Source organism: Lathyrus oleraceus, chromosome 6 (genome assembly GCF_024323335.1).
Source record: "Lathyrus oleraceus cultivar Zhongwan6 chromosome 6, CAAS_Psat_ZW6_1.0, whole genome shotgun sequence".
NCBI lineage: Eukaryota > Viridiplantae > Streptophyta > Magnoliopsida > Fabales > Fabaceae > Lathyrus > Lathyrus oleraceus.
The window spans coordinates 225,437,098-225,509,186 of NC_066584.1; the positions used below are offsets into that span (position 1 = coordinate 225,437,098).

At 35.8% G+C, this 72,089-nt stretch overlaps 1 protein-coding gene and 1 pseudogene across 1 annotated transcript; both read right to left on the bottom strand.

Annotated features, from left to right (window-relative positions):
* Positions 1-25,655: 25,655 nt before the first annotated feature.
* LOC127094887 (uncharacterized) lies at positions 25,656-26,390 on the bottom strand. The gene has a single exon (XM_051033652.1). The coding sequence runs from the start codon at positions 26,388-26,390 to the stop codon at positions 25,656-25,658; it is 735 nt and encodes a 244-aa protein (XP_050889609.1).
* Positions 26,391-29,507: 3,117 nt separating this feature from the next.
* LOC127098614 (ABC transporter C family member 8-like) lies at positions 29,508-43,471 on the bottom strand (annotated as a pseudogene).
* Positions 43,472-72,089: the final 28,618 nt, after the last annotated feature.

Genomic DNA, 72,089 nt, shown 5'->3' on the forward strand with positions numbered 1-72,089 from the left:
GCCAATCTATAATTGAAAGAGGACATACACACCAAATCTGCGTGTGTGGGGGGCAAGGATACCACCGTAGCAGAGGATCAGAGAAATAGTGAATCACAAAGTGCATTATTAATGCAAATGATGAAATCTATGAATGTATATGTATATGTATATGTATATATGATGATCATGCTGACAAAATGATCACAAAGGATACAAATGTCACTCGTCCGCGTCACCAATACAATACTCATCCAATCCTCACAGGAGGGAATCATCTACTGGAGAGAAAGGGTTGCGAAGGATGAACGATAATCATCTATCTCAAAGGCTCAACCTTGGCTGGGGAAAAGGAAAAGGTTTACCGAAAATCTGCATCATCAACTCTGTAGGAAATTTTAGGTCAATGCCATATCAAATGGGAGACAACCTTGCAGAGGATCGAAAATACTGCTCAAGAATCAGGGCTAACTGGAGTTAGGGACAACTTCGCTGGCGGCTTGAGGGGAAACAAAATTTGCTGAATATATGCAACTTGTTACAATAATGTGCCTACAACTCGAGGGAGGCAATTACGAACTCAGTTAGGGGAAACCATCAAAACTCGGATGGAGATTGAAAAGCTGTTGGGGAAGAAACAGAGATCACACCAACTTCTTAGGGATAAAACCAACAATGCTTCGCTTTTTAGGGTTTACCTGTCCTCGGACCGTTGTGGATATTCCTTAAATGAAATTGATTGCTCTTTAAAAAGTAAATGCTTTTATTTAAGAAAACATGGTCAAACAAGGTCAAAGGACCTTGGAGAAAAAATTTCATTATTTTTGGAAAGTCAAAAGTATTTTTAAACAATTAAAAATATGCATAAAAATAATTAAATCATGACAAATATTAATGTTGATCCAAAAAATAATTTTAATTCATAAAATGAAAGATAAAACTATTTTAAATTTTTTGGTGAAAGTCCCATATTTTTTGGATCAATATTAAAATTAATATGAATTAATGAAAATAAAGCAATTAAAATGAAAAAAAAACATGGATCGTCTGATATCCCTAATTAATTGAGGTGGCAGGTCAAATGGTCCAAAGCGCGCGTTCCATGTGGCCATCGGTCAACTATGCAGCACGCACGATAATCACAACCAATGCTCAAGATTAAAACAAATTGGATGGATCATGTGGTTCAGAAGCTTGCCAACATATCGCCGGAGCCAGAGCTCCGGTCTTCTTCTCCGGTGGACCTCACCGGACTGGTCCACCTTCAACCATCACCAAAATGAGAAAGCAAGACATGTACTTAAAGAAAAAAATGCTCAGGAGCTCAAATCTGGCCTCAATTTTGTCTAACTCCAAGTATATAGGAAGATACAGGGAGTTGAATTTTGAGGATCATGATTTGAGTTGCTTCGATTTGACCTCTAAGAAACTCAATCTTGTTGCCTACATTGGGAGGACTTCAGACAACCAAAAATCAACAAGAATAATGGAGAAATAAGAGAGAATTGAAGAGTGGAAAAATCTGGAAAATCACCTTCAATGGAGCTTCAGATTGGCACGATCTTGCTCTCAATTATGCTTGGCCGTGCTTCAGATGCTTGATGGAATAAAAATGGATCAAAGAAAGGGATGGACTCTTGGAGTTTCAATCTCAAAATAGTTGGATATTTGAAACTCGATTTTCAAAGAAAACCTTCAAGCTTATCCTTTAATGGCGAGGGTTTAGAGTTGATGAATTAAAGCTTACGCATCAGGTCCCTATTTCTGAGCAAGAGAGCTTCTATTTATAGGCCAATGGGACTGATATTTGCACACTTCCATTTTGGGAAAAACTTGAAAACCTCTCTTGCATTCTTGCATGGGCGTGTGATAGGCCTATCATGTGATGCACTTGGGTCCAAAATTGAGTGTAAGCCATGCTGAAATCATGTTGTCAAGCCATGCATTCGTGTATGAAAAGTGGAACTTGATATTATCCAAATGGTCCTTCAACTTTAACCCATGCGTAAGTCATTCATCCTTTGTACAAATTAGATGATTTTGGACTTTTTAGAATGTTTAGATCAAGAGGAACAACTTTCATGTTGAACAGTTTTTCATTGAAGCTTGGATCATGATGAATTTTGAGGTGGAAGTTTGGAAAATCAAACATATCAAAACATTTTCTAAGTACCAAGCCATATGTTCACTTCTTCCACCTTGAATAACTTTTTCTATGGGCTTCAAATGGGAAAAGGTCATTCATAAAAGTTGTATATCTTCAAAATAACTTCAATTTGGTCACAAATTGGACCTCATTTGGATTTGGGATGAAGGAGTTATGCATTTTAGAAGTTGAGGAAAATCACTTGTTCAATGGTATTGGCCCAAAATGACCTATAATGTTTTCTCTTGGTAAATGCATTTGCAAGTTGAATTTGAACTTCCACTAAAGTTGAAGTATACATCTTGAATTTGATCATGCAATTTGAATGGCTTTCATCTCATACAAAATGTGCAAGTTATGATCTTGGGAAGTTGACCTCCAAATTAGGGTTTAGACAAAATGACCTATAATCTTTCACCATAAAAAATGAATTTCCAAGAAAAACTAGATCTTGACCTAAACATGAAAGTTGTTTGTAATGTAATTTAGAGTAACTTTTCTCATGGAATAATTTTCATATTACAAAAATTTTAGGAGATAGGGTCTAGGGAACCCCAACTTTGACTAGTTGAATTCCTCTAGTCAATCACCATGAACCAACTTGCTAGCTTGATATTCTATTGACTTTTGGGACTCACGGAGGATCGTATATGCATAAGATGATGAAATGTGAAGTATCCCTTGAAATATTTGATCAATTGTTGAAGAAACTTGTTGAAGAAGTCACACAAGATCCCCAGATGAATTAGGGTTTCCAGGGCAAACAAACTCCAAACTCTTCATGGTTTTTTGATCAAAATAACATGTGAAGATCATGGGGATCCATATATGATACTTAGAGCCATAGTAAACCATTTATTGATTGAGATTCTTGCATTAAGGGTCTTAAACCCTGGATATGAGCTTGATAGAGCATGTGCACTACCTACAAAAGAGTTAAACTATACAATGACATATTTTTGGTATTTTGGTTAGTAAATGATAAAAACAAAGTATGATACAATAAAATTGTGCTTGGTGATCTCTCCCAATGCAAACCCAATGAATTATGGATAAGGAGAATGCCAAAGTGTGGTCTCAATGCCAATGCATATGATGAGATGGCATGAGGGATCTTAGGGTCAAAATTGGGGTCTTATAGCTGCCCCTATTTAAGGACGTTCTAGCTGAGGAGATGAAGATTAAAATCTTCGTATCGACTCAGTAGAACAGGCTTAAATAACAACAATAGAAGCAAATTTTGGTCCCTAACAGACCTCATGATGCATATGATATGAAATGCTAAAATAATCTGTATGGGGAAAATGTTGCCACAAAGGAAAAGAATTCGGAGAGACCGAAAGTCCACAGGAGTATAATGCACTCCGTAAGGAAAACTCATCGGGGAGACAGAGACTCTGGGATAAAAAGGTCGTGCGTAGGCTAGGCTACGACTTTAAAATTGTTGGGGGACTCGAGGGATTCTATGAAAATAAATCAATGGAAAGACTCAGCCGGGGAATAAAAGGAACATCTGCAGGGGAAACAGGTATATCAGAGGAAAACTGAAATACTCGATCGAAACAGGAAATGGCGATTTCACTGAGGAAATACGCACTCAGACTCAACTAGGGAAGAAATGATCTTCAACACAGGAGTAACAGAAGTATATTATCCACTACTGGTTACTGGGTAAAGGGGTAAAATAATCTGTCATAGAGGACATCCGTTACTAGTTAGGGTAAACATATCAAGGATGACTCATTGAGGAAAGAACCAAATCAAATAGGATTTACAACTACCGGTTACTGGGCAGAAGACCACAAAGAAAGAGAATATTCGTCACTGGTTAAAGTGAACATATCAAGGATAGACTCAAAGGGAAGAATATCCATCATCAGTTAAGATAAACATATCAAGGATAGACTCACCTGGGATAGGAAAAATATCCGTTACCGGTTAGGGTAAACATATCAAGGATAAACTGCCTGAAAAAGTAGGAAATATATCTATCGGCTATTGGATAGAATACCGGAAAGAGAATATCCGTCATCGGTTAAGATGAACATATCAAGGATAGACTCCGAGGGAAAAAATAGGAATTACATCTATCAGTTACTAGATAGAATTCCTAAAAGAGAATATCCGTCATCGGTTAAGATGAACGTATCAAGGATAGACTCCACGAAAGGGAAACCAGGATTTATGACTACCGGTTACCGGGAAGAAGACCGCAAAGAAAAGGAAATTTGTCATCGATTAGGATGAACATATTAAGGATTAACATTCTGGGGAACAAAACAGGGATTACAACTACCTTTTTATTGGGTAGAATACCAAAACGAGAATATTCGTCATCGGTTAAGATGAACATATCAAGGATAAACTCAGAAAGGAAAGAGTATCTGTCACCGGTTAAGATGAACATATCAAGGATAAACTTCTTGGGAGACGTGAAAACGAATCTGCTGAAGAGAAAAAGGTTACTTTTGCCGGCTATTTGGGAAGAAGTGAAATACTTGCAAATTGAGAATAATATTACCAGTTATTGGGTAATAGACTCTAAGGATACCAAAAGCATCTATATACGTAAGATCTAGAAAGAAACGGTCAATCAAAGACTCAACCCAATGAGGATATAACTCAGGGGGAGTGATTCCATCCAAACAATCAACTGGGAGGAAACTGAAATGATGATCATCCACGAGGAAGTGACTCAGTGGGGAATGAGAAAGGTTAAACTCTTCTTGCTTAAGAGGTTGCCAATCTATAATTGAAAGAGGACATACACACCAAATCTGCGTGTGTGGGGGGCAAGGATACCACCGTAGCAGAGGATCAGAGAAATAGTGAATCACAAAGTGCATTATTAATGCAAATGATGAAATCTATGAATGTATATGTATATGTATATGTATATATGATGATCATGCTGACAAAATGATCACAAAGGATACAAATGTCACTGGTCCGCGTCACCAATACAATACTCATCCAATCCTCACAGGAGGGAATCATCTACTGGAGAGAAAGGGTTGCGAAGGATGAACGATAATCATCTATCTCAAAGGCTCAACCTTGGCTGGGGAAAAGGAAAAGGTTTGCCGAAAATCTGCATCATCAACTCTGCAGGAAATTTTAGGTCAATGCCATATCAAATGGGAGACAACCTTGCAGAGGATCGAAAATACTGCTCAAGAATCAGGGCTAACCGGAGTTAGGGACAACTTCGCTGGCGGCTTAAGGGGAAACAAAATTTGTTGAATATATGCAACTTGTTACAATAATGTGCCTACAACTCGAGGGAGGCAATTACGAACTCAGTTAGGGGAAACCATCAAAACTCGGATGGAGATTGAAAAGTTGTTGGGGAAGAAACAGAGATCACACCAACTTCTTAGGGATAAAACCAACAATGCTTCGCTTTTTAGGGTTTACCTGTCCTCGGACCGTTGTGGATATTCCTTAAATGAAATTGATTGCTCTTTAAAAAGTAATTGCTTTTATTTAAGAAAACATGATTTTTTATTTTAAAACTTTAATTTCAAAATGATCACAATAAAATTTAATTCTATTTAGCTAAATAAATAAGAGTAGAAACAATTGGATAAAAGGCTCAACTTTATTCAATAGGATGGTAGTCTGTAAATGACAAGACTCCATAGATTCTTACAAGTTGAAAAATGGTAATTTACATGGAAAAGGGCTACATTGAATACAATGATCACTAATCCTTCTTCCGCCTTCAATATCCACTGTGCTCTTGGCTTTGGCTGAAGATGAATCAGAACCAATCATTGTGCTCAAGAAAGTCTTCAAGACTGGATATCAACAGGATGCAGTTACTTGCCATAATCCCTAATTTTTGCATAAATTTCCCCAAGGTGGGGTACTCAATTTATCGGGATAATTTTTCTGTTTTATGTCTCTAACTTTTTCCTGGATCGCCCTTTCGGGTTTTCAATCCACCGAGACGCTCATTTTTGCCTAAGCCGCCCTTTCGGGTTTTCAACTTAGCGAGCTGTTCTTTTCTTTTTAAGTGAAGTATTTCTTGACTGCATCGACATTCATAGGACGCGTGAATTCTTCACCATCCATAGTTGTAAGAATCAAAGCACCACCTATAAAGGCCCTCTTAACAACATATGGGCCTTCATAATTAGGAGTCCATTTGCCCATAGAATCTGGTTTGAAAGATAAAATCTTCTTGAGCACAAGGTCACCTTCTCTGAATACACGAGGTCTAACCTTCTTATCAAATGCCTTCTTCATTATTTGCTGGTATAATTGACCATGACACATGGCAGTTAACCTCTTCTCTTCGATCAAATTCAACTGGTCATACCTGGTCTGACACCATTTAGCTTCAGTCAACTTGGCTTTCATCAGCACACGCAATGATGGGATCTCAACCTCTACTGGGAGCACAACTTCCATGCCATAAACAAGTGAGAAATGGGTTGCCCCTGTTGAAGTGCGGATGGATGTACGATACCCTTGCAAAGAAAATGGGAGCATCTCATGCTAATCTTTGTATGTCACAACCATCTTCTGAATGATCTTCTTAATGTTATTATTTGCAGCTTCAACAACCCCATTCATCTTGGGCCTGTAGGGAGAAGAATTATGATGTGCAATCTTGAAGTCTTTGCAAAGAGCTTCCACCGTATTATTATTCAAGTTAGATCCATTATCAGTAATGATCTTACTTGGCACACCATACCGGCATATAATCTGATTCTTGATCAACCTCACAACAACTTGCTTGGTTACATTCACAGACGATGCCGCTCCAACCCACTTTGTGAAGTAATCAATAGCCACCAGAATGAAACGATGTTCGTTCGAGGCTTTCGGCTCAATCATGCCAATCATATCAATTCCCCACATGGAGAGGAAATGACATTCAACAGTGTCAGAGGAACATGAATCTTATCTGCATAAATTTGACACTTGTGGCATTTCTTCATAAACTTGAAACAGTCAGATTCCATTGTCAGCCAATGGTAACCTGCTCTCAACATCTTCTTAGCCATAGTGTGTCCATTGGAGTGAGTACCAAAGGAACCTTCATGGACTTCAGTCATCAACAGGTCTGCTTCGTGTCTATCCATGCATCTGAACAAAACCATATCAAAGTTTCTCTTGTAAAGCACCTCATCGTTTAAGTAGAATTTTTCATCCAATCTCCTCAAAGTCTTCTTATCTTTCAAAGATGCCCCAGGCGGGTAAATCTGACTTTGGAGGAAACACTTGATATCAAAATACCACGGTTTCTCATCTTTGATCTCTTCAACAGCAAACACATGCGTTGGCCTATCAAGATGCATCACAGTCAAATTGGGAACTTCATTCCAGAACTTCACCATAATTGTTGAAGCCAATGTTGCAAGAGCATATGCCATCCGGTTCTCATCTTGAGGGATGTGATGAAACTCAACCTTTGTAAAGAAAGTTGATATCCTCCTTGCGTAATCTCTACATGGTATCAAACCGGGTTGATTCATCTCCCATTCACCTTTGATCTGATTCACAACCAAAGTTGAATCTTCATAGACGTCCAAATACTTGATTCTGAGATCAATGGCCTCTTCAAGCCCCACAATGCAAGCTTTGTACTCAGCCATATTATTTGTATACTGGAAAGTTAATCTAGCTGTAAACGGAAAATGAGTGCCTTGAGGAGTAATAATTACTACCCAATGTCGTTACCATACTGATTAACAGCTCCATTAAATACCATGCCCCAACGGGAATTAGGCTTTGGCCCTTCTTCAAGCAATGGTTCATCACAATCCTTCATTTTCAAGTACAAGATCTCTTCATCAGGAAAATCATATTGCACTGACACTACCTTTAATTGCTTTCTGAGATCGGTATTCAATATCATACTCTGATAATAACATCTGCCAATGGGCAATCCTCCCTGTTAAAGCAGGTTTCTCAATAATATACTTGATTGGATCCACTTTGGATATCAACCAAGTGGTATGATTCTACATATATTGACGCAGATGCTTAGCATCCCAAGCCAATGCACAACAATTCTTTTCAAGCATAGAATATCGAGTTTCACAGTTGGTGAATTTCTTACTGAGGTAGTAAATTGCATATTCTTTCTTTCCAGTTTCATCTTGCTGACCAAGAACACAACCCATACTTTCATCAAGCACAGTCAAATACGTGATCAAAGGTCTTCCTTCAATAGGCGGAGACAGAATCAAAGGCTCAAGCAGATATTCTTTGATACTATCAAAAGCTTTCTGGCAATCCTCGGCCCAATCACAAGACTGATCTTTCTGAAGGAGCTTGAATATAGGCACACATGTGGCAGTCATGTGTGAAATAAATCTTGAGATATAATTCAAGCGGCCGAGAAAACCTCTGACTTGCTTCTCAGTTTTGGGTGCTGGAATCTCTTGTATTTCTTTGACCTTGGAGGGATCAACTTCAATACCCTTCTCACTGATAATAAAGCCCAACAACTTACCAGAACGAACACCAAATGTACACTTATTGGGATTCAAGCGGAGTTTGTACTTCCTCAAACGTTGGAATAACTTCAACAAATGCTCAACATGTTCTTCTTCATTACTGGATTTAGCAATCATATCATCAACATAGACTTCGATCTCTTTGTGCATCATATCATGAAAAAGAGTGGTCATTGCTCTCTGGTATGTTGCACCAACATTCTTTAAACCGAAAGGCATCACTCTATAACAGAATGTTCCCTAGGGTGTAATGAATATGGTCTTCTCCATATCTTTGGGTGCCATTTTAATCTGATTATAACCGAAAAATCCGTCCATAAATGAAAATACTTTGAACTTAGTTGTATTGTATACCAACATATCAATGTGTGGTAGAGGGAAATCATCTTTCAGACTGGATTTGTTCAAATCCCTATAATCAACACACATACGGACTTTTCCATCCTTCTTAGGAACGAGCATAATATTGGCCACCCACTGCGGATACTCAACAGTAACAAGGAAATTGGCACCGATCTTCTTTTGCACTTCTTCTTTGATCTTCACTGTCATATCAGGATGAGTCCTCCTTAACTTCTGCTTGACAGGTGGGCATTCTGGCTTCAACGACAATCTATTCTCCATAATCTTAGAATCCAAACCAGGCATGTCTTGATACGACCAGGAAAACACGTCTGAATATTCTCGAAGAAGATCAATCAATCCCTTCTTAACCTCTAGACACAGTTGTGACCCAATCTTGACTTCCTTCACATTATCCTCGGAACCCAAGTTGACCAACTCAAACTGCTCTTCGAATGGCTGAATGGCTTTTTCCTTGTGCTCAAGTAGGCGAGACAATTCATCAGACATTTCTTCATCACTTTCTTCCTCAACCTCAAACACAGGGAATTCAAAGTTTGGAGAAGAAGTATGATCATTGTATTCAATGGGTTTAGAAACCAACCTGCATAATGATTTGATATTTTGATTTTAGAGAAGTGAATTGTGACCAAATATTATGCAGATGGATAATTATTATTTATTTATGTTCTTTATGATTACCATTTTCAGAAAAGCAAAAAGTAAAAATAAAAACATCATAGATATGGATGAATAGAATTGCATTTTATTAATGATCAAATTGAAAGATACATGACAATGTTCACTTCTCCCTTAGGCATAGGAGAAGTATTTTAAAAAATAATAAAACAATTACTTATAGCGATGAACAATAACAGAAAGATCGACAACGATCCAATTGTTGCAAGCTTTTCCATGCGTCACAAAATTGGTGCAGTCTTCATCCTCATCATCCTCGATCACTGCAGCTGAGTGTTGTTCATTACTATGGATGAACCCTCCGCTACGGAAACTAGGTTGCACACCTTCAACTTTGATCACAAACGACCCTTGTTGAAATCCTAAACCAGTACGATTCTTGTTCTTAGCGACCTCTACCATCCGACCCCGCTGATCAGAACTACCATCTGCAACAATCTTCTGAGCGTCTTTAAAAGAGGACATAGGTGCCTTAACTCTCTTTTCTTCATCAATAGACAGAGCTTGGAATGGAGTTCCAATCTCATCCACAACTTCCACATATGAGAAAGACGACAAATGACTCACCAACAACGCTTTTTCTCCACCCACAATGACGAGCTTACCATTCTTCACAAATTTCAACTTCTGATGCAGAGTGGACGTCACAGCTCCTGCCTCATGTATCCATGGCATTCCGAACAAGTAGCTATATGCCTGGTGGATATCCATTACCTGAAAAGTAATTTGGAAATCACTCGGAGCTATCTTCACTGGAAGGTCCACCTCACCAATAACAGTCTTGCGAGAACCATCAAAAGCTTTGATGATCATACCATTGTATCTCATCGGAGCTCCTTGGTAGGATAACATTGACAAAGTTGACTTGGGGAGTACATTCAAATAAGAGTCGGTATCTACCAATACATTGGACAATGCATCCTCCTTACAATTCATCGATATATGCAGTGCTAGATTGTGATTCCTACCCTCCTCGGGGAGTTTTTCATCACAAAAGCTCAGATTGTTGCAGGAAGTGATATTAGACACAATATGGTCAAATTGATCCACTGTCACATCATGTTCCACATAGGCTTGCTCCAATACCTTTTACGATGCTTCTCTGTGTGCTTCAGAATTCATAAGCAGAGACAACACTAAAATCTTGGAAGGAGTTTGGAACAACTGCTCCACTACATTGAATTCACTCTTCTTAATCAAATGAAGCACCTCATCATCATCATTAGGATTCAAATTGTTGGATTCACCAGACCGACACTTTAGAGCACTGACCAGATTTGCTGCAGGAACTTCAACCTTCTTATCAACATCCTCTACATCCTTCGGGAAAACAGGACCAAACACAAGACCGCTACGGGTAACCTTCGCTATATCGGCAATGTTCACAACAAAATTAGTCGTAGGTAACGGGACCTCTTGACGATTCTCCACCATTGTTGCATTACACTGATAGGGAACAACTCTATCGGATGCATACGGGACTGGGCCCGCTAACCGTATCACTAACGGTGATACCGATCTGTTGAAGTTGTTACTGCTACTACTATCAAACTGAATTACCACCTGCTCATGGGTCTTAAAGACTGGTATTATCACGTTGACATCATCTATATCCCTTAACTGTTGAATCTGGATTACATTTTCATCCATCAACTTCTGGATATCTCTCTTGACAACCGAACACCCACGGGGGTTCATATTGCAGATTATATAATTGTCGTGGTCGTGTTCACAATCACTAATCGTAGACAGGGTATTATGCATTTCCACCAAGGATCGACGAATACGTCGTACATCAAACACTCAGAAACTTCCCGGACAATCATCTACCATATTAACAAAGGAATTACTATGAGCAGGCAACGAGTTAGCTTTAACATTCGGCGCACGGTCCTCAAAGGACGCCATCCCACTTTTAGTAGCTTCTAGACCTCGTATTTCAACGGGTAGGAATTCTCAATATCATGACCAGGAGCCCCTTGATGAAAGGCATAATAGAGTTCTGGCTTATACCACCATGGAAGTGGTTCTGGAATTTGTGGCGGATTTCTTGGTTGGAGAAGGTTCTTGAGAACCAAATACGGATATAACTCAGCATAGGTCATAGGAATAAGGTCAAAAGAGACCTTTTTCCTCTCAAAGTTATGTTGCTGTTGTTGATTATTGTTAGTGTTGTTGTTGTAGTTGTTTGTTCTTTGTTGTGGTTGTTGTTGACGTTGTTGTTGTTGAACTGACATAGATTGATTATTGGAAAATACTAGAATAATGGATGAAACTTGATGATGATGCTGACGTGGTTGCAAACTTCTTTTGACATGAGGCCTCCTCTGCCTCCCTACTGACACTGGATTGGTTTCACCTTCCTTCTTCCTAGCGAAATTGTTACCATACTTCTTGCTTGAAGATACCTCTTCCTTAGACAAACGTCCCTCACGTACACCCTCTTCTAATCTCATCCCCATGTTTACCATTTCGGTAAAATCACTGGGGGCACTAGCAATCATTCGTTTGTAATAAAACGAACTTAGGGTCTTGAGGAAAATCTTGGTTATCTCTTTTTCTTCCAATGGAGGATTGATCTGAGCAGTAAGCTCTCTCCACCTCTGGGCATATTCTTTAAACGTCTCTTTGTCCTTCTGAAACATTGACCTCAGTTGGTCCCTATCTGGTGCCATATCAACATTGTACTTGTACTGTTTCACAAACGTTTCACCCAAATCATTGAACGTGTGAACACTTGCACTATCCAATCCCATTTACCACCTCAGAGCGGCACCAGTCAGACTGTCTTGAAAGTAGTGAATCAATAACTGATCATTATCAGTTTGCATCGACACTTTCCTGGCATACATGACAAGATGGCTAAGTGGACAAGTAGTTCCCTTATACTTTTCAAAGTCGGGGACTTTGAACTTCATCGGGATTTTTACATTTGGCACTATGCAGAGTTCAGCAACACTCTTACCGAACAAACCTTTTCACCTCAACGTCTTCAAATCATTTCGCAGCTCAAGGAATTGGTCCTTCATCTCATCCATCTTCTCATAAACATTTGGACCCTCAGACGGCTCAGAATGGTAGATGGTGTCTTCAACACGAGGCAGTGTGTGAACAACCGGAGGCGGCATAGACATGACCGGGCTAGATGTCAGCATGGAAGCAAAAGTAGGCGCAAAACCTTCGGTCACAAAGTTCGGCGGCATTCCCCACGGGAATCCGGCAGGCATAGCAGGCACAAACTGAGTGGCAGGCACGGTTGAAGTAACAACCTCTGAAATGGCAGTCCTCTGAGGAGGAGAAGTTGCAAGCGTTGGAAAAGACTGACTCTGAGCAGCTAGAACAGACTCCATCATGGCAGTCAAGCGGGCAATCTCGTCCTTCAACTCTCGGTTCTCTTGTTCCAAGTGTTATATGATTCTCAGATGATTGGCGCGAGTATTGTATCAATGAGTCAGCTTGGCTGAAGCACAGAAGAATAACCAATAAGACATCTGACGGAAGAAAAACCTGTTATACAAATGATGCATGAAATGCAATGTTTTGATTGTTTTTATTTTCAAGGAACATACTATTTTATTTGCAAGTATATAATAACAATTATAACAATTTGATTGATCATAAAAAATCTCTTTTATTCATATAATTCTGGAAGGATTACACTGAGTAGAATTTCAGAAACCAAAATACAAATACAAGAGAAAATGAGACTAATCATCCTAAGGATCCCCTAACAACGATGTCAGATGATCTGGTTGCAGGCGTGTACTTCCTTCGGATGCGTCGGATCTCGGACTCAAAAGAAGTCTTCATCTGAGCCTTCTCAAGGACAAGCTAATCAACAATCTTCTTCCAAGCACCGGAAGGATGAGGCATACTAGAGGAAGATGGACCCTCTGGTTCTCTCTGTCTCTTTACTGCTTGGTCTTCAAGAAGTTCAATAAGCGCATCTTTGTCCTTAGACTCAAGCTGTAACTCCTCATGCTTTCTGCTCAAAGCATGGAAGCGCTCTTCCCACGTATCCTTCTCTTGCTTCATATTGGCGAGTGCGTCTTCCAACTCCTCTACATATTAGTTAGGGAGATTTGATGGCTCAACCACAACCATAGACATAGGTATCTCACAAGCATAAGGCATCTTCAACTCCAAAGCTCTCTTCTTCCCCCAAATAGTGTAAGCTTCCAAAGCTACACAGTTGCACGGGCCAAGCTCGGATCTTCCTTTCCTATGCACATTATGCCAAGCATGAACTATCTTCTGCTTCAAAAGTTGGAAATCTTTACCCTCTTGATAGAAAAGACCTTCTAACTGAGTGTTATTAGGTTTATCTCTCAAGGGGACCCCAAGTTGACAACGAGCCAAAGCAGAGTTGTAGTTAATTCCTCCTTGTGTACCAATGAGATGCACATTAGAGAATTCACCAGAACTATCAATAATCTCCAAGCTACCTAATGAATAATCATACCAAACTATATCATCATTAGTGATAGACATAAGTCTCTGAGACCACCATAGACATTCTTTGTTCTCCACAAAAGCAGGCGTCTGAGGCAAGTGTGAAATAAACCACTTGTATAAAAGAGGAACACAACACACAATAGTTCCACAACCTTTAGAATTCCTCAAATGCAAAGAGAAGTACACATCACCTAACAAAGTAGGTACAAGATTCCCAATCAAGAAGATTCTAATGGCGTCAACATCAACAAAATCGTCAATGTTAGGGAACAAAGCCAAACCATAGATGAGCAACACAAAGATGGCTTCAAAAGCATCCACACTACCGGCTTGAGCAAAGGCGGTAGCTTTCCCAATAAGGAACTCAGAATTCAACCCAAACATTCCTCCTTTCTTCACCCAATGAGCCTCAATCTCAGACTTCTTTAAGTGAAAAGCTTTAGTGACAATATGAGATCTGGGAATCTTTTCCAATCCACTAAAAGGCACCTTGTTATAAACAGGTATTTCCAAGAGATGGACATACTCCTATAACGTAGGCATGAGTGTAAGACCCTAATTTTGATCCTAAGATCCCTCATGGCATCATATCATTGCTCAATACATTGCCTCAAGGATCATAGCATGTGTGGCTCCTTAACCCTATGATTGGGACTTGTGTGAGTTGGTTTGAGACCACCAAGCATGCTTGTATTTTATATTATTGCTTTTCTTATTTTTTTACTAACCAAAAACACAAAAATATGTCACTAACCTCTTTTGTTTTGAAGCTCAAGTAATCATGAGATCCCCAGCTCCTAGGAGGCTCCTATGCTCAATGAAGTGGCTAGATGAAGATGAAAACAAGCATGAAAATGGTCCACAAGGTTCCTAATCATCATATATGCCTCCCAAGTATCTAATTTGCCAATTTTATCAAGATAACCCAAAGGGCTTGAGGATTGTTTCCAAGGAAACCCTAATTCAACTATGCATTAACTATGCCTTGCTCATGAAGCAACCTCAACCTATGATCAAATTAAATCAATGGAAGTTCTTTCATTCACTATTTTATGCATATATGAGCCTATGTGAGTATCCTCAATCATTCATTCATCAAGATTTGAAGTTTGGCCTTGAGAAGTTGACCAGTCAAGTCATCTAACCAATCTGAGATCCACTGAGACACATATTTTAATATGTTTATCAAATTAAGATGACACCAAGAGAAAAATTGTTCTTAAGAACCATATGACCAACTTTCATGTTCATCAAAAATCCATTTGAAACTTGGAAGTTCATCATTCATTTCAAAACATTATAGGTCATTTTGATTGAAACCCTAATTTTAGGTCAACTTCCCAAGGACCTAACTTACTCATTTCTCATGATTTTAAGGTGATACCAATTGAATTGGAAAGCTTAAGATGTCTACTTAAAATGTTATGTTGGAAACAATTTCATAATCCTAAAAGAAACACATGTGATAATACAAAACATTATAGGTCACTTTGGACCAAAACCATTGAATTTGAAAAATATCCAACTTAAAGTGCCCATAACTCTCTCATAAAAAATCCAAATGATGAAATATTTAAGTCTAAATTGATCATTTTAAAAAGATCTACAACTTTGATGTTGGAGGTGTTTCCATTTTAGGCTTGCATCATTGAAACAGAAGGGCTTGAAGTTGGTCACTTGTGGGAAAAAATTTCAAAGGAAACCTAGTCATGTTTTGTACCTCAAATTTCCAAACTCCAAATGGATTTTTGCCCAACATAACTTTTGTTCCTCATGTCAAGAGATTTCCAACCGTTACTCACACCACCATGTTTGGATTTTCCATATGGTACTTTCAAAGAGATGAATGTGTAGGTCCAATTATGCAATTCACTTTGTATCTTCATGCACAAGAAAGTACCATGCCAATTGCACGTCCATTTCAGCTTCAAATGATATCAGCTTGCATTTAGACTCAATTTTGGGCCTCACATGCTCCTGTACATGCCCATGCATGGAGGACCCAATGATCATGCACACGAGCATTTCACTTGCTTGCTTCAGCTCCAGCTATAAATACATGCTCCTCCTCATTAAAATCTCAACCTTATGGTGATCTGAAGCTCTGCTGAAATCAAAACCTAACCTCACTCAAAGGAATTCCAATTTTTGTTTCTTAAATTCAAGCTTGAATTTCAACACAATCAGTTGATCTTCAAGTCTTATTCCTTAGCCTTGCATTCATATCACATCTCAAGATCAAATTGGAAGCAAAAGTTTGAAGGAATCGTGTTGTTCAAAGCTGCTCTTCAAAGGTATAACACCAAACTGTTTTGATCTAAATCTTGCTCCATGATGTGAATTGCCTGTGTTCAAATTGTTTTCTGAAGTCCTCGAGCAAGAGGCAGGCAAGTGGTGGTATTGATTTCATGATTTGAAGCATTTCAGTTTGCACACCTTGAATTTCAAGCTCAGATTTCTCATTTGATAAAAATCTTAAGGACAATCCAAGGTTACAGGGGTGATGTACATCACCCTAGCTTCATTTTGGTACCATGTTTGTTCATTTTGGTTGAGGTTCAAAAACCTGCGCGTGGTGGCCGGAAGTTGTTTGCTGGCCGGAGAAGATGGTGGTTTCCACCACCATCCCCACGTGGATGACTCCAAGCCCTCGGATTTGTTTGGAACGTTATAATCTCAGTCATGCGTTTTGTTGACTTATTTTAAATCCTCATGTGATGTGCTTGACTAATTACTATGGTATGCCAGCGCCTCTGAGCCATTGGATACAACCACGTCATTTAATGAATCCAAAAAAATTTATGTTTTATATTCTTTTAATTCCTTTTTATTTCAAAAATTCATAACTATTTTATTTGAAGTCATAAAAATATGAGACCAATGGCAAAAAAATTCTTGACAAATCTAGTTTCATAATCTGATTTTTAATTATTTTTGTGACTTCATTTAATATTTTTTGTGAATCATTTTGTTTTTAATAGTTTTTTAATTCATTTTAAATACTTTTTGATATCTGAAAATTCCAAAAATATTTTCTTAACACATATGGATCATGATAAGTCTATGAAAAATAGTCTCATCAATTTCTTAATTGATTTGAGATTTGTTTGAGATTTTAATTCATTTGTGTTATTTTTCATTGTTTTTAATTGTTTTAAAATAGTTTCTGTTTTCAAAAAATGTTGAGAAAATTTGTCAAACGTTGTTTGACCATGTTAGACCTATGATAATTCAATTGGACTTTTTGAAGTTGATTTGGATTGAATTTGAGGTTTGACCATATTTTGTCCATTTTAATTTTGCATTTATTTTAATTCCAAAAATACCAAAAAATATGTTTGACTTTGTTGACTTCTAAACTTCATTTCTCTTCTGTTTTACATTGGTTGCTGATGATTTGATTCATATTTGATCATTGTGTTTTGATTTTCCATTTGATTTCTCCTTTTGTCCATTTCATCTTCATCTCACTTCTTTTTCTATTTTGGCCAATGAGTTAATGATTTATGATTGATCTTGACATATGAGAGGCTTAACCTTCTTTGATCCAAATCAAACTCAACTTGATCAAAGATCAAGTGAGTTGCTTTGTGTCTAAGATAGGTTGCTTCTTGGTCAAGCAAAAAACCTAAAATCCATATAAGGTCTTTCCTTCTTTTCTTTTGGAATGGCAAGTTGTAGGAGTTTGGCTTACTAGTCATGATCTCTAACTTGTGTTTATTTTCCTATAGTTTTATTGACCGGCCTGAGATAGGTGTGACTACTACATTAGTCCACTTACGGTTGCTTAACATAGCGCTAAATTGTCTTATGACACACTAACATAACCATTAACTACTAACTTTAATTCAAGCATTTAACTTCTTACAATTTACTTTAATGCAATTTACTTTCTTGCTCATTTATTCATATTGCTTTTTTACTTTACTCACTTGAGCTCATATTTTATGTTTATGTCATTTTCCTTTTGCTCATTTGAGCTCATTATTGTATATAAATATATTGTTGCTTTGTGTTTGTTTTGTCCTTGTTTGTGTGAACCCAATGCAAAAAGGAGAAAGGACTTAAAATTAGGATCTTACCTATGCCTAAAGGAGTGCAAGAGCAATTAGGCCTCATGCCTTTAGAATGCTTAACTTGTTGAAGAGCTACTAGGCCTCATGCCTTTTGTTAAAACTTTTTTTCATAAACCTTAGCCATAGGTTTGAGTTATCATAGTGGTTGATGTAAACCTCACCTTATCCTTAGTGATTGGACTATAAGTCTTCCATACTTATTATAGGGTTAACCCCTCACTAGTATGTTGAAGCCTTCCTCACATGGTGGATTGTTGGTTTAGGTTGAGTTTTCTCCCTTTGATAACAAAAGACCTTAAGGCTTTTGATCAAATCAATTCACCAATCTTTGTGATTTCTACCCGAACTACGAGGTTTTGATCCTACCTTTGTGATGGTACGTAGGAAATGGGTTCATCCATTCAAACAACAAAAATTGTAAATATGTATATTCTTTTCTCATCTCCCCAATCTTGTTTGCACAAATATTTTCAGAAATACCAACCTACAACACACATTTGCAAAAAGGGCTCCCTTAGAGTACTAAGGATGTTTTGGGTGCTTAAAACCTTCCCATCTCATAACCAACCCCCTTACCTAGATCTCTGACATTTTTATTAGTTTTTGATTTGATAAAACTTCTTACTTGGTTTTTGTTCGCTTTCTAACCTTCCCTTTGGATAAATAGAAGTGCGGTGGCGACTCGAATTATATGCTTACTTTTGATTTAGTCAATAAATCTAAAGGTAACGAATACCCCGCTACAATGAGATGATAATCGGGAAAAGTGAAGCAATGGTAGAGAGGATCATAAAACTGAACCAACACACCCAAAAGTCCTTCAACCACATCAGTAGATAACCCAGATAGAAGCTTCCCATGACGTTTCTTGAAGTCCAAGGGATCTAATACAAAAGATGATAAATTCCTTAACTCTTTCAAACCCGGAGATCTGAAACTGTACTTCTTAGTGTTCCTTCATCCACAATCCATGGTCTGAAAATATTTGCAAATAAAACCTTAGTTCCTTGAAGTTATTTTTCGTGTGATGAATGTTATGATGCACATGAATGCGTGAATGCAACAATAACAAGTAAGGGATCACACACAAGGAAAACAAAAAAAAAGTCAAGGGATGAATCAAGTCATTGTCAAGATCAATCATCCATTTTGGTGGATTATGGTTTTCACCTTATCAACACCCAAGTTCCATTGATATTGGCAAGACTTGATTGGATCAACCAAGAATCAAGGCTTTGTTGTGAGTCACGAGTATAGAGTCAGGTTAAGAACCATCCCAAAGGAGTGTGCTAAGGATAAAACCTATAAATCATGTTCTAAAAAGTTCCCAGAGTCTTAATTCCATCTATCGGATATTACAGGTTAGGATGACTGACTCATCAACCCATAATATTCTCAAGAGAAACTCGTCGGAGTGTAGTATCGTATAACAACTGTTATCAAGTCTACACCTGAACAGTCTCTGCACTACGTCCTAAATAGGCCAAGTTGGGTTAAATGTTCTACGGTTCTCAGCTTCTCGGACCCCAAATCAGAGAAAGTAATGCCTAACCACAAATAACATGTGTGACATCAATAGCTCCAAAAGGGTCTCCACTTAGTAGATGGGTCTCAAGCCAACTTGTTAAGGACTACTCCACACAAGTCAAACATAACTATACCATCCTCATATCTTAATTGCACTCAAGTTCGGGTTAGAACTTATCTCACCACTCAAAGACCATCAAGCACAACAAGCAGATTATATCACACAAACAAGTATACAAACATCAAATATACAAATATATACACATAAAAAAGTAGGCTAAACCCACTGAGGACTACTCTCCAGCAGAGTCACCACTTAATTTCTGTAGCGGTAAATTCATGATCATTAAGCTATGGATAAACTTAACGTCAATAAAACCAGAGTCGCCACTGCGCTTTTATTGTTTCCAAAGGAAAAGGGAAAAGTACAAACAAAACCCAAAGATAAGAAGTTTTCAAATCAAAACTAATAAAATGCCAGAGATTACAGGTAAGGGGGTTGGTTACACAGAGGGAAGGTGTTATCACCCAAAGTGTCCTAGGTACTCCTAGGGAGCCCTTTTTTATGTATGTATGTGTTTTGGTCTAAAATGATGTTTGAGAAAAATAGAGTGTGGGGATGAGAGAAGAACTCATTGATTATATTTTTGTGTTTGACAAGACCTTAAGACTTGTGCCTACGTACCAACATAAAATGAGGGATCAAAACCTCGTAGTTCGTGGTATCAATTTCAAAGTGAGTGAATTGCTTTTAACAAAAAATTAAGTTTAAAAGAGGCACAAAATGCCTAAAAGAGTTTGAATGAGTGTTAGTTCTTTTTGTCTTTTAAAATTTTAAGTCAAGTATGGTTAAGTTCGTTTACAAGTTTGAATTAAGAAAAGAAGTTTAAAACGCAATGGCATAAGGCCAAAGTTTCTAATTTGTAATAAACTCTAAATTTAAAAATCACAAGCAAAGAAGATTTTGAAAGAGGGGAGAGATTTGAAATTAAAGAAGTGGGAGGAGATGAAGAGACTAATCCTAAGCAAAATTTAAAAGTTAAGAGTTGAAAAGATCTAACCAATGGGATGCAATCCAATATACAAGAATGTCATATAGAAACTTATTTTTCCTTTGGATTTTGAAATCAAGCAATATCAATACACAAGTAGCAAGATGAAGAGAAAGGCATCAAATAAAGATAGCCACATCCAAGCTAGCAACTTCATAGTCTTCTTCATAATCTCCCATGTATCAGATGACATACTCCTTGAATGGCTCAGAAATAGGCATTAGACACAGGTTCAAAGTAACATTTGCATCAAGACCATGTAGCAGATGAACTCAAAAGGGGTCTCAATACTTGCATCAGATGAAAGTTCAATTCACAATGACTTAGCTTCAAAAAAGTTGGCATTGGCCAAGTCCTTTTGCATATGGAATGTTGCCTAATTCTAAGTCCAAGTCTCGGATCAAATCCAACAGTCCACACAAATATATTTTTTAGAGTTTTTGTTGTTATTATGTACTTTAAGGTCCTAAGACCAACAAACACAAACAAGGTATACAAACAGATATATACGATCACAATATATTCACAATACATGGCTCAAGTGAGAAAAGTAAAAATGGCATTAAAATAAACAAGTTAAATGATATGAATAATGGAAAATGATAAAAAAGGACTTGAATTTAAAGTGCATAAGGTAAATGACTTGAAATTAAAAGTTAGACAATTTTTAGTCGATTAGATGTTAGTATTGTTTTTGCTTTTCAATTGTTTAAGTCATTCTTTGGAGAACACTCAACCCTCTATTCACAAGCATGAATCCTTGAACCAAGACATCTTCAAGAGGAAGGAAAAAAGGCAAAGTTTCCACACAATACCATGAAAGGGGGAGACTTACAATCTCACTTACTAGAATGCTATGCTTTTTGGGTCAAAATTTAGCGCTATGTTAAGAAATTGTAATTGGACTTATGTAGAAGTCACAACTATCTGAGGCAGGGCAATATAAATTTTAGTATTAATGCATGTTAGAGGTATGATATAATGAACCACACTCCTAAAACATACCACACTTAAAAAGAAGATGGCAAAAGGGTGAACCTAACCTCATCCATACTTGTACTGGTTTATGAATCAATTAGCCTTAGGGTATAGAGATATCGTTGGTCAATGGAATGGATGGGATAGAATGGATTGAAGATGAAGAGGGAGGGGAAATGAGATAAACACAAATTGGTCATGGAAGGAATTTTATCAAATTAAAATCATTCATTCATTTTGGGAGATGAAATGTACATTTCATCAATCCCCTAAATCCAATGATTTTAATCCAACAAAAGTCAAATCAACCTTGATCAAGGCTCAAACATATAATCAAACTTCAAAAGTCAATAAAAATGGCTCAACATAACTTTTACACAATTAAAAAATTAAAAATCAAATTAAAATGCATTAAATTAAATTATGTTTGATCAAAAACCTAAAACCTCTTCAAAAAACCAAATAAATGGCCAAGAGATTTATCATAGGTCAAACAAGGTCAAAAGACATTGGAGAAAATATTTCATTATTTTTGGAAAGTCAAAAGTATTTTTAAACAATTAAAAATATGCACAAAAACAATTAAATCATTAAAAGTATTAATGTTGATCCAAAAAATAGTTTTAATTTAGAAAATGAAAAAGAAAAATATTTGAATTTTTTGGTGAAAGTCTCATATTTTTTGGATCAATGTTAAAATTAACATGAATTAATGAAAATAAATCAATCAAAATGAAAATAAAAAAATCAAAAAAATGTGGACCATCTGATCTCCCTCATTAATTGAGGTGGCCGATCAAATGGTCCAAAGCGCGCGTTCCATGTGGTCATCGGTCAACTGTGCAGCACGCACAGTAATCACAACCAATGCTCAAGATTAAAACAAAGTGTCAACACATCGCCAACACATCGCCGGAGCCAGAGCTCCGATCTTCTTCTCCGGTGGACCTCACCGAATTGGTCCACCTTCAACCATCACCAAAATGAAAAAGAAAGACATGGACTTAAAGAAAAAAAAGCTTAGGAGCTCGAATCTGGCCTCAATTTTGTCTAACTCCAAGTATATAGGAAGATACAAGGAGTTGAATTTTGAGGATCATGATTTTAGTTGCTTCGATTTTACCTCTAAGCAACTCAATCTTGTTGCCTATATTGGTAGGACTTCAGACAACCAAAAATCAACAAGAATAGTGGAGAAATAAGAGAGAATTGAAGAGTGGAAAAATCTAGAAAATGACCTTCAGTGGAGCTTCAAATTGGCACGATCTTGCTCTCAATTATGCTTGGCCTTGCTTCAGATGCTTGATTGAATAGAAATGGATCAAGGAAAGGGATGGAATCTTGGAGTTTCAATCTCAAAACAGTTGGAGATTTCAAACTCGATTTTCAAAGAAAATCTTCAAGCTTATCCTTTAATGATGAGGGTTTAGAGTTGCTGAATCAAATCTTGCGCATCAGGTCCCTATTTCTGAGCAAGAGAGCTTCTATTTATAGGGCAATGGGACTGATATTTGCACACTTCCATTTTTGGCAAAACTTGAAAATCTCTCTTGCATGATTGCATGGGCGTGTGATAGGCCCATCATGTGATGCACTTGGGTCCAAAATTGAGTGTAAGCCATGCTGAAATCATGTTGTCAAGCCATGCATTCGTGTATGAATAGTGGAACTTGATATTATCCAAATGGTCCTTCAACTTTAACCCATGCGCAAGTCATTCATCCTTTGTCCAAATAAGATGATTTTGGACTTTTTAGAAAGGTTAGATCAAGAGGAACAACTTTCATGTTGAACAGGTTTTCATTGAAGCTTGGATCATGATGAATTTTGAGGTGGAAGTTTGGAAAATCAAACATATCAAAACATTTTCTAAGTACCAAGCCATATGTTCACTTCTTCCACCTTGAATAACTTTTTATATAGGCTTAAAATGGGAAAAGTTCCTTAATCAAAGTTGTAAATCTTCCAAATCCATTCAATTTGGTAACAAATTTGACCTTATTTGGATTTGGGATGAACGAGTTATGCATTTTAGAAGTTGAGGAAAATCACTTGTTCAATGGTATTGGCCCAAAAAGACCTATAATGTTTCCTCTTCGCACATGCATTTGCAAGTTGAATTTGAACTTCCATAAAAGTTGAAGTATAAATCTTGAATTTGATCATGCAATTTGAATGGATTTCATCTCATAAAAAATGAGAAAGTTATAATCTTGGGAAGTTGACCTCCAAATTAGGGTTCAGACAAAATGACCTATAATCTTTCACCATAAAAAATGACTTTCCAAGCAAAACTAGATCTTGAACTCAATATGAAAGTTGTTTGGAATTTCATTTAGAGTAACTTTTCTCATGGAATAATTTTCATATGACAAAAATTGTAGGAGATAGGGTCTAGGGAACCCCAGTTTTGACCAGTTGAATTCCTCTGGTCAACCACCATGAACCAACTTGCTAGCTTGATATTCTCTTGACTTTTGGGACTCATGGAGGATCATATATGCATAAGATGATGAAATGTGAAGTATCCCTTGAAATATTGATCAAATGTTGAAGAAACTTGTTGAAGAAGTCACACAAGATACCCAGATGAATTAGGGTTTCCAGGGCAAACAAACTCCAAACTCTTAATGATTTCTTGATCAAAATAACATATGAAGATCATGGGGATCCATATATGATACTTAGAGCCATAATAAATCATTTCTTGATTGAGCGCCTTGCATTGAGGGTCTTAAATCCTAGATATGAGCTTGATAGAGCATGTGCACTACCTACAAAAGAGTTAAACTATACAATGACATATTTTTGGTATTTTGGTTAGTAAATGATAAAAACAAAGTATGATACAATCAAATTGTGCTTGATGATCTCTCCCAATGCAAACCCAATGAATGAGGGATAAGGAGAATGCCAAAGTGTGGTCCCAATGCCAATGCATATGATTATATGGCATGAGGGGTCTTAGGGTCAAAATTGGGGTCTTACAATAAGTTTCTGGTTTTCCTGCTCAAGTTGTTCCATCCTTTTCTGATGACTAGCTCAAGTGTTGTACCGGTGACACAACTTGTCTATCGGAGTGAAATACAGGGATAATTCTTGGGAATGCAAAAAATTTAATGTTTAGAATGATGCATGATATGCAATGAAAATTAATTTCAAGGAACTTTAATAAACATAATTACTGCAAACATCATGGAGAGAAGTGTTACTCTTTTGATAGTTGGAAAAAATCTCATTTCATTAATATTGGAAAGATTACAATTTTTGAAGTACACTTTCAAAAGATACAAGGAAAATAGCTAGAATCCTAAGGAAGTTGTTGAGGAAAAGATTTAATCCCTCTTTGTAGCTTCCTATTAAGCTCCTTGAGCCAGTCTTTCATCTGAGTTTTTTCAACCACTAGCTTGTCGACAATCATCTTCCAAGTGCCTGAAGCAGGAGGATTATCTAAACCAGGAACTGTCCTAATGTTAGAGGAAAGTAAATCCTCTTGCACCTTTCTTTTCTTGTTAGCAATCTCTTTATCATTCCTTTGCTTCAAGTGTTTTTGAAGCTCTTTATTCTCCGTGTGGATGATCTAATACTTGTTCTTTCAAGCATCCTTTTCTTGTTTCATCCTAGTCAAAGCAACCTTGAGTTTCTCCGCGTCAGTCATGAAAACGAGAGAAGGTTCTTTAACAGTTAAACACAAAGGCTCTTGTCGAGAATAAGTCATTTTCAAACTGACAGCCCTAGCTTGCACCCATTGGAGATAAGGCTCCAAAGAGACGCAATCTAGCTTTCCTAGAACTTCTCTTATTTTCTTATAGACGTGGCGCCAGGCATGTACAATCTTTTCTTTGAACGCTTTGTTGTCTTCTCTTTCCTTGAAGAAGAAACTCTCTAAGAAGATGATGTTGGGCTTGTCCTTCATTGGGTATCCAAACTAACGGCGAGCGAAAATCGGGTTGTAGTTAATGCCTCCCTTTATACCAAGAAGAGGTACACTAGGAAACTCACCACAATTATCAATAATTTTAACCCCCTCATAAGCACGATCAAACCAATCAATGTCAGAATGAGTGAGAGACATAATCTTTTGTGACCATAGCAAACCATCCTTGAGGTCCCAAAAGGCAAGAGACTGAGGCAAGTGTGAAATAAACCACTTATAGAGCGGAGTTGTATAACATATGATCATTCCTCCTTTATGAGAACTCCTAAGATGGACTGAATGGTAAACATCTGCAAGCAAGTTAGGAACTGGATTTCCAATTAGGAATATTTTGATAGTGTTAATGTCAACAAAGTCGTCAACATTAGGGAAGAGGAGCAATCCATAGATGAGCAAGTCAAGAATAGCCTCAAAAGCGTCCATACTCTTCATGCTAGAAAAATAACGAGCCTCATCTATCAAGAATTTAGCAGGCAAACCAAGAATTCCTCCTTTTGTAGTCAGATTAGCTTTGATCTTAGACATCCTTAAATGAATAGCTTCTGCAATGTCTTGATGCTTCGTAATTTCTTCTAAATCGGAAAAGGGGACTTTATCAGGAATGTGTAGGCCAATCAGGTGAGAAAACTCATCCAAGGTAGGCACAATCTGATAATCTGGAAAGGTAAAGCACTGGTACAATGGATCATAGAACTGAACCAATGTAACAAGAACCCCCTCCACCATATTGGTCTTCAAAAGAGGTAGAGGTCTCCCATATTTGCCTTAGAAGTCGTCAGGATTAACCACCAGAGATCCTAGATTTCTTAAATCCTCCAATTTTGGACTCTTGAAAGTGTACTTTTGAGTTTTTCTTCTTCCAAAATCCATAGTGAAAAATACCTATGATATTTGCAACAAATGCTTATAAGTTCCTTGAAGACTTTAATTTAGATGATGTTAATGAATGCATGAATGTATGAATCCACAAACACATCAAGATCAACAAACATATGCGAGATGTCAAATACATGGGGTTCATAGGTTCGACTTCACGAGCATGAGGCCATGGGTTTAACCATCCCAACAAGGTAAGTGCTAAGGTTTTGTCATCAAGACAGGAACCAAGGTTCTAAGAAATTTCCCAAAATCATAATCCCATCTTTTAGATATTACCGATTCGGACAACTACTTGTCAACCAATAATATTCTCAAAAGAAACTCATCTGAGTGTAGTATCGCGTATCAACTAATTCAGGTTTACACCTTCATAGTCACCACACTACGTCCTAACAAGGCTTAGTAGGGTAAAGGGACACTAAAGTCATCAGCTTCTTGGGCTCCCATGTCAAAGATAGCAAATGTCTTCACGATTGCTCGTTCAACAAATACTATCCCCAAATGGGCCTCCACTGATTGGGGAATTCTCAAGTCAGCTTGTTTGGGATTACTCCACCCAAGCCAACTTGACTATACCACCCTCCTATCTTAATATGCACTCAAGTCTGGGTTAGGACTTATCTTAACACAAAGATCACTCAAGCAAATATAAACAAACAAATAATGAAACATAGATAAAAACAAGATAGGTATAACCCTCTTGGGGAGCAGTTCCCCAGTGAAGTCGTCATTTCTGTCACGGTGAGAATCGAAGACCAAGCTACTAGATTAACTTGACTCATAAAATATTTATATCACCACCGAACTTTTATTTTTCCAAGGGAAGGGGAAAAGATTCAAAATAAATCCAAAAATAAACATGCATATCAAATAGTAAAACTAGAAGCAAAGTTAGATATGTATTTTTTGTATTTTTGTGGGGTTAGCAAAGCATAAGGATATACACAAAAGTATTTGATGACCTTGATGTTATGCAAATTATACAAATGATAAGGGATCTTAGGGGTGAAAATTAGGGTATTACAATTAGCACTAACAAATTAGTATCTAGATCTTCTGGATCGCTTTCTTGATCATAAATTCAAGAGTTGCACGTCGGTGGTTGTCTTTCCGGTGACATAAGAATCGTGTTTGTTGCAAAGATAAATGGTAATAATGGTATTTCCAGTTATCTTCTAATACTTGATTACAAAAATTAGATCCAATGGAGAAAACATATGCAGTCATTGTTTGGTTTTCAAGAAACCTTAGAATTGATTACTAATGGCGTTCCCTAGCTTTCTCAAAATGCAAATGATGCTCAGAGAGTTAGTCACAAGGATGCGAAGAAGAAAGATTACAAGGTTGCGTTCTGTATTCAATCTACAGTAGATACAACAAATTTTTAATCAGATTTCTCATGCTAAATCGGCGAAGAAGGCATAAGATATTCTTATAAAATATTACGAGGTGGTGAGAAGGTTAAAGTTGTCAAATTACAGATATTGCGAAGGCAGTATGAGTTATTGCAGATGGGAGAAGATGAAAAGATTGAAGACTATGTCTCTAAAGTGTAAAATCTTATTCATCTCATGAAAGGTTCTGGTGAAGTCTTAATTGATAAGAAGATAGTTGAGAGGGTAATGTGTATAATGACATATGACTTTGATCACGTTATTGTAGCCATTCAAAAATCCAACAATCTTAAAACCTTAAAATTGGAAGATTTGGTTGATTTATTGGAGGCACATGAGTTAAGGATTATCGAGAGAGAAAGGGTTCAACAATAATAAGTATTAGAAGAAGACAAGATCACATAACCTACACTAATCAATAGGACAATTTCAATAGCATCTTTAATGTAAACAAAAGTTCTGCAGAAAAGGAATAGATAAAAAAATATTTTAACAACTATCAAATCTTCTTCGGCTAATATGTCTAGAAAATTAAATAAAACTAAAAGTTAAATGTAACCGACATTATTGAAGTATGCAAGAACCCGAGGAACTCCCTCACTTGATTCGTTGATGTCAGGAATAAGGTTCATTCTAGGTCCAATCAAATCAAAGGGACTCACAATAGTAAAATCTCAATCAACTACTTTGCACATGCATATGACCATCTTTGCTTTTCGGTTGAATCGAAAAGGCGTGGAGATTCATCTTCTTTAAGCCCATACTAGTATGCAAGATCCTAACAAAACAATATTGGAGACAATTCGTAGTTTGATCTCCCAAATCAAAATGCAAAACAGATAAGGACAATGGATTAGAAAGTTCCACCATCATTGCTAAGAAAACATGTTTCAAAGTCATGCCAATTTACAATATGTGCATCTCATCCAACACCAGGAAAAAAACAAGTCTACAAGTGAAAAATGTGCAAAATCAACACCATTCTGATTCAAAAATCATGAAGAATTTTGCCAAATTTTTATTTTTATTTTTTATGAAACATGGACACCACTAACACAACGATAGTGACGCCCATAATAATTTTAAAAATTGAATAAATTACAGTGTACAAAATGTCAGTGTCGATACGGATGTTTCTTTTTTTCATAAAAATTGGTTAAAGTTTATTTTTAGCATTACAAAGGAAACAATATGTAAAGACAAGAAAGAAAGTAAGCAAATTGTCATTTCTATAACTATACTAGAAACACAAAATCATAACTAATGAATCACATATATGAATCAAAGAAATCATATAAACAAATAAAAAAATTGTAAAAAGATGAAAGTTTATCTGACGAAGAAGACTATCTTGGAAAAAAAACTATCAATCGTTTTCCCATACACTTCATAAGTAGAGAATGGATAAGCCTCTTGTTAGTTTCAGAAAGTACTTCACCTTAATAATAAAAAAACACATCCAATTAAAATCACAAATTACATACAACAATAAATCACAATTTACACATTGTCCAAAACACCAAGCACATAGTTGATGGACTTAATCAACTCATAAAACTTTAACAGGGACTACTAAGAATTCAATTTTATTATAGGAGTAAGACGAAGTATATCCTAAATATCTCACATAGAACCTGCACACCTCAAGTATTAAATACCATAGTAATACAACTGCAATAGAAACCAAATTAGCCACATTTTATCATAATTCTTTATAACTTAAGGATTGAAACATAAGCATCATTATCATTTACCCAAACTCAAAATGTAAGCTGTCATATTCTATTGCCCAGGAACTCAAATTCTATCTCATCAAATTCTATCACTCATTGTATTTTTTTTTTACGGAATCACTCATTGTTGTCTGCTAATATTTGGGAATGAATTCTTCCTGCAACTGGACCAATATTCAGCCACCAGCTTAGAGAATGAAGAGTTTGTATCCATTAGCTTTGAAGGCTCGTCGTATTCCATCAGTTTCCCTTTAGTAATAACCATCCAAAAATTATGAGGCAAAAAATAATACTAATAAAACAGAAACAATAGCATGTATAATAATAATAATGTAATAACATACCATAAGATAAAACCATAACCATGTCACTGTCTATTACAGTTGGAACTCTGTGAGCCACTGTTATAACTGTACATTCTTCAAATTCCTCTCTGATTACTCTTTGTAAAATGGCATCTGTAGCAGAGTCAATGGAGGCAGTAGCTTCATCCAGAACAAGAATTTTGTTTCTCTTAAGTAAAACTCTTCCAAGACAAAACAATTGCCGTTGTCCTAAGCTCCAATTTCCACCTTCATCACTCACTGCAAAACGTTTCAAAATCATGATTCCGTAATTTGTATATTCACAAAACCATATATAAAGACTCACCAGAAGAGTCCAAGAGACTTGGTAGTTTGCTGATTGTTTCCTTAAGTTGGCATTTCTCTATAGCCTAAATATACAAATCAAATATAAAATTATTGAATGGTTCATCTAAAATTCAATTACACTTAATGCTAAATATTAAGATTAGTTTATTCACCTTCCAGATATCATCGTCTGAGTAGAGGCCAAGAGGGTCCAGGTTTGTCCTAATGCTTCCCTTGAAAAGAGTTGGTTCCTGAGGGATTATGCTTAGCTTCATTCTCAAATCCTTCAACCCCATTGAGCAAATGTTCAACCCATCTATGAGAATATCACCTCTTGATGGCTCAACTAAGCGAAACAAAGCACTGATCAGTGTACTTTTTCCACTTCCAGTCCTTTCGACAACTCCTACCCTACTCCCTTCTTTAAATGTACAAGTGATTCCCTTAAGAACTAATGGAGCATTAGGACGATATCTGATCTGAAACCAATGTAAAAAATTGGCATAAGAGGAGAATTTTTCTTTTCACTTTATAAAAAGATGAAAACTTAAAGGAGAGGTAGAAATAAAATATTATACTAGAGATTCTGGATTGGACTACTTCACATTACAAGTCAATTTTGCGGATATGAGTTGTGCCTACTTCACATTACATGTCAATTTTTTGGAGATGAGTTAGGGCGTAAAAAAAAGTCTAAGACATTTATCCAATTTTACCTCCAAGCCTTGAAGATCAATCCTTCCCTTGGAAGGCCACGAAGATGGCGGCCGGTTATTATCCACAATGGCAGGAGGCTCAACTGGTATATGAATGAATTGTTTGATTCTTTCAACAGATATAGTATAGTTTGATAAGTTGGAAAACCATCTACTCCAAAATATTTGGGCTGTTGTTAAGTTAAAAGCATAAGAAAGAGACAGCCCCACAAGACTTGCACAGAACAGGAAAGTTGTTGAGAGTTATTAGCTCGAACAAAATTTTATCACGGTCATTGTCAATGTCAATTGACTATATGGTTAAATATATTTACTTCTGGACATATTACTTTTCACTCTTTGTCCTTGTAATTTTATTTGTCTAAAATTTATGTTAGAATTGATATTTGTAATACATAGAAGTAGACTATTTAATTGTACTCCCTCAAATATGACCTATATTATGACTAAAATGAGTTACAGTGTCAATTTCAATTTTTGCATGGACTAGAACTAAATACCATGGACCAAAAACAAAATTTGATATGTTTGTAAGGATGAAAAGTATATTTAAGCATATATTATTTTACTACCTGGGGCTACATATCCATGAGGAAGTAGAATAATCAACAAAGATGCAGTGATGACAGTCATATTTTGAAGTGCTTCAATCCTTAAAACTACCCATTCCATTGCCGCATTGGAATGAAAGAACAATGAAGCATCTGTGTCTACAAGTGTTAAGTAGGTTTTGAAAAATCTGTCTACCATGTTGAATGCTCTTACAGTAACCACTCCAACTGATGTCTCGGATGCAAAATTCATGACTGGAGCTTTGGTTGTTCCATTGATCCGTATTAGTTCCCTTGCAGTGGCTTGATAATATTGCTTAAAAGGAATGAGAAAAAAGATTTAGAAGTTACTGGCTCAATTATCTAACCTTGGATAGGGAATAAACAATCAAGAAAAACTGGTGGATAAACCTGAATGTATATTGATGCAACCATTGCAGGAACAGCAACAATGAGAACTTGCCATGTGACTGAAACCATTATACAAATTATCACCAAAATTTCAAATGCTACACTTGCTACAACGGTGATGGAATAAGGTATATCAAAGTCCAAAATACTCAAATCTGATGAAACCTGCACAAGAGAGAAGAAAATGTTGGCCTAAATTAAATATGAGTGGTTATGAAATCGTAATGAATGGAAAAAATCTTACTCTAGTTAAAATCCTTCCTACAGGAGTTGAATCAAAGAAAAGTATTGGAGCATTGAAGATAGCTGTAGTGAATTTTGAGAAGAAAGCAGTAGAAGCTTTTAATCCAAGAAGTGCAGTCAAGTAAGACCTTACATATACAAAAGCAGCACTAGCAAAAGAAACTAATGTATAAACTCCAATCAAGGTGGCATTAGTTACTTTTGGAATTTCTATGGCTATAGCAAGCCAAAAGGTTGATGCCGTTTGAAAAGCCATGAAAGCAAATAGTGCTAACATGATGAAACACACCATGAATGTCCCTTTGGAATAATCTATATAATCCCAGAATGGCTTCCATCCAACATTGCCAATCACTTTTTCTTCCTCTTGTGTAAGTTGTGTACCAATTGGATCCTTGATACTAGAAATCTCTCCCTCACTTTGATTCTTAGTGAGATAAAAACCATGAGAGCTTTGAGGATTGGACAAAACTTCATTATCAGAACCTCTTTTATGTTTATTATCTTGATTCAACTCAGTAATTGTGTCTTTATGAGCACTCACAAGTAGTTCAAAAGTTGTTCCTGCTGTTAGGAGACTCTCATAACTACCTGATTGAATAACTTTTCCACCCTCCATTACCTAGAATTTTAATTCATCAGGTTAGTATCAACTTATGAGAGAAATACATATGTTAAATGAAATACTTTACCAAGATTGTATCAACTTCTGAGAGAAACTCCACTTGATGAGTAACTAGAATGACTGTTTTCTCTCTTAAAGCAGTCATGACACAATCCTGTAATATTGTAGACACAATTAACTTTATACACCAAAATTGGTAGTTAGTTTTCTAGTTTCCTTTAGTCATGTCATAGAGTTAAATTTAAATTTGAAGAACTTGGTTGATAAAAGTAAATTTGTACATCAAAAGGTCTAACCAAAATTAGAGTTCTCTTTATTATATGTATAGATCAACAATTTAACATGATAAAAGTACTATTTGCTTACATTGAATAGTATTGCAGCTGTATGTGCATCAACTGCACTGAAAGGATCATCAAGGAGATATGTATCAGCATCATTGTAGACTGCTCTAGCTAGTTGAATCCTTTGTTTCTGTCCTCCACTCAGGTTTATCCCTCTCTGACCAATTTCTGTAAGATCACCATGGCTAAAATCGTTGATATCCTTATCTAAGGCACAAGCTTTAATTGCTTTTTCGTATCTTGTTCTGTCCATTGGCTTGCCAAAGAGTATATTATCTTGAACTGTTCCACTCTGTATCCATGAAGATTGGGAAACATAGGCAAAAGTGCCACCTACGTTGACCTGTTTTCCATTATAGTGAAATATCATAGTGCGAAAAGTGTAAGGTTTTAACATTATGCTTATTCAAATGAATTTGGCATGATAAAATTTAAATGTGAAAATATTCAAGTCAAATCTAAATGGGTTATATTAGAAACTTACAGTTCCTGATATCTTAGGAATTTCTCCAAGTATTGCATACAAAAGTGATGATTTCCCAGCTCCAACTGGTCCACAAACTGCAATTTTATGTCTCCATTTGATTTCTAAATTCACATCTGCTAAAGTTGGAGACACAGATTCATGATCCCAAATGAAGTTGCCATCTTGTATTTCTACGGCATTAACAGAACATTCCTTGAATTTTCTTTCACTATCATCATTGTTTAGTTCTTCATCGAGCAAAAACCTATTAAGACGATCGAAGGAAACCTTAACTTGAATCATAATGGATAGAGCCTCTGGGACCATTCTAACAGGCTCTGCCAAGTTCCTCAGAGTTGCAAGAACTGTGAAAATAGTTTCAGCATTCAATGGTGCACTCTTGGTAACAGCACATCCAATAAAAACAACAGCAGAAATAACGGTAGGAGACATCCAATAAAGAAATGAACCAAAAGCTTTCAAAGTCTGCACCTTAGGCAACCATACAAACTCTTTATCGCGTAGCGACTGGAGTAAATTCTTAACTTTTCTTCCCATGATTGTAACTTAATGATCTTCATACTATTTAGAATCTCTGAAGTCGATCTAAGACGCTCGTCCTGCGCAATCATAAACTGTGACTGGCAATTTTGTAGGATTTTTGCAAATGGTACATTAAGAAATCCACATATAAGAAGAGGGACCAAACCAGGAAGAGCGCCAATACCAACAACACCATAAAGGACACCAATGGAAAGAACAAGTTGCAATGCAGAAGTCCATGTCATATGAAACCACCATGGAAATTCTCCCATTCTATAAGCATCCACAGCAATGTAATTCACAATTTCTCCAGCCGAGTGTCGTGTCCTTGCCGAGTTAGAAAGCTTTAGTTGCTTTTGATAAACTGCTACCATCAGAGCTGACCTCATTTTCAACCCTGATCTCCTTGAGTTAAAAAACCAATGTCTTTGAGACAAAGACTCAAACAGTTTGGTGACAATCAAAAAACAAACTATGGAAAGACCTTGTCTAAGATCTGGCTCAGTTCTATTTGAGTATTTAACAAAAGCATAGAGTATTAGAGGTGAAACTGCAACAGAAATAGTTCTGATTAATCCATAAAATGCTATTAACATGTTTTCTCCAAAGTAAGTTCTAACAATAGACCAAAGAACCAAACTCTTTGATTTATTCCTTGCTCTCTCTCTAACAAGTGATTCCCAGGCATGAACAAATTTTTGATATGCCATGTTTGCTTCATCTTCAGAAACAAGGGAAGGGATTTCTTCAAGATCTAATGGCTTTGAGTAACCTAAAATGAGTAAAGAATTGATCCAAGAGAAAACCAACTTGCTTAGAAAAGTAGCATGACCAAATCCTGTTTGTTTAGTTTCAAATTTTTGATCTAATAGTGGTTCAGATAAACCTTGTTGGACACTATGATTTCCCAAAAAAACAAGATTTTGAATGGCACAATATAGAAGAAGGAAATGTACAAGCCACTGTACAATATCAAAAGTTTCAATTGCATGATTTTGGAATAGAATTTCAATGTTGAGAGATGAAACCAACACACAAGAAAATAACCACCATATAGAGTTTAATATTCTTATCCATTTGAGTCTCTGAAGAATCAAAGAAACAGAAAAAGAAATCCAAATGATTCCTCTGATAATACAAGTTAACCATTTCAGTTTTTGCTCAGATTTATCTTTGATATTCCACAATCCAACAGTGAAAAATGAAATGCTAACAATAGCACAACAGATTGAGGCAATAAGAAAAATCCAGCATTTTGTATGGCTTTGATTTGATGAAGTTTTTGTGATGAAAGTGATAAGCAAAGATGTGAAGTAGAGAGAGAGAGAAAGAGTATGTTGATTGTGTCTATTAAGGTCCTTTGAAAGCATAAAGAAGTGAAATCAAAATTGGTGAGACAAATCCATGAAATTTCACCTGCATATATATATATATATATATATATATATAACCCAAGGATGAATAATGCTAACAAACTCTGACTTTAAATAAAAATAGATCAATTGTGCTTAAGTACAAATTATAAAGTAGAAAATATATTTAAATACTACAGTTCAAATTACATAATATAATTGAATAGTTATACTGAAACATTTAGTTTATTTTTGAGTTTCATTTGCATTTAAATTTATATTTGCATTTGAATTTGAGTTTGCATTTAATGTACATTTGAATTTGGATGAATCTATATAAGTCCAAAGTAAGTTGAATGTGTAACAGAATTTTTAACAAATTTTAATTGAGAAAGTTAGTTATAGAGTTTTTATCTCTCTCTCTGCGGCAACTGTTCATCATCTCCTTCATTCTTGTGCATTGTAAATGGAGGTTCATTGTTGAACTCCAACAATTGGTCTCCAGAGTCCCAGTTTGATTCACATGTAAATACAAGTGTAGTAAGTTATGTGATTGATTTCATTTCTGAAATTCGTGTTGAATTGAAATTTGAAATCGAAGAGAATCACATATTTTGATTCTCAGGGTTTGGGAAACACGAGTGTTGGTTAGAACTGACTGATTTGCACAAGAACGAAGATGAACGGTGGAAACGGTAGTTTGAACACTAAGCTTCCAGTATTCGACAGAAAGAATTGAAATCGGTGGTCGATTCAGATGTGTGTGTTATTTGGCGCTCAAGATGTTCTTAATATCGTCAATGACAGTTACACGCTGGTTGCAGAAATACAACAAACGCGCACAAAAATGTGCAACGTGAAATGAGGAAGAAGGATCAGAAGGTATTGTTCTATATCCATCAATGTGTGGATATGAAGGTGATTGAAAAAATTGTTGATTCGACGACGACGAAGGTGGCGTTGGGTACACTAGTACGATGTTATGGTGGTGACGCATCAGTGAAGAAGGTTAAGTTGCAGTCCCTACGCAAGCAATATGAAAATCTCAGCATGAAGAACAATGGGAAGGTGTCTGATTACATCTCTAGAGTGATTGTGATCACGAATAAGATGAAGTATTGTGGAGAAACGCTCTTTAAACAAGTAATCATTGAAAGGTACTGAGATCACTTACTCCTCGGTTTGATTACGTAGTTGTAGCCATACAACACTCTAAAGACACTAGCACCATGATAAGGAGATACAACATGCTCTGAAAGCTCGGACTCTGAAAGCTTCTTCTGAAAAGAAGAACCAGAAGCAAGCATGGCTAGAGAAGAAAAAAAAGTATGGTGGTGGTGTTCAGAAGTCAAAACTCTCTAATTCTTATAAGAAACATCAGAATGTTCAAAAGGGAAATGAGAAGTCTGATAAGAGGTAGGTCCAGTGCTACAGTTGTAACAAATTTGGCAATTTTGCTGCTGATTGTTGGTCAAACAAGGTTAACAAGGGTGAAGAAGTCAACATAGCCAGAGAAGATTCTGATGATGAACCTGTGCTATTGATGGCATCTGAGAATGTAGGTGGATCAATGATAGACTGGTGGTATATGGATATTTCCTACTCAAATCACCTAATTGGAAATAAGCAATGACTGTTTGATTTTGACTCTGGTAAAAAGACTAAGATCAGATGTGATGATGATGAGTATCTGAATGCTAAAGGAATGGTAAATGTCATAGTAAAGTTGAACAATGACAAAACTATACTGATTAAGGATGTAAGGCATGTTCTTGGCATGAACAGTAATCTGATGAGTGTAGGTAAGTTGATTGAAAAAGGTTTTTCAGTTATCATGAAGGATAATCTCTTGAAGTTGTATGACAGTAATCAGAAGATGATTATGCAGTTTAAACTATGAAGAAACAAAACATTCAAAGTGAATGTTTCTACAACTGACACTTAATGCCTTAGTGTAAGAAGTGCTGGAGGGAAAAGTGAATTGTGGCACAAGAGATTGGGGCATCTGAACTACAGAATCTTAGAGCATTTGATTTCAAAGAATCTGGTACATTGAATTCCTAATATTGTGACACAAGAGAAATAATGTGATATATGCATGAGAGGAAAACGAACAATATTTCCATTCTCATCAAAAATTTCTCCAAGAGCAAATCATGTTTTAGGTGTGGTGCATTCTGATGTATGTGGTCCATTTAAGGTACATTCACTTGGAGGGAACAAGTACTTTGTGTCATTTGTAGATGAGTTCACAAGAATGACATGGGTATCACTCATTAAGTTCAAACATGAGGTGTTTGCTAAGTTCGAGAAGTTGAAAGTGAAGGTTGAAAATCAAAGTGGACAAAGGTTGAAGATCCTCAGAACTGATGGTGGAGGTGGGCTCAACTCAATAGAGTTCAAGAAGTTCTGTGAGGAACATGGTATTGAGCACAAGGTGATTGCTTCATACACTCCATAATATAATGCTCTTGTTGAAAAGGGGAAAATAACTCTGTTTGAAATGACAATGAGCATGCTGAAGGAGAAGAATCTACCAAAGCAATCGCGGGGTGAAGCAATTACCACATCAGTATATGTGCTCAACAAATGTCCAACAAAGAATTTAAAGGAAGTAGTTCCTATTGAGAAGTGGACTGATAGAAAGCAAAGTGTCATCCGTTTCAAGGTGTTTGGTTATGTACGTTACAAACATATACCAAATGCTACTAGAATGAAATTGGACGATAGAAGCAAAGTTATGTTGCTTATAGGTTACCAAAGTACATGTGCTTATAAGTTTTATTGCCCTGTCACAAACAAGGTTGAAGTCAGTAGATATGTCAGAGTGAAAGAATCAGAAAATGGGATTGGAGAAAGTCTCAATCCAACTCTAGTTCAGTGTCAACACTTGATTCTAATTCTGCCTCTGAAGAAGATTTTTTCTTTGAGGGTGATTCTGACTCTAAAGGAGTCTGAATCTGAAGATGAATCTGAATCTGAAAGTGAGTCTGACTCTGAAGGTGACTTTGACTCTAAAGATGAGTCAGACTCTGATGGTGGATCTGACTCTAAAGGTGGTCCAACCTATGAAGGTAATCCAACCTCTGAAGGTGGAACTTCTGAAGTTGGAGCTTCTAAAGGTGATCCTGCTTCTGAAGGTGAACTTGCGTTGTTCTAGAGGTCACATAGATTTAGACAAATACCAAGGAGACTTGCAGACTTTGAATTAATGCATGATACTAATATTGACTCTGAAGGGAAAGTCATAAATAGTTCCATGATGATGGACTCTGAACCTGTTAACATTAATGAGTCTCTCAATAAGAATGTGTGGGTGAATTCCATGAAGGAAGATCGTGAGGCCATAAAAAGAAACAAGACATGGGAATTGACTGTTCTACCTCAGAACAAGAAAGCCATAAGTGTGAGACGGGTTTTCAAGATAAAGCTGAAGCTAAATGGTTCAGTTGCTAAGCATAAAGCAAGGTTAGTAGCTAGAGGATTCATACAAAAGTCTGGTTTAGACTACTTTGAAGTGTTTGCACCTATAGCTAGACATAAAATTCATAAGGTTGGTTATTGTTATAGCTGGAAATAAGAATTGGCATCTGACACATTTAGATGTAAAGTCAGCTTTTTTGGATGGTCCATTGCAAGAAAACATTTATGTGTTACAACCTCATGGATTTGTGAAAGAGAACAAAAAGGGATGGTGTACAAGCTGCATAAAGCCTTGTACGCGCTGAAACAAGCTCCAAGGGTTTGGAATCTGAAGATTGATTCATTTTCCAAGCATCTAGGATTCAAGAAATGTGAAATGGAATATGGCGTATATGTGCAGCATACTTTTGAAGGCAATGTGATTCTTGTGTGTCTTTATGTGGATGACATACTTCTAACAGGAAGTTGTACTTCTGAGATAAACAAGTTCAAGAAGGTGTTGATGAATGCATTTGATATGACTGACCTTGGAAATATGGTATATTTTTTAGGGATGGGGATTTTACATTCTGAGAAGGGAACTATTGTGCACCGACTGAAGTATGAACTTGAGCTACTGAAGAGATTTGAGATGATGAATTGTAAGTCAGCAATCACACCTGTTGGGACTAATCATAAGCTGGACTTTGATGATGATGGAGAGGATGTAGATGTTACAACCTTCAAACCATTGGTTGGCAGTCTGAGATATTTGTGTAACACTAGGTCTGACATATGCTATGCAGTTGGAATGATGAGTAGGTTTATGAGCAAGGCAAAGTGGCCACATTACGAAGCTGCAATCATAATTTTGAGGTATGTGAAAGGAACTCTAAGGCATGTAATTTTGTTTCCATCTAGAGTGTTAGACGCTGCTGAGTTGATATGTTATTCATACTTTGACTACTGTGAGGGCATAGTGGACAGAAGGAGCACTACATGATACATGTTTATGTATCTGGAAGCCCCCATTTCTTGGTGTCCCAAGAAGCAATCAGTGGTTGCATTGTCAACCTGTAAAGTTGAATACATAGTTGGTACTTTGTCAGCTTGTTATGCTGATGAATTTGCTGCAGGAACTGAAGTTCAAGGTGAGCAAACCAGACAGATTAATGATTGACGACAAATATGCCATAAGTCTTGCTAAGAATCCAGTTTTGCATGAAAAAAGATAGCACATTGATACTAAGTACCATTTTTTGCGCAATCAGGTTCAAAATGGAGTACTTTAGATTATTTATGTCAACACTCAGAAGCCACTTGGAGATGTGTTGACCAATGCGCTCAAAACTGAATACTTCATCAATTTGAGGGATGAAATAAGTTTTGTTGATTATTAAACTTGAATGTGAATTAAGAGATGGTGTTGAATGTAATTCAACATTCAAGTTAGTTTCATTTATAGCTTTATTTGAATTTGAGTTTGCATTTAATGTGCATTTGAGTTTTGGTGAATATATATAAGCCCAAAGTAAGTTGAATGTGTAACAAAATTTCTAACAGATTTTAATCGAGAAAGTTAGTTACAGAGTTTTTATCTCTCTCTCTCTCTCTCTCTCTCTCTCTCTCTCTCTCTCTCTCTCTCTCTATATATATATATATATATATATATATATATATATATATATATATATATATATATATATATATATATATATATATATATATATATATATATATATATATATATATATATATATATATATATATATATATATATATATAACTTTTCAGCATTTCCTTCATTCTTGTGCATTGTTCATGGAGGTTCATTGTTTAACTCCAACAAATGAGAATGAACTAGTTAACTCTTTTAAAACACTTCAATTCTTTGTGTGTTTTTCTTTTTTTCAAATTTTCTCTAGTGACGTAAAGTATTTTCGCTTTAATCGGGTCATTAATGTGGGTTTTGCAAAATTGATTGAAGTTTTTCTATTTATGTGATCGATGATCGATGGAAAGTTTTACGGTAGGAAAGATAGTTCTTAGAGTCGTTTCCATTTTGTTTTGTCAATTGAACTATGACGAAGGTCAACTAGAGCAAAGAAAATAGACTAATTAGATTAAAAGTTATTATAACAAGTGTTTCAGAAATACTCTTTAAAGATTTTGAATAAAAAAAATATTTTTTTAAAAAAATTAATTATTTCAATTTTCAATGCATTGATTATACCACCTTATGTTTTAAATCCTTAAAGAGTGTTATGTAGAGGTGGGAGTACGCTGGACCGAGCTAGATTTTGCCAAGCTTAAGCCTCGTCTGCTAAAAAATTAAAAGTCTAAACCTGACTTGTGGCATATCATAAGCTTATTTTTTGCCTATACCTTTTCGAATGTCTGATTAGCCTATTAATCAGCTTAAAAAACCTATATCATTTGAACATATATATAAATAAGCAATTCAACTAATGTGTAAATATACTAGAGAATCAAAAGTACAATGAGACTAAATGTTTGTTTACATTGACTTATTTGAACTTACAAAGTAGCATAAGTTTCGTGAGATTATTTGTTTGGGAGCACTTATGAAAACAACATATAACATTATTCATAAATTTTTAACCTATTTTCACAAGTTCTTCATGATAATTAAATTTTACTTTTATATTTTAGTATAAAGTACACAATACAATAAAAAAAATAAAAAATTTATTCATATTTATTAAAATAGATCATTTTTATAAACTTAAAATGCTTTTTATATGTCATATAGGAATTAACTGAAGGGGCAAAATTTATGGAAGAAAAAAAATTAGAAAGACCATTATTTAAAGGAAAATTTTAGAGAGGTTAAAATTAAATGTTATAGGAACTAAAAGTATATTTCATATAGTACAAAACTCGTAACCTAAAGAACATACATAAATTTCATAAAATTATTTCAATCATTTAAAAAAATTAGTTATATTGACTACTACTTTTTCATTTTTCTTTTCTTTTTTCTCTTCTTACTTTTCATTTCACTCTCTTTATTGATTGAAAAAATATGATTAATATCATAAAATTAAAAATAAAGAGAATAAAACGAAATAAAGAAAATAAGATATATCATAATTATTATGGTGAAAGATTTATTTTATTTCATTTATTCTCTACCCTAAATATATATAATACTAATATATATATATATATATATATATATATATATATATATATATATATATATAGAGAGAGAGAGAGAGAGAGAGAGAGAGAGAGGTGGTAGAGTGGGGGCATGTGCCCCCACAATGTTTTTTATTTTATTTTAAAAATTATCATTATATATATATATATATATATATATATATATATATATATATATTATATATATATATATATATATATATATATATATATATATATATATATAATATATATATATATATATATATATATATATATATATATATATATATATATATATATATATATATATATATATATATATATATATATATATATATATATATATATATATATATATATATATATATATATATATATTAAAGTCTATTTTAAAACTAAAATATAGTCAAATTAGTTGTGTTTAATTTCAAAGTATTTTTTTAGTAAAAATTTAAAAAATAAATTTATTTTATATTTTTTTATTTTAACATTAAGATATCATTATCAAATATCACACATAATTACTCATATTACATTAATTATTTATATATAGAGATAAATATATAATTTTGTTAATAATAAAATTGAGAAAATTACACAAATAAAAAATTAAAAAAACATATTAAATACTTTTTTAAAAATTAAATATCATAAAAGATAAAAAAAATTATGTATTATTTTTGTTTTAAAAAATAAATTTTATATATTACAATACTAATTTATAAACAAATATATCGCCCCCGCAATTTAAAATCTCTGTCTCCGTCCATATATATATATATATATATATATATATATATATATATATATATATATATATATATATATATATATATATATATATATATATATATATATATATATATATATATATATATATTTTGGAAAATCCTAAATTTTAAAAAGTCTCAAATGTTATAATAAAAATATAGTAAATTATTAAAATGTTATAATAAAAATCCAACTTAAAAAATGAGATCGATCAAAAACCAAAATTGTTGAAAAATTGTTGAGACAGATCCATGAAATTTCACCTACATATACATAAGCCAAGGTTGAATAATGCTAGAAGTTAGAATAAAAAAACATTGATTTTAAAGAAAAATAGATGAATTGTGCTCAAGTACAAATTATAAAGGACAAAGAGTCCGGATTACATAATATAAAATGAATATTAAGCATACAAAGTCAACAAGATGAAAAAGAATGGAGATGAAGAGTTAAGGGCATAAACAAGAAATGATTATTATTTGTGTATATATGAATTCATGATGGTCCATAAATTAAAGAGTGAAAAAGAATGAAAGTTACCAATGGAGTTGGAAAAGGAAGCCATATTTGGAGGTTGAATTTGAATGGTTTGTTCTCTCTTCAACTCATCAGTAGAACAGACTCGTTGCTAATAATGGTAGTAGTACTCTTTCTTTACTACTAGTAGTATTTAGAAGGGAGAAGTAGGAACATGTCAGCATTAAAAGACCTGCTCTAATAAATATATTTTTAATGCATGTCTCTCCCTATTGAATAGTAGGGACCAAGATGTGATGTACGTGATGTAGTTGGAGACAAGGGTTCCATGAATGAAAATTTAATGGCTGTAGATATTTTTATGGATACAAAATAGACTACTAGTACAACGTCAAAGAAGGATGATTAGAGCAAGAGAAAATAGACTACATTAGAAATTAAGACAATGATAATGAACTCCCCATTTCGTTTTAAACACTTCAATCATTTGTGTTTTTTTTTCGAATTTGCTCCAGTGACATAGTTTTAGTTTATGGGGAAAATAAAAGTATCAAACTATTTAAAAACTCAAATGATAGTTGTGAGCAAAAAGAACCCGAATTTGGGAGTTTTTATTTATTTATTTATTAAAAAGATTAATTATTATGTATTATTAAATTAGATTATTTTACATCTTAATTATATCACAATCAATCATAAATATTATTTTATAAATGATTAAAATAATAATTTAATAATCATGTAAATATTAGTTAAAATCTCTTTACACGTTCGATGCATAAAATTATTTTTTTTATTTAATGTGTAATTTTGAAGTACACTTTAATTATAATTGTATATTTAAGGGTGTCCGAATAATATTAAAATTTTTAATATTGGATGAGAATTACTCCATTCATAAATATTTGTTGAAGTTATGTTTTATATGATACAAAGCTTATAAGGCACGTTGAGGCATAGTATGACTACACACATCAGAATTATATATATATATATATATATATATATATAGAGAGAGAGATTAATTACTATACACTGTCAGTGTAAAAAGTTTTACACCGTCGGTTCATCACCATCACCCGTTTGTATTACTTTATAAATTTTTAAAATAAAAGTCAAACTTCTTTTAATATCCAACGTCTATAATTAACTGACGGTGTAAAACTCTTTTACACTGTCAGTGTATTTCAATAATCTCATATATATATATATATATATATATATATATATATATATATATATATATATATATATATATATATATATATATATATATATATGGTAGAAACTGTTATAATTCGTTTAGAATATTCGTAGTACGGAAAAATTACCTTCAGACAATCTAAATCTAAGATATATCTAATGATTCCTTGCATCACGCGCCTATCAAATAGCCGGTTGTTATAACACTTCATTATATAAAGAGAATGCGCATTAGTTTCAGATACATAATTTCAATTTCAAATTTCATTCACTATTCTCCTTCACATACCGATTTGAGCGTTTGAGTGATAACCTAGCAGATCAACTCCCTCCTTCACCGCATCAAAAACTCAGATCCACTATTCTTCATCGCAACAATTAAATCTCCAACAATTTATGGTTCTGTAACAGAACAGTGATTTATCGTTGCTATCAAACAAGAATTACAAGAAATGAGGAATGATGCATGGGTAGAACATATATCTAAGGTTATGGAAATTTGCAATAAGCATGATATTGATTTGCCTGATATGGATGATGCATTGTATGTGCAAGGGAAGAAACCTAGATGATACGCTACAACGTATATTGTTTCTAATTTGCATCATTATAAGCATGATTGTTTATTTAGTGTTTTAGATTTGTAGTTGCATGAGCTCAATGTTATGTTTAATGAAGAGAATACTGAATTTTTACGATGTGTTTCATGTTTGATTCCCTCATCTTCATTTGCAGCTTTTGATGTGAAAAAGTTATTCATGATGGTTGAACTTTATCCAAATGATTTTGTAGATGTGTCGGAAGTGATGGTGCGACATCAACTTCAGAATTATGTTAGAAATGTTCGGTGTGAACCAAAATTTGCAAACTTAAAAGGATGACATAGTTTATCTATTTAAGCTAACTTAATTCACTTCAGAACATACTGCATTGTATGTGAGAAACCCTAAATTCTCTCGCCTCTTCCAAATCTCTCCAAAATCCATCTTAACTTCACAAAAATCCAACTTAACTTCTCAAACTAGTATGAATCAATGGAATGTGTCATGAAACTCCAATATAACTTCAACATATCTTTGTTTTCGTTTTTCATAAATCGTTTCAAGGAAAGGTACATATGTTAACAATTTCTTTTTAAAACTCCATTCTTCGTAAGATGGGGTGTGTTTATTAAACGTGTTGTGTTAATGTTAAGGTTAGTTTGTGATTTTGTAGATAAAATGTGTTGTTTGTGTTGGTTTTTCATAAGCATATGATATGGTTTACATATTTTTTGTTGAACTATGTTGATTATTTTGTTAGGTATGTTGATAAATGTTGTTGTTGAGGTATGTTTGATAAATGTGTTGTGCTAATGTTAAGGGTGGTTTATGATTTTGTATATAAATTATGTTGTTTGTTGATAAATGATTTTATTTTATTCATAAGCTTATGATTTGTTCACACTTTTTTGTTGGACAATGTTGATGATTTAGTTAGATATGTTGATAAATGTTATTGTTGAGGTATGTTTGATAAACATGTTGTGTTAATGTTAAGGGTATCTTATGAGTTTGTAGATTAATGATGCGGTTTGTGTTATTTGTTGATAAATAATTTTGTTTTGTTAATAACTATCGTACCTCAAAAAATGAGAACACGACGCTTGCAAAGCGCAATCGCACGCTCGCGGGATGAACTAACAGAGTCGCCGCCGAATGTTATTTATTCCTAAAGAGGGAAAGGAAAAATATCGATAAAATCTCTAAAAGAATGACAAGGTTTATGGTAGACACAACCAAATCAGGGTTCGGGAGTCGATTATGCAAGGGGAATGTATTAGCACCCCTCACGTCCATTGTACTCGGCGGGAACCGTTTGGTTAGTTGTGCACGTTAGTGTTAGCTTAGAAATGTTAGTCTCGAGTTATTAAAAGGAAAGAAGAATAAGACTAAAAGGCTTATTTTTTATTAGGGTGCCTGAAGAGACTTTGGATCTCGCTCCTACGTATCTCTGGGTGCAGTGGAGAACTCAAGGCTATGTAGTTCTGGATAGAAAAAATATTTTATGTTAGTCAATTTTAACGAAAGCTATTTTGTCTCAATTGACGAAAAAACACTGCTTGCTACCCAAAATAGGTGAGGAGCGGGCATTTGCATCACATTGAATGAATTTCTGCATATCAACATTCACGGGAAAACGTCACTTATCTCAACTCACACGATTATGGATGAAGCGTTGTTTTGCATCATCTCGAGACAAAATATCTTTCCTTTAAAAAAAAGGCTTTTGATTTGTTGAGTGTTTTGTTAGATGACGATTGCTCGAATGGTCGAGTAAGGAAACTCGTATTCAAATAATCGAGAAGAGGAATAGAAGGCTTTATACCATCTCCATTTTCATCCTTAATTGCAAAAAGATTTTGAATATTGTTAAGGTATTTTGGATAGACGGCGAATACTCAGATGGCCGAGAAAGGCAACTCGTATCCAAGTACTCGGGGAAGGGAATAGAAGGCTCTATACCATCTCCTTTTTTCGTCTGAGTTATTATGAAAATGAGTTTGTTAGGTTTGGTTAAGGAAAAGGTTTGAGGTGAAGGATTGGAAGTTTTTTAATGGATGACAATTGTTTGAATGGTCGAGTAAGAAAACTAGTATCCAAACAATTGAGGAGAGGAATTGAAGACTTTAGACCATTTCCCTTTTCACCATTTGAAATGGTGTTTAAGTATGATTAGGTATTTTATTTTTTGAATTGGGAAATGGCTCGATGTTAATCGATTTTTGATTTGCAAATAGAAAATAATTTGAAAATGGTTGAAGAATAGTTTGAAAAAAGTTTTAAAAATGAGATTTTGAAAATTAACTTGATATTGATCAAGTGTTTGTTATTATTTGAAAGCTTGACTTTATTATGCATGTTGACATTATTTTTAACAATTAATTGTCCAATACAAAAAGGATAGACAACTCTGTAACAAACAAGCATTCACGCCATTAGCAAAGAGCAAACAAATCAAGCACAAACATGTCAAAATTAATTCTAGGTACTAACCTCTTTAGAAATCCTTTTTAGAATTTTGAAACATTATTTGGTAAGAGAGACTTAAATCACGCGTGTAATATCATTTAAACAAAATTTCACTCTTGATAAAGGAAAAAGGTTAAAAAAAGTCAAATATTTACATTAAAATCTAAAACTCTTTCTTCATAATTTGTTTTTAAAAAAGACTTTATTATAAAAAAGAAATAAAAAATTAATTGAAGTATTTGTTATAAACAGGAAAAAAAATTAAAGTATTTTGTAATAAAAAGGTTTTAGCTCTTTTTCTAATTGAATCAAATCACAAAGAAATTAAAACTAAATGGGCATGGGGTGTCAAATGGTGGCTACAGGGTGATGAGACCCAACATAAAAAAAAGGGAGAGGGAGACCCAAGGTCTCTAACCCAGCTCCAAGGTGGTGCAGATCATAGAACCCGATTCAGATCCCGAAATGATCCAAAACAAAAAAACAAAAGGAAGTAAAGACTGCTCCAAATCAACATAAACCCTAACTTCTTTTCAAATCAATGCTTCCCCTTTTCTTTCTCACTAGAAATCGATTTCTCAAACCAATCATGAAAAAAAACTCTTTTCCTTTTTCATCCCAATCGCCTTTCTCACTCTCCCAGCAAATCTATTCTCTAAAACCAACTATATCTTTAACATTAAATACAAAAAAGAAACAAAAAAACAAAATCTAGGTTGAAATCACATACGAGATCAAGTTGCAAATCACGAATCAAACAAATAAAACAACATCACATCCATAATTGTGTTCAAAATCGAGCTGGAAATTGAAACCTCAACATTGAGCTGGAAACCATGTTAATGGCTATGTATCAATCAAATACAAGTAAGCATCACATGGGAATAAGCAAGTGAAAACAAACAGAAGCAAACTCGAACCCTTAACCCTCACTTCCCATACTCCGGTTTATTATGCTTAGTTACAATCAATTTCAAAATAGAAGTTAATTACATGAAAAACACTAAAAACAATGTTAAGGAGCAAGGGAACTAACAACAAGGGCGGAGAAGTCACCGACGATATGCTTTTCAGGTAAACTTTGGATGTTCTCTATTTACTCTTTTTCTGCTATTTGTTGTTGTGTTGCCGTTTGCTTGTGATGAGGGCCAAACTCAAGTTAACTAGAGCTTCAATTTGAAGCTTTGTTGTATGGAGAGCTTTTTTGAGTTGTAGTTTAGGTCTTTTGGTGTGTGTATTAGAGTAAAATAATTTGGAGGTTAGGGTTCTTTTCTGATGATCCTCTTCACTATGAAAAATCTCTATATTTATAGTGTTCTTTTAGGGTTTATGGTGTGAAATAGGATTAGGATAGTGTGAGAATTGCTAATACAAATGAGCTGGAAAATTGTAGTGGAAATCTGATATGGTATTGTGCAGGATTTATCTGTACTTTGCTGCAGAAGGAATTGGTCATTTTGGTGAAGTATTTGTTGTGTACTTTTGTTACTGCTTGTTACTACAGTAAGAATCTTGTGAATTTGAAATCTCTTGTGGTATTTACTGATGCAATAATTTTGCTCAACTCTTAAATCTTTACTGTGGTGATTTGTGATGGATGCACTGCTTTTGGTTTTGTCTGTAGTGAAATTAGGATTGTGCTGCATATTTCTTTCAACCGTCTTTATGCTCATCTTTTTGTATGTGTTGGTTATGAAACTTGAGCCTCGTGTATATTTGACATTTTGGCTTCTATGCTGCTAGGTTCATGGTAATGGTCATGGTTCATCATGTTAAGAGATCAAAGAGCAACTTTGAGGAAGAACTTGATGACCAAAAGATTTTAAAGCTTGAAGGTGAAGGAAAAGATGGTGCCATGGTGTGTATAGCTTGAAAATTAGGGAGGAGGGCCTAGGGAATCTGAAATTCTGGTATCAGATATGAGATGTCGAATACAATGTCACGACACTAATATCTGAATTATACTAACAGAAGAAAGATATAGAAAGGTAATACAAAAGATACACAAACAATTGTTAACCCAGTTCGGTCCAACTCACCTACATCTGGGGGCTACCAAGCCAGGAAGGAAATTCACTAAAATAGAATCAGTTCAAAGACTCTCCGTACACATTAACAAGTTACAGTCTTTCTCACCTAATCTCTACCCGTGCAATTTCTACCTAAGCACTCTTAGATATGAGAACCCACTCACTTCCCTACAATCACACTTGTGATCTTAAACAACAATCCCTTGAGAAAAGAAAACACTTTTCAATAACACACTCTTGATTTTACTTCAAAGTTTCAATCAAGAAGACACACTCTTGATCTTGCTTCACAGCTTTGATCAAGAAGACACACACTTGATCTTGCTTCACAGCTTTGATCAAGTAGACACACACTCTTGCTTAACAGCTTTAGAGTGACAAATTACAACCACAAATCAGTTCAATTCAATCATCAAAAGATGACTTGAATGGCTTACAAGTCTTACGACTAAATAGACACAAACCCTAGCTCTCTCACTATATTTCGCTCAGTATTGGTTGTGTTGTAAAATAGGTTTTCTAAGTCCCTTTTTATAGAAGCATTCAGCTGGGCTTGGACATCCTAAAAACCCTAAATCTATTTTCCAATCAAATCTTTTTATAACAGCTGGTTAGATCTCCTTGGAAAATAAGTAAATCAGGTTGTAATCCATGATTGAATGCGCCAGCTAATCAGATCTTCAATCATACATAGATTGCCATTAATTGTGCAATCACAAAACACTAGACATTCACACTGAATGTTCGGTGTACAGGATGTCATGACATCGGGTCTGACATCCTGGAAAAATCCTGCATAATTCAATAATTCCTTTTATAACTTCCAGCAGGTACAACCATATCAGATGCCATAACCTTGTGTATGACATCTTGAAACAATCCTGCATGAACATGTCTTTCATTTAGGCTCCAGTAGGTACATCCCATATCAGATGTCATGACCTTGTGTATGACATTCTGAAACAATCCTGCATGAACATGTTCTTGAATTCCAGCAGGTACATAGGATATCTTATGTTAAGACATCACACATAACATCTTGTGAACACTCTTTGTTTTACCAAAATTGCTGTCAATATTAAGAATCAACAAACTCCCCCTTTGGCAAATTTTGGCTAAAACATATATCTGTCCTTTTTGTTCACAAGGTAAACTATCAGCAGTTAAATAACATAACAGTAGTTTAAACAGCAGCAGAAGAAACACAATTACTAGCTTATAGTTACTAGTAATACACACATGCACAAGGGTACTTCTCCTTCCCCTAAATCTGTGCAACAAAAATATAATTACTAGTTATGGATGCAACTAGTAAGACACACAAATGCACAAGGGTACTCCTTCTCCCCCTAAATCTGTGCATGCAACAAACATCTTCTTTGATAATAACAACACTTGTAACCACAAGACCTGTAACAATCAGACTGTCATTCTGACATCTGCTTCAACATGTTAACATTCATAATTTCCTTCTGACATCTCCTTCAACATGCTAACATTCAGAATTTCCTTCTGACATCTCCTTCAACATTTTAACATTCAGAACCTCCTTCTGACATCTCCTTCAACATCACCTGTACAACACAGAGCTTGCACAGACCATCAGACATCTCCTCCAACATCTCAGAATAGAACACCATTATGTCTTACATCAGACATCTCCTCCAACATCACAGAACAAAACATCATTCTGTCTTACATCAGACATCTCCTCCAACATCTCATAACAAAACATCATAGAACATCATTCTATTCAACATCATCAGTTGTCATCTGTTTAGCCTAGCTAGCTACATCAGCACTGCAGATGTCCACAACCACATATTTAACTGCAGCTCTCCACATAAACACTTCTCCCCCTTTTTAGTCAAAATTGACCAAAGGTGACCAATTAGACAAAATAAATGTCAATTAGCCTAGCAGAGAATGTCACAGCAGATGTTATAACATTAAAAATGTTAAAACATAATTGTTAGGAGATACAAACCATCACCATACACAGCTGTGACAGCTGAGATAATGAGAAATCCATGGAACTCATTAAGAGCCCAAATCTTACATCAAGGCATCAATAAGGACTGCCACAAAATACAAACATTTCAACAGAAACAAAACATCCAAGCTTCCAAAACAGTTATAACAGCATCCAGAGCAGCACACATGTCATCATAACATGGGGACCATCACCACAACTTAGTTTGAGGAGGTAGCATCTTCTTCACTTTCAGATTTAGAACTGCCACTAGATTGATCTTGAGAATTAGACCTCTCACTTGAGGTATGGGCATCTGACTTCTTGGCTTCACCATCTTCCAGATGGAAGGAAATGTTGTCCAAATGCACAGCTGCAACCTTAGCTGGAGACTTTCTAATAGTTTGCCTTTTATCAGGTGAGATGTATGGGACATCTTCTTTGAAATCATCTTCAGAATCAGAGCTTTCTCTGATTTTCCTCTTCTGAACCTCTACTTTACTCCATGGTTTAAAAGGACCTACAACAACAACATTCCTACTAGTTCTAGCTGTCAACATCTCAGCCACAGTCTTGCCTTTCCTGGTTTTCATTTTCTTTGCAACACTTGGTTTCAAGTGATGAACCAAGGTGTCATCTTCCTCTTCTGAACTCTCTTCCTCTAAATCAATTAGTCTCTCAGTAGTGTCATGCTTCTTTCTTGGCCATTCTTTGACTTGCCCAACAGTGATTGTCCTACAAACTTCATTGTCTGTGGCTTCTAACTCAACAGCTCCTTTTGTTCCTCTCCCTAGGAACTTATTCATTATAGTTGAGGAGAACCTTACACACCTTCTTCTCACAAAGACCTTGCAGAATTCTTTGTTATTCTTGTCAGCTAGCTGCATTTCAAGCTTTGGAACTATGATTTTGTCTTCTACAATTTTTCTAATAGAGAGTTGACAACAGAAAAGGAACTTGGTCCAATTGTGCTGAGTATGATTTTTGGACATTGCTGCGGTATTCAGGTTGTCATAATACAATGTCATGACATCGTGTGTGACATTGTATGCAATTTTCAGTAGTTTCATCCAACCTAGTTGAGAGTAACTGCTTCCATCTGATATATTTTCATCATAAACATCATTTTCATTTTTCAAATGTGTAGGAGCTGGTGTCCTTTCACTTTCCATCTCAATCTTCTTCACATTGTTCTTTGCACACCTAGTCCCTTGTGGCTTAGTTCCAGCAAAGCTCTCACTAATTTCAGACTGCATATAACCAGTCACATGTTCCCCTGTTTCAGATGTTTGGGCCATCATGACCTTCTCTTCCTTGAGGTTAGGTCTTAGCTTCTGGTGTAACATCCTTGTCTGACATTTCCCACAGACTTGTCTTTCCTCACTCTTGAAGGTTCTTCTAGCAACTGTACTCATCTTCACCCCTTCCTTTTTGTCATAGGTATATTTAGAGGAATAATCCATTTGAGAGCTCCACATGTAACAGTTGTCTTTGGTCCTGATTCCTTCCATAATTACTTCATTGTCTTTGTTAATAATCAGACATTCAGTTTTAGTGAAGATGATATTCAGACCTTGATCACCTAGCTGACTGATGCTTATTAGATTTGAAGTCAAGCCCTTAACCAGTAGGATATTGTCATGTTTAGGAGCTCCAGGACACTTAAGCTTGCCTATCCCCTTTATTTCACCCTTTGCTCCATCACCAAAGGTTACATAGCTTATGTCATGGGGGTGAAGATCAGTTATCAAGTCTGAGTTTCCAATCATGTGTCTAGAACATCCACTATCAAAATACCACTCTTCTTTGAGGGGAATGTGAGCTATTAGACTTGTAACATTAGTCTTAGGAACCCATTGCTTCTTGTTGATAGGCCTGTGCTATTTGGGTCTGGGTTGATAGTGAGTCAGTTGATGAACAGGGGTAGGGTAACCATACAGCTTATAGCAGAAGGGCTTTAAGTGACCAAATTCCCTACAGTAATGGCATCTCCATCTTTGGTGTTTCCCTTTCTACTATTTTCTCTTCTGATGATGTGACATATGATGTGACATCTCAGGAATGCTCTTACTATTGCTGCATTTAGGTTTAGCTTGAGGTTTGCAACTAGTGTAACTGCTCTCAGCCTTAGATTTATGGTACCCTATTCCAGATTTGTCTCCTGTGATTAGTCCAGTTTGGAGAATCTTGTCTAAGGACTCAGATCCATTGTTTAACATCCTTACATACTTGGTTATCTCTTCTAGTTTTGAGTTTAAGAGCATAGCTTCAGTTTTTAGCTTGGAGATGGTTTCCATATGTTCTGCCTTTTCATTCTCCAGCTGTGCTATCTTCTGGCTTTCCACTTGTTGACTTTCATCTAGCTTGACCTTCAGAGCCACAACTTATATTCTCAATTTGGAGATGGTTTCCAATTGTTCTACCTTCTCATTCTCAAGTTGAGTTATCCCCTTCTTCTGGCTTTCAACCTGTTTACACAGCTCTACACTTTTGTGACACAAATTTCTGTAGGTGGAGTCCAACTCTTCAAAGGTTACTTCTTCATCACTTGAGTCTTCATCAGAACCCCATTTTCCTGTCAATGCAGTCACCAGATTTGCAGCCTCTTCTGTATCACTCTCATCAGACCAGGTGGCAACAAGACTTATCTTCTGCTTCTTGAGGTAGGTTCCACATTCAGTTCTAATGTGTCCATGTCCATCACAATCATAGCACTTTACTTATTTTCCTTCTTTGGGCTTCTCATCTGACCTTGCTCTTCTTCCATTGCTGATGTCAGATGAGATGTTCTTGACATTTGCCTTGGATCTTACATCCATTTTTTTAAACAATTTGTTGAACTGTCTCTCCAGCATTGCAACTTCATTGGCCCATTCTTCATCTACATCTTGACTGTTTTCCTCTTCTGTGTTTGATATGAAGGCAATGCTTTTGGTTTTCTTTTCAGTTCCATCATTCAATCCCATCTCAAAGGTTTGAAGAGAACCAACCAACTCATAAACTCTCATGTTGGAGATGTCTTGAGATTCTTCTATGGCAGTCAATTTCATAGCAAATCTCTTAGGTAGTGACCTAAGTATTTTTCTCACCAAGTTTTCATCTGTCATCTTTTCTCCCAGGGCTCCTGAGGCATTGGCTAGTTCAAGGATACTCATATGAAATTCATGAATATTCTCATCATCTTTCATCCTTAAATTTTCAAATTTGGAGGTGAGCAGCTGAGTCTAGACATCTTTACCCTAGAGGTGCCTTCATGAGTGGTCTTGAGAATGTCCCAAGCATTTTTGGCCACTTCACAGTTGTTTAACAACCTGAAAATATTCTTGTCTACCCCATTGAATATTGCATTCAAAGCTTTAGAATTTCCAAGGGCTAGATCATCCTCCTCCTTGGACCATTCTTCTTCAGTCTTCTTCTTTGTAGTGGCTTCTCCTTCTTTAGTAATGACAGGACGCACCCAGCCTGTTAACACAACCTTCAAAGCCTTGTTATCCAGAGATTTTAGAAAAGCTACCATTCGAGGTTTCCAATAGTCATAGTTAGAACCATCCAAAATTGGTGGCCTGTGAACAGATCCTCCATCTCTCTCCATTGTACCTGAAAGTATTGTCCCTAGATCTCACCCAGAAACAGAGCAGGATGCATGCTCTAATACCAATTGAAATTCTGGTATCAGATATAAGATGTCGAATGCAATGTCACGACACTAATATCTGAATTATACTAACAAAAGAAAGATATAGAAAGTTAATGCAAAAGATACACAAACAATTGTTAACCCAGTTCGGTCCAACTCACCTACATCTGGGGGCTACCAAGCCAGGAAGGAAATTCACTAAAATAGAATCAGTTCAAAGACTCTCCGTACACTTCAACAAGTTACAGTCTTTCTCACCTAATATCTACCCGTGCAATTTCTACCTAAGCACTCTTAGATATGAGAACCCACTCAATTCCCTACAATCACACCTGTGATCTTAAACAACAATCCCTTGAGAAAAGAAAACACTTTTCAATAACACACTCTTGATTTTACTTCACAGTTTCAATCAAGAAGACACATTTTTGATCTTGCTTCACAGCTTTGAGCAAGAAGACACACACTTGATCTTGCTTCACAACTTTGATCAAGTAGACACACACTCTTGCTTAACAGCTTTAGAGTGACAAATTACAACCACAAATCAGTCCAATTCAATCATCAAAAGATGACTTTAGTGGCTTACAAGTCTTACGACTAAACAAACACAAACCCTAGCTCTCTCACTACATTTCGCTCAGTATTGGTTGTGTTGTAAAACATGTTTTCTAAGTACCTTTTTTATAGAAGCATTCAGCTGGGCTTGGACATCTTGAAAACCCTAAATCTATTTTCCAATCAAATCTTTTTATAACAGCTGGTTAGATCTCCTTGGAAAATAAGTAAATCAGGTTGTAATCCATGATTGAATGCGCCAGCTAATCAGATATTAAATCATACATAGATTGCCATTAATTGTGCAATCACAAAACACCAGACATTCACACTGAATGTTCTGTGTACAGGATGTCATGACATCGGGTCTGACATCCTGGAAAAATCCTGCATAATTCAATAATTCCTTTTATAACTTCCAGCAGGTACAACCATATCAGATGCCATGACCTTGTGTATGACATCTTGAAACAATCCTGCATGAACATGTCTTTCATTTAGGCTCCAGTAGGTACATCCCATATCAGATGCCATGACCTTATGTATGACATTCTAAAACAATCCTGCATGAACATGTTCTTTGAATTCCAGCAGGTACATAGGATATCTTATGTTAAGACATCACACATAACATCTTGTGAACACTCTTTGTTTTACCAAAATTGCTGCCAATATTAAGAATCAACAGAATCCAAATAGAACTTTGGAACCAATAGCCTTAGAATATGTTTGTATTCATGCTCCATAATATTTATATGAAGTTCCAAGTGAATGAATAAACATTTGTAATTTTCATGGAGTTTCTTTTTTGTATGACAATTTCAATTGATTTATTTGAAAGGCGTGAGAAATTTATTGTACATGATTTGGTTGAATATGAATGAATGACTTGATTTAGGAATATGAATTAATAACTTGATTTAGGAATATGAATGAATGACTTAATACATGAATGAAAAATGATTGGAAATGAATGAATGAATTGTGCATTAAAGTGAATGAATTATGGATGTGAATGAGAAATTTTTGAATCTTGAATGAATGATTTAATGAAAGGAATGAATATAAATATGAATGAAAACATATGATTTAATGAAAGGAATGAATATAAATATGAATGGAAAACATGGAAGTAAATGAATTTAATGAAAATAATTGTGGTTATTTAAATGCATAGCTAAGAGTGGTAAGTTTGTAAACTTGTATTTATCTTGGATAAAACCAAAGGTAATGCCTTATGTAGACCTTGAATTTTTGGGGTTAACACATGTTTGTAATAGAAATCAAATGCTCTATCCTTCCTTAGTTGTACCATTCAAATGAAGTTTTGTAATTGAACCACTTAAATAACAACAAGAAAATGTTAAAAGAGTGACACAAATGAGTTATGAAGTGAGCATGTCATGGTTTATGCAAAAATAGAAGCTAAAAATGGAAATGCAATGCATAAATGATACTTTGAGAAATGGAAAAAACGGCTTTGGACTTTAAAAGATAGAATATAATACATCGCTGGACTTTTAAAGATAGAATTCCAAACGGTGCTAGACTTTTAAAGAAAGAATGTCAAACGGTGTTGGACTTAAAATGAATGTCCATGTGAGGCTGGACTTGACCGAAGGCATTAGTAAAATATATACCGACTTCAAATGGATTTTTCCAGACGGGGCTGGACTTGACCAAAGGCATCAGTAAAATATATATCAGCTTTAAACAGATTTTTCCAAACGAGGCTGGACTTAACCGAAGGCGTTAATAAAATATATACAGGTGTCAAACAGATTTTTCCAGACGAGGTTGGACTAGAACGAAGGCATTAGTAAAATATATACTAGCTTTAAACTTATTTTTCCATACGAGGCTGAACTTTTATGCCTACGAAAACCGAACTATGGTTTAAGGGTGCCAAATCAAAATTGGACTTTGAGGTCAAGCGATATATGATAAACCAAGGAGATCGGGGTTAATGCATAACGAGCTTGAATTATGCTTCGGTTATGCATGGTTGGAATTTTCTTTTATGTATGACATATGAATGATCATGGTATACAAATGTTGATGTTATGCAGCTTAGTGATATGTGATCAACCAAGGAGACCGAGGTTAATGCATAATGAGTGTGAATTATGCTTCAGTTATGCATGGTTTGAATTTTCTTTTATGCATGACATATGAATGATCATGTATGTGTGATAAATGTTGTCATGTGAGAATCCATCAAGCATTAGAATTGCAATCAACCAAGGGGATCATTCCAGAGGATTGATAGGTTGTGCTCCATGGATATTCCTGTTGTGGTGATCCAGGAATGCTTTTGCTACCTTGAGACTTTCGGGAAATAAATTATTTCATTTTAATCCTCACATATGTCAAAGACAATTTGTGTTTTTTCAATGTTTTAAAAAATCTTTTTAAATTCAAATTTTCGTTATTAACAAACAAATGACGTTTTGCATAACAAAGAAAACAGAGAAAAACACAAATGACAATAATTGGTAGTCAAGATTTATATTTATTTAAGAATGTTAGCACACAAATGGCGTAGCTCCATGGAATGTTACAAATTTGAAAATGGCAATGGGAAAAGGTTTACATTGAATCACAATAACCACTACTTTCCCTAATAACCATGACTCCATAAAACCTCGCTTTTGAAGGGAGCCGTTGGATTGATCTTCATGCCTTTGGCTCTTCTTATGTTGATCAGTTTTGTCTAAAATAGTCGTTTCCTTTTGTCCCTAATTTTTTCCTGGACCTCCCTTTCGGGTTTTCAGTCCACCGAGATGCTATTTTTTTTCTAAGTTTCCCTTTCGGGTTTTTAACTTAGCGAGCTATCATATTTTATTTATATCCCTAACTTTTTCCTGGCCCTCCCTTTCGGGTTTTCAGTCCACCAGGATACCCATTTTTTCCTAAGTCTCCTTTTCATGTTTTCGACTTAGCGGGTTTTTGTTAGGCATAATACTTTTTTACGGCATCAGAGTTCACGGGGTGTGAGAGTTCCACATCATCCATAGTTGTAATAATCATGGCACCTTCGGAGAAGGATTTCTTTACAACGTATGAGCCTTCATAATTAGGATTCCACTTCCCACTTAAATCGTTATGTACGAGAAAGATCTTCTTGAGCATAAGATCTCTTTCTCTGAATTCTTGAAGATGGACTTTCTTGTCAATTACCCTCTTGAGTTGTTTCTAGTATAGCTGTCTGCGGCATAGAGCGGTCATACGCTTTTCGTCGATGAGGTTTAGTTGTTCAAATCTGTTATGAGTCCATTCAACTTCTTTTAGCTTTCTCTCCATCAAGATTCTCATCTAGGGTATCTCTACTTCGATAGAAGAACTGCTTCTATCCCATATACCAAGGAGAATGGGGTTGCCCTTGTTGAAGTGTGGACCGAGGTCCGATATCCATGCAGTGCGAAGGGTAGCATTTCCTGCTAATCCTTGTAGGTTTCACCATCTTCTGCAGGATCTTCTTGATGTTTTTATTGGCGGCTTCAACAACGCCATTCATCTTCGAATGATATAGGTAAGATTTATGGTGCTCAATCTTGAAGCTCACGCACAACTATTTCATTGTTTTGTTGTTTAGGTTTGTCCCATTATCTGTGATGATCTTGCTTGGAACTCCATAACGATAGATAATCTCCTTCTTGAGAAAGCGAGCAACCACTTGCCTCATTACATTGGTGTAGGAAACAACTTCTACACATTTGGTGAAGTAATCAATTGAGATTAGGATGAAATGGTGACCATTGGACGCTTTAGGCTCTATGGCACCAATCATATCGATGCCCCACATTGAGAAGGGCCTAGGCGATGTCAAAACATTTAGCAGCGTCAGCGACACATGCACTTTGTTAGCATAAATTTGACATTTGTGATATTTTCTGGCATAGTTGAAACAATCAGACTCCATAGTTAACTAGTAATTACCAACCCTTAAGATCTTCTTTTCCATGGCATACCCATTATCATGGGTTCCAAAGAATCCCTTGTGAATCTCTTTAATCAATGGGTCTGCTTCGTGTTTATCCACACATTTGAGCAGAACCATGTCATGGTTTCTCTTGTAAAGCACACCATTACTCAGGAAGAATTTGGATGCTAACTTCCTCAAAGTTTTCTTATCTAGGGTTGTACCATTCGCTGGATACTCCTGGCTTTACAGATAGCATTTGATGTCATGAAACCAAGGTTTACCATCGGCTTCTTCTTCAACCAATTTACAATTAGCTAGCTCGTCTCTTCACTCTATTTGGATTATCAGAGCTTCATTGTGGAACCTGATCTGGTATATTAATGCTAACATTTCCATAGCATCAACCACTTATTTTCTGCTCTTGGGATATGATGGAAAGTGATATCATCAAATTACTCCATCAAATTTACAACATAAGCGCGATACGGTATCATCTTGCATCTTGGGTTTACCATTCGCCTTTGACTTGATAGATTACCAAAGTCGGGTCTCCATATACCTCAAGGATCTTGATTCAAAGGTCGGTTGGAGCATTAATACCAAGGATACAAGCTTCATAATCTTCTATATTGTTTATGCAATCAAAGCACAATCTCACTGTGAAAAAAGCCACCACCTGGGTTCATTAGAACATCTCCCACACTATGCCCCTTGTAGCCGTAGAAACCATTGAACGTGAGCTTCCATCGAGATCATGGATTTGGTCCTTCGTCGGGGCCTGGGATCTCATTAACCTTTATCACCATAATATCCTCATCTAGGAAGTCAAACTTTAACGATTGGTAGTCTTCGACTGACTGGTGTGCAAGGTAGTCAGATAACACATTTCCTTTAATAGCTTTCTAGGATATGTATTGGATGTTGTACTCAGACAATAGCATCTACCAACGGGTAAGTCTTCCAGTTAAGGTAGGCTTTTCAAAGATATACTTTATTGGATCCATTTTGGAGATCAACAAAGTAGTATGACAAATCATATATTGTCTTAGACGACGTGCGGCCCATGCTAGAGCGTAACAAGTTTTCTCTAAGAGTGAATATCGGGTTTCACAATCAGTAAACATTTTGCTCAAGTAATAAATAACATGCTTTTTCCTGCTGGTTTCATTGTGTTTCCCTAGAACGCATCTCGTTGACTCTTCAAGCATAGTCAAATACATAAAGAGTGACTTCCCCTAAATAAGTGGAATAAGAATAGGAGGCTCTTGCAAATAATCTCTGATCTTCTCAAAAGATTTTTGGTAATTAGAGTTCCATTCAATTGCTTGATCTTTTGAAGCAACTTGAATATGGGCTCACACATAACATTCATATGAGAGATAAACCCGTGTAGCGGGGTTTTCGTTACCTTTAGGTTTATTGATTAAACCAAAAGTAAACATACAATTCGAGTCGCCACCGCACTTTTATTTGTCCAAAGGAATGGCTAAAAAGCGAACAAAAGTCAAGGTAAGAAGTTCTATCAAATCAAAAACTAATAAAAATGTCAGAGATCTGGGTAAGGGGGTTGGTTATGAAATGGGAAGGTTTTACGCACCCAAAACATCCTTAGTACTCTAAGGGAACCCTTTTTGCAAATATGTGTTGTAGGTTGGTATTTGTGAAAAGGTTTGTACAAAGATTGGGGGGATGAGGAAGAATAGATTATATTTACAATTTTTTTGTTTAAATGGATGAACCCATTGCATACGTATCATCACAAAGGAGGATCAAAACCTCGTAGTTTAGGGTAAAAATCACAAAGATTGGTGAATTGATTTGATTAAAAGCCTTAAGGTCTTTTGTTATCAAAGGGAGAAAACTCAACCTAAACCAACAATCCACCACGTGAGGAGAGCTTCAACATACTAGTGAGGGATTAACCCTATAATAAGTATGGAAGACTTATAATCCAATCATTAAGGATAAGGTTAGATTCACACCAACCACTATGATAACTCAAACCTATGACTAATGTTTATGAAAAGTTTCAACAAAGGTGGCCATTGGAACCACAAAACAAACTTGAAGTGAGTTAGATTTAAAAGTTAGGTGTATTTACAAAAATGAAGTCAAAGTTGGATTTAAGATTTGTTCACAATGAGTATTTATGAAAAGATTTTGAAAAGTCAAAGGCATAAGGCCTAGGTTTCTAGTTTGAAACAAAGTTAAAGTTTGCAAGAAAAGATTTTGGCTTGGTTAGAGTGAGGAGAAGAAGAGAAGGGCTAGTCCTAAGGCATACAGAGATAAGAGAGAAAAGATAAACCCTTGGAGTTTCTTTTCTTGAAATCATAGAGATGACTCAAGATGCTCCTTTCCTTTGGACTTAGCAAACACACAAGCAATCAAACAACTTGGATTCAAGCTCCTAGGATCTCCATTTGGCTTGTCTCTCTTAACTTGACTACTCATGACAATGGTCCTCTTTACTATCTCAATATGGAATCCCTATCACACAAAAGCAAACATCAAAATTTCACAACACAATAAGGGGAATGGACAAAAAATAAGTTTAGATGAGAAGTCCTTTAAAGTCGACATTGAAATTTTGCATTCTAAAGGCATGAGGCCTAGTTTCTCTTCAACAAGTTTAAAATTCTAAAGGCATGAGGCCTAGTTTCTCTTGAACTCCTTTAAGCATGGGTACGTCCTAATTCTAAGTCCTTCCTCCTTTTGTATTAGGTTCACAGAAAACAAAGACAAAGCAATCACAAGACAATGATACATTTATATACAAATATGAGCTCAAGTGAGCAAAAGAAAAATGACATAAACATAAAATATGTGCTCAAGTGAGCAAAATGAAAAAACAATATGCATTAAAGTAAATTGCAAAAAATTAAATGCTCAAGTTAAAGTTAGTAATTAGTATGGTTATGTTAGTTTGTCATAAGACAATGTAGCGCTATGTTAAGCAATCGTAAGTGGACTAATGTAGTAGTCACACCTATCTGAGGCCGATCAATAAAACTATAGGTAAATAAACCCAAGTTAGAGATCATGACTAGTAAGTCAAGCTCCACAAACTTGCCATGCCAAAACAAAAGGGAAGGGCCTTGTATGGACTTTAGGCTTTTTTTTGCTTGACCAAGAAGCAACCTATCTTGGACACAAAACAACTCACTTGATCTTGGATCAAGTTGAGTTTGGTTTGGATCAAAGAAGGTTAAACCTCTCATTTGTCAAGACCAACCATAAGACATTAACTCATTGGCCAAATGATGAAAAGAATGGGATGAAGATGAAAGGGAGAGAAAGAGAATTCAAGTATCAAACTCAATTGATCAAATGTGAACCAAGTCATCATCAATCAATGCTAAACATAAAAGAAATGAAGATTACAAGTCAACAAGTCAATCATAATTTTTTGGTATTTTTTGAATTAAAAATAAATGCAAAATAAAATAATCAAAATATAGTCAAACCTCAAATTTAATTGAAATCAACTTCAACAAGTCCAATTAAATTCTCATAGGTCTAACATGGTCAAACAAACTTTGACAAATTTTCTCAACAATTTTGGAAATCAGAAACTATTTAAAAATAATTAAAAACAATGAAAAATAACATAATATGAATTAAAATATCAAATAAATCTCAAATCAAATAAGCAATTGATGAGATTATTTTTCATTGACTTATCATGATCTATAGGTGTTAGGAAAATATTTTTGGATTTTTCAAATATCAGAAAGTAATTAAAAATGAATTAAAACTATTAAAAATCAAATAATTCACAAAAACATGTGATCTTCCTCACTCTTCCTATTTAGAGAGAAATGTGAGATGGAAGATCATGGTGTGTCAACTGGAAATGCACGAAATGAACAGTTGAGACCACCACTAGCCTGCCTCAAGTGTGAGGACTTCAGAAAACCACACAAACCAAAGAAAATCACATTGAATTACAAGATCTAGATCCAAAAAGTTTGAAGTTCTACCTCTGAAATGGAGCTTATAAGGCCACGAATTCTTCAAGATCTTGACCTGCTTTTGCTCTGGAGATGTAATGGAGATGATAGGCTAAGGAATTGAGCTTTGAAAATCAACTAATGATGTTGAATTTCAAGCTTGAAAAAGAGAGAAAAATCTGAAAATTCCTTTTGTAATGGTTGGGATTTCAATTCTGCAGCACTTCAGGTCTCCACCAGGTTGAGAAATGAATGAGATTGAGCTCTTATTTATAGCTGAAGAGGGTTGTGAAGCATGGTTCCCTCGTGTGCATGGAATTTGAACCTTGCTTGCATGGGCCTGTGCAAGCTTGTAGCAGGCCCAAAAGTGAGTGAAACACCTTGCTGATACCTCATGGAATGGATTTGGACATGTAATTGAAATGGAATTGGCTTGTACATCAAGTTTCAACATGAAATGCAAAAATGAACATAAAGAAAGAGCTCTTCAAAACTCACCAATGGAAAGTCCAAAAAAGTAATGTGAGTAATGGTTGGAAAGCCCTTGAAATAAGGAACAAAAGTCATGTTGGGAAAAAATTCATTTGGAATTTGGAAATGGATGAAAACTGGCTGTGAAAGTTTTGGCACAAAACATGTCTAAGTCACTCTTTGAAAATTTTCACCAAAAGCAAGCCTCTTCAAGCCCCTCTTTTTCCATGATGAAATATTCAAATGGAAAAGCCTCCAACATAAAAGTTGTATATCTTTTCAAGATGATGGATTTAGAATCAAATTTTGCATCATTTGGAGTTTTCATAAAAACGTTATGGGCATTTGAAGTTGGGCATTTTTTCAAATTCAATGAATTAGGTCCAAGGTGACCTATAATGTTTTGTATTATCACATGTATTTATTTTAGGATTATAAAATTTTGTCCAACATAACATTTGAAGTAGACATCTTAATATTTTCAATTCATTTGGTCTCACCTAAAAATCATAAAAATTAAGGAAGTTAGGTCCTTGGGAAGTTGACCTAAATTTAGGGTTTCAGTCAAAATGACCTATAATGTTTTGAAATGAATGATGACTTTCCAGGTTTCAAATGGAATTTTGATGAACGTTAAAGTTGTTAATATGGTTATTAGGAACATTTTTTATCTTGGGGTCATCTTCATTTAACAAACAAATCACAAGTTATATCTCAGTGATCCTCAGTTTAGTCAGATGACTTGATTAGTCAACTTTTCAAGGCCAAACATCCAATCTTGATGAATGAATGATTGAAGATCCTAAAATAGGATCATATATGCATAAAAATAATGAATGAAAGAATTTCCCATGATTGAATTTGATCATAGGTTGATATTACTTCATGAGCAAGGCACAGTCAAGGCATAGTTGAATTAGGGTTTCCTTGGGAAACAATCCTCAAGCCCTTTGGGTTATCTTGATCAAATTGGAAAATTGAGATACTTGGGAGACATATATGATAATTAGGATATTTGTGGACCATTGTAATGCTTTTACTCATCTTCATCTAGTCATTGCATTGAGCTTAGGAGCCTTCTAGGAGCATTGGAGCACATGATCACTTGAGCTTCAAAACAAAAAGAATTAGTGACATATTTTTGTGCTTTTGGTTAGTAATCAAATTAGTGACATAATACAAGCATGCTTGGTGGTCTCAAACCACTCACACAAGTCCCAACCCTAGGGTTAAGGAGCCAAACATACTATGATCCTTGAGGCAATGCCCTGAACAAATGATATGATGCCATGAGGGAACTTAGGGTCAAAATTAGGGTCTTACAGATGCCCCTATTTAAGGTCATTCTAGCCGGAGATATGAAGGTTAAAATCTTCATCTCGGTGAGATAGAATGAGCTTAAATAATAACAAAGAGACGAATTTTGGTCCCTAAGAGACCTCATGATGCAAATGTATGTATGCAAAAACAAAATCTTCATGGTGAATAATTACCACAAAGAGAAATAAATCGGGAGGCACCGAAGACCTATAGGAGTAACACACTCACTAGGGAGACAAAGACTCTGGGGAAAAATAAGGTAAAATGCGTGAGCAGGTCACGACTGGATAACTTGCTGGGAGACACGAAGAGATTCCATGAAAATAAATCAATGGAAAGACTCGAGTTGACGCAAAGATGCATGTATTGGGGAATATGCCAATACAACAAGACTATCCGCAAAGGATACTTCGGATAAAAGTCCGGACTCAGGCGGGGATGTCCACAAAGGACTCAACTGAGGAACAAACAACGAGATATTACAAGCTACTGGGTAATAAACTCAAAAAGAGACATGTTATCAAAACACCGGTTACTGGGTGGGATAACAACATGCTCAGGGAGAAAGAATATCTAAGACCGGTATAAGGGTGAAAGATATCAATCATCCGAAACATCTGAGGAGGACCCAAAAGGCACATCTCAACTCAGGAAAATCTGACTCCATAGGGGATAACAAAGTCATAATAGGGAGCAAAAGGAAGGAACACCAGGGATACCGGTTACTGGGCATATAATAGGTGACCAACCAGGCATGAATTGGGAACATATCCAAGACACTCATCATCCGAAAGGAGGGCTGAAAAAGAAATCTCGACTTACAGGATGTGCATTCGATTCCGTAAGGAAATACGAATCTTACTCGACTGGGGAAGAAAAGACTTCAACTGAAGAGCACATGGGACATATTATCTATCACCGTCATAACGTAGATAATATGCTCGCATGGAAGATTATCCACAACCGGTTACTGGGTTAATGAAGGATAAATCAACCGAAAAGGAAGGACATCGGGATACCGGTTATTGGGTATAAAATGATGACCAATTAGAAAGAGAAACAATCATTACCGAACAAGGGTAAATGAAAGATGACTCGCAAGGGATAAACTGCCTAACAAAAGAAATTATCCAAGAGATATATCACTGGCTACTGGGTGGTATACTCGAAAACGAAGGAATATCAATACCGATTACTGGGTAAAGATAACCAACAAAGAGGGGATTACATCTACCGGTTACTGGGTAGAAAACCGCAGAAATAAGACTTACAACTACCGGTTACTGGGTAGAAAGCCACAAGATCCGCTGGGAAAAGGATGAACAATTAATGGTTACTAAGCAATTGAACAACTAAACCACAGGGAACAACAGGGGATAACAAGAAAGGAATCAATCTAGGAACAAACTAAAAAGACACAAACAAACAAGACTTAACCCGATGAGGATATAGCTCAGGGGAGTAATTCCATCCCAGCATACAACTAGGGAGGAAACTGAAACAATAATCATCCACGAGGACATAACTCAGTAGGGAATACAGAAGGAAAGATAGACACTTTCTGCCTATAGGGCTGACTCTATATGGAGAGATCAGACACGAGCATCTGCTTGGGGAAGAACAATTTACCCATAGCAGGAGATAACAAGCAAAGATATATGGCAAAGAATGCAATCATGAATATCTGAATGCTATGATTATGCATGTATATGCATGGTTTGTGTATGACTAATGCTGACGGACAAATATATCTATCACAAATGGTTCAAGAGTCACGAACGGACATCCGACGCAACATCTCAAAAAGAAGGGCAAGGCCTACAGGAGAATTCAATTCTGGTGGGGATGATCGAATACGGGAAGACATCGATCACCGCTGGGGACATGCAAAGTCACAACTTCCAACTGCCAGGGACTTCTCATCAATTCTCGGGAACAAGTGGCTGAATATCAATAAAATCCGCCGTAGAAGAAACTCTACTGGGGAACTTATCAAGGAACGATGTGAAATTCCGTGGGGAACAAACACCAACCAGATACACATCAATCGAAACACTCCCTTCTAACTGCTTGAGAGGAAACTCTGCCAAGGGGAGAAAGAACAATTTGCTCCACTGGGGATAAATTATAAGCATTCTCAAAGGGACTACCTCGGCTGAGGGAATCGGAAATGAATCCTTCGTAAACACGTGACATGTTGGGGATGAAAAGGGAAACAAGCCCTTCACCAATTGCTCTAGACAACTTCTTGCTGAGGAGACAACTGAAAGTTGATAAAGAGGATATAAACATGCCAGAATATGAACAAATGTCTTACCTTTTTGTGATCATATTATCCTTGGGAAAGCACTGAGGACATTCCATTTATCCTTTCAGTCTTTGCGGATGTTCATTTTGTTTAAAACAGTTTATAAGAATTTATTTTCTTAAAACAATGATATTTATCAATTAAAACATGCAAACATTTGTTAAAGAGAAACAAATAAGAGTGCAAAGGATTGGATAAAGGCTCAAATTTATTTAATAGAACGGTAGTCCGTAAATGGCGAGACTCCATGGATCTTTACAAATTTGAAATTGGTGATATACATGGAAAAATGGCTACATTGAACATAATGACCATTTCTCCACCAACTCTGAATTCACTATATTTGACGCTTCGGTTGACGACGGTTGAGCGAGAATCCCTAACAAATGACAGCTATAGAACAAAGTCTTGTCAGGATGCAGTTACTTGCCAAATCCCTAATTTTTTCCTAGATTTCCCCAGGGTGAGGTACTCAATCTAGCGGGATATATATATTCATTTTTTTTATGTCTCTAACTTTTTCCTGCACCGCCCTTTCAGGTTTTCAATCCACCGAGACGCTCATTTTTGCCTAAGCCGCCCTTTCGGGTTTTCAACTTAGCGAGTTATTCTGTTTTTATTTTTAGGCGAAGTATTTCTTGACTGCATCCGAATTCACAGGACGAGTGAAATCCTCCCCATCCATGGTTGTAAGCAACAAAGCACCGCCTGAAAAGGCTCTCTTAACAACATATGGACCTTCATAGTTTGGAGTCCACTTGCCCCTGGAGTTGGGCGCGAAAGACAAGACTTTCTTGAGCACGAGGTCACCTTCTCGGAACACACGAGGCTTGACCTTCTTGTCAAAGGCTTTCTTCATCCTTTGTTGATACAACTGACCATGGGACATGGCAGTTAATCTCTTCTCTTCAATCAAATTCAGTTGGTCATAACGACTTTGAACCCATTCAGCCTCAATCAACTTGGCTTCCACCAAGACTCTCATTGATGGGATTTCAACCTCCACGGGGAGCACAACCTCCATGCCATATACAAGAGAGAAAGAGGGTTCCCCTGTTAAAGTACGGATGGATGTACGATAACCATGCAAAGCAAATGGAAGCATCTCATGCCAATCTTTGTACGTAACAACCATCTTTTGAATAATTTTCTTGATGGTCTTGTTAGCAGCTTCAACATCCCCATTCATCTTGGGTCTATAGGGAGAAGAATTATGATGTGGAATCTTAAACTCGCTACACAACTCTTTCATCATCTTATTGTTCAAGTTAGATCCATTATCAGTAATGATCTTGTCTGGCATACCATATCGGCATATGAGTTGATTCTTGATAAACCTCACAACCACCTTCCTGGTCACATTTGTGTACGATGCCGCTTCAACCCACTTAGTGAAGTAATCAATGACTACGAGAATAAAACGGTGACCATTCGGCGCCTTAGGTTCAATCATGCCAATCATGTCAATTCCCCACATGGAGAAAGGCCATGGTGAGGAAATAACATTCAGAAGTGTCGGGGGAATATGAATCTATCCGCATAAATCTAACACTTGTGGCATTTCTTCACAAATTTGCAGCAGTCAGACTCCATTGTCAGCCAATAATAGCCTGCATCAACATCTTTTTCGCCATGGCATGTCCATTGGAATGAGTACCAAATGATCCCTCATGGACTTCAGTCATTAACAGGTCTGCTTCGTGTCTATCCACACATCTGAGCAGAACCATGTCAAAATTCCTCTTGTAAAGCACATCACCATTAAGGTAGAAACTGCCAGATAATCTCCTCAAAGTCTTATTATCTTTGATAGATGCCCCGGGCGGGTAAGTCTAACTCTGAAGAAAACACTTGATATCATAATACCATGGCTTATCATCTTTCACTTCTTCAACTGCAAACACATGAGCTGGTCTATCCAAGCGTATCATAGTAATATTGGGGACTTCATTCCAATACTTCACTACAATCATTGAAGCAAGCATAGCGAGAGCATCCGCCATCCGATTCTCATCTCGAGGAATATGATGGAAGTCAACCTTAGTAAAGAAAGTTGAAATCCTCCTCGCATAATCTCTATATGGGATGAGGCCAGGCTGATTCGTCTCCCATTCACCCTTAATTTGATTAACCATAAGGGTCGAATCACCATAAACATCAAGATGTTTGATCCTAAGATCAATACACTCTTCCAAACCCATAATACAAGCCTCATACTCCACCATATTATTCGTGCATTTGAAATTTAGCCTTGCTGTAAAAGGAAAATGTGTGCCTTGAGGATTAATAATCACTGCCCCAATACCATTTCCATATTGATTAACAGCGCCATCGAATACCATACCCTAACGGGAACCAGGCTCTGGTCCTTCGTCGAGCATAGGTTCATCACAATATTTCATCTTCAAATATAGAATCTCCTCATCAGGGAAGTCGAATTGCACGGACTAATTGGTTGATGTGCCAAATGGTCAGCCAAGATACTACCTTTAATAGCCTTTTGAGCTTGATACTCAATATCATACTCAGATAACAACATCTGCCAATGGGAAATTCTTCCAGTTAAGGCAGGCTTCTCAAAAATATACTTGATTGGATCCATTTCGGATATCAACCAAGTTGTAGGATTTAACATATACTGGCGAAAGCGCTTAGCAGCCCAAGCCAAAGCACATCATGTCTTCTCAAGCATTGAATACCGAGACTCATAGTCAGTAAACTTTTTACTCAAGTAGTATATCGCATATTCTTTCTTTCCTGATTCATCTTGCTGACCAAGGACACAACCCATGGAATCATCAAGCACGGTCAAGTACATAATCAACGGTCTCCTTTCAACATGCCGAGATAGAATCGGAGGCTCAGACAAAACCCTTTGATACTATCAAAGGCCTATTGGAAATCCTTGGTCCAATCATGACGCTAATCTTTCCGGAGGAGCTTGAATATAGGCGCACATGTGGCAGTCATGTGGGATATAAATCTCGAAATGTAATTCAAGCGGCCAAGAAAACCTCAGACTTGTTTCTCAGTTTTGGGCGCAAGCATCTGTTGTATTGCTTTGACCTTGGCAGGATCAACTTCAATACCTCTTTCGCTAACAATAAAGCCCAATAACTTACCGGAACGGACTCCAAATGTACACTTGTTCGGATTCAAGCGGAGCTTGTACTTCCTCAAACGCTGGAAAAGCTTTAACAACTGTTCTACATGTTCAACTTCTGTTTTCGACTTTGCAATCATATCATCAACATACACCTCAATTTCCTTATGCATCATATCATGAAACAAGGTAGTCATAGCGCGTTGATACGTGGCTCCGGCGTTCTTCAAACCGAAGGGCATCACTCGATAACAGAATGTTCCCCAAGGTGTGATGAATGTTGTCTTTTCCATATCCTCGGGTACCATTTTAATCTGGTTATAACCGGAAAATCCGTCCATAAATGAGAAGACATATGTAGAACTTTTGGACTAGCTTTATTCAACGTGTGGTAGAGGAAAATCATCTTTTGGACTAGCTTTATTCAAGTCACGGTAATCCACACACATCCGAACTTTTACATCTTTCTTAGGCACGAGCACAATATTGGCCACCCATTGAGGATATGTAGAAGTCACCAGAAACCCCGCATCAATTTGCTTCTGAACTTCTTCTTTAATCTTCATTGCCATATCAGGATGAATTCTTCTGAGCTTCTGCTTCACAGGCACGCACTAAGGCTTCAACGACAACAAATGTTGCACGATATCGGTATCCAGACCAGGCATGTCTTCATGCAACCAGGCAAAGACGTCGACGTATTCTCGTAGCAGCTCGGTCAACCCCTTCTTAACAGACCCTTCAAGGAGTGCCCCAATCTTTACTTCACGAATGCAGTCTTCAGACCCCAAGTTGACTATTTCCAAATTCTCAAGATGCGGCTGAATTATCTTCTCCTCGTGCTCAAGCAAACGGGTAATCTCATTAGGAATCTCTTCAACATCATCTTCTTCTGCCTCAAATATAGGGAACTCAAAGTTGGGAGATGGTGTTGGATCATTATGTTCAATGGTTTTGACTAACCTGCATAATGATTTTGAGTATAAAAGAGATTTCAGAATTCAAACAGGAAAATCATTATGCAGAAGAAAAAGATTGATTTTATTCTCTTTTTAGGGTTTTATAGTGATCACCAATTTCATGCAAAAAGCAAAAAGGAAAAATAATTTTGGAAAACAAACATTTAACATGTGATTATTGAATGAATATCATTGTATTAATCAAATTATGCCAACAATGTCTTCACTTCTCCTTTTGGCATGGGAGAAGGGTTTTTTGAACAAAATGAACATA

Coding starts and splice junctions, on each gene's coding strand:
- LOC127094887 (XM_051033652.1), bottom strand. CDS start 26,390: ATGGTGGAGGGGGTTCTTGTTACATTGGTTCAGTTCTATGATCCATTG.